This window comes from Cervus elaphus, chromosome 5 (genome assembly GCF_910594005.1).
Source record: "Cervus elaphus chromosome 5, mCerEla1.1, whole genome shotgun sequence".
Classification (NCBI taxonomy): domain Eukaryota; kingdom Metazoa; phylum Chordata; class Mammalia; order Artiodactyla; family Cervidae; genus Cervus; species Cervus elaphus.
Window position 1 is genome coordinate 46,583,392 of NC_057819.1, and position 72,089 is coordinate 46,655,480.

The 72,089-nt window shown below is 35.0% G+C and overlaps 1 protein-coding gene and 1 pseudogene across 1 annotated transcript; both read right to left on the reverse strand.

The window, feature by feature from the left end:
- Positions 1-6,066: 6,066 nt before the first annotated feature.
- LOC122693153 lies at positions 6,067-28,259 on the reverse strand (annotated as a pseudogene).
- A 2,188-nt stretch (positions 28,260-30,447) lies between these two features.
- Positions 30,448-40,895, reverse strand: PABPC4L (poly(A) binding protein cytoplasmic 4 like). The gene has a single exon (XM_043902425.1). It carries the CDS (start codon positions 40,050-40,052, stop codon positions 38,940-38,942), a length of 1,113 nt encoding a protein of 370 aa, XP_043758360.1. The 5' UTR covers positions 40,053-40,895; the 3' UTR covers positions 30,448-38,939.
- Between the last annotated feature and the right edge of the window lie 31,194 nt (positions 40,896-72,089).

The window sequence follows — 72,089 nt, forward strand, 5'->3', positions numbered from 1 at the left end:
GCCCATTATAAACTGTGGATTTACAGTTATAATTATTTTTCTCATTGACTTTTCTATTGTACTAACGACCCTGCTGTGATTCAGGATCTGCTTTTAGATGCACTTTCATCAGACAGTTTTCAAAGTATATTTGCATATCTTAATTCAATTACATTAAAATTATTTTAAATCTAAACTGCATCTTTTAGTTCTTTTTTTCCCTTCTAATCTGAATCATTCTGCCTTTGCTTGTGTAAAAATTCATGCTGACTTTTTCATTTTTTCCTTGTTTATGATTTGAGAACCAACTTTGATCCACCTAATTAAAACTTCTGTGAAGGACAAAACAGAAAATGACTGCCAGGAGGCAGTCTGAAGCTATTCAAAATGATTTGAACATCAGTGCTCTAACTTTCCACAGCACCCTCAACTGTTTGCAGACCCAGGTAAACAAACTGCATGATCTTTCCCAAGTATAATCAGTATTCAATTACAACATACTCTGGGGACTTGATGAACCTGTCTGACCTACTGCCATGCTAAAATGTTAGCAAAAATAATTCGCATGAATTAGGCTGTTTATAGGTAGATAGGATGGGCAAATATTTTTATGATGTAAAAAAATACTTTAAAACAAAGAAACAAGATAAAAGGCCTTCCTTGGTGGCTCAGCAGTAAAGCATCCGCCTGCAATGCAGAAGACACAGAAGTGGGTTTCATCTCTGGGTCAGGAAGACCCCCTGGAGGAGGGCATGGCAACCCACTCCAGTGTTCTTGCCTGGAGAATCCCAGGGACAGAGGAGTGTGGCAGGCTACAGTCCATGGAGTCGCAGTGAGTCAGACAGGACTGAAGCGACTGAGCGTAGCGCAGCACAAGCATGATAAAAGAGATTGCAGGCTTTACCACTATTAGAAAAGAAAAAGGAATAAAGATAAGAGGGGAATTGTAGGCTAACATAAACAATGAATAAAGGAATAGAGTTAAGTTCCAGACAGATGTTGACAGGAATGAAAATTAGGACATTAAAAAAAATGTAAATTGTAAGCTATTGATTAATTTTCCTGTCCATGTATAGCTTGTTTCCTTCTTTGAAACAAGTTCTGCAGTACTTCTGAGTGAGTAAGCGAAATGTAAATGAGGCTACTGCAGCACACACAGAGTCCTACGAGGTGAGAAAATGTTATGCTAATAATCAAATAGGTCTCTGAAGGTCATGGGGAAAAAGTATGTATGGGCCAAGACAGAGTTATCCACTTGTCTCTTGGACTTGTCAGAGATTATACTAATATTTAAGAAACCTAGATTCCTAATACTTTTTAGTATGTCTGTTTATATAAAATGAATAACATGTTTTTTTTCTAGGATAGCATTTCATGGATAGTATAATTATTTAGACCTGTAATAAATATTCATTATATCCATTATATTAAACAGGCATATCCCCACTATTAGACATTTACAAATGTTTAATTTGGGGAACTTTTAGTGTAAAAGTGAGTAAAAAACTAGTTCACTGTGTTAAATATATATCCATTAATGGCCTTGTAGTTGTTTAGTTGCTCAGTCATGTCCAACTCTTTTGTGACCCCATGGACTTTAGACAGCCAGGTTCCTCTGACCATGGGATTTCCCAGGCAAGAACACTGGAGTGGGTTGTCATTTCCTTCTCCAGGGGATCTTCTTGACCCAGGGACCAAACCCAAGTCTCCTGCATTAGCAGGTGGATTCTTCACCACTGAGCCACCAGGGCTAGTCAATACCTAAGCCTTCCCAAGACATAATAGAGTTGTGAATTTATTTTTTATTGGGAAATGCCTTCTTATTTGAATAGTAAAAGTAATGGAATATACGTGCAGAGATACATATTTTATTCAGTTTGTCAATCAAAATTATGATATTAATATTTTTAATTTTGGCTTTGTATCATTTAACGTAGCAACAATTATAAAAATTGTTCCACATTCATAAAATACAAACACTAGAAAAAATAGTCAATGCATTCTTTTGAACTTTCTTAATTGTTAAAGTGGATCACATAACCAATTGTGCTGTTTATTTTATTCACATTTGAACAACAAATTCTAGCTTGCCTCATCTAGAAATAATTCTATATTTTTAAATTTCTTTTAACTTAATCCAAAGAAATACTTTTGATGCTATACAATTGACGAAAGACTTAACTACTTTGTGAATAGTTATTTTCAAGGAATGAAATTTGAGAAATTTCTCAGCAACTAAAGTAAAGGAAGTAATCAAGATAACCTTATGCTATTAAAATTTTTGTTTATTATATAGGAAATAATATCTGTACAATTTAAACTCATTCATTATATATATATATGTTATATATATATACACACACATATATTCATGAATTAAAATAGATAAGAAAATTCAATTTGATCTAGAAATATCACTCTATCAGGATTTTTAAAAAATTATACCAATGACTACCATTGTATTTAACATGGGTATTTAGAAATTAACCCCTTCTTTCAATGGTCAGAAATCATATTGTGTATATATGATTTTGTTCCTCTCCTAGAAGCAGATAGTCAGATTTAAAAAACTTGACTGCAAATAATTATTTTGGAGTACAAATGTCACTGGTGGAAATGTGAGAAAACCATAGGGAAGAAAAGGCAGCCATCAAGTGTGCATTTCTATCAGCTATCATGCTGGGCTAATGGAACTTAATCCCCTAGGGAAATTCTAAACAGTGGTATAAGATCACAACTTCAAATTCTCTCACTTGAGAGGAAGGGAGTTATATATTTAGCCATCAACTCCCAGAGTGATCTGAATCCCCTGATCATTCCCAGCACTGGAAGAGCACAGAGAACAGCCTTCTGTGCTTCTAGAAAATGTCCTATCGACCCAGGAGGCAGAGATTCACACTTGGAGACTCTGGAGACTAGCCATGATATAGGGAGCTACTTGCAGTACCGGGAAGGGCATGGCAATAAATGTCTTCACTTTATATTGTTCAGGTCTACCTCAGACCCTACATTAAATACACAGTTGTATTAATGTCACTGCTTCTTAAAGGTTGGTCACAACTTAAAAACAACAAATTACAAGACAATGGTGAATAAGGAGCCCTCCCTCTGTAACTGGTGCTGAGGCTAACCACAGCTCATCCCTTTATATTCTTTTATTTCTCATACTAGATTTCCCTCAACTTGAGTCAGTACTTCAGCTTGCCAAGAGTGCTTTTCCCATGAAATAAATCATACCTTCATGCCTGAGAGTTTTGATCCTTTGATTACCACGTCTTTGTCAGATTGCACTTCCTGCAATTGGCATGTAAGGTTTTAACTCAATAAAAGCATTAAGAGGTACCGTAGGAAATCTCCTTAGCTCCAGACATACATTTCCCTGGCCCAACACACAGCAGCCATCTGATCTCCTCGTGAAAACTGTGATCAGTTATCCCTGCCAGCAGAGTAGCTCCATTTCTGTTCCTTGTTTTGCTGGCCTGAGGGACTCAATGAAAAACTTCTTATTGCTGTCACTTAATCACTAAGTTGTGTCTAACTCTTTTGCGACCCCATGGACTATACCCCTCAGACTCCCCTGTCCATGGGATTTCTCAGGCAAGGATGCTGGAATGGGTTGCCAATCCTTTTCCAGAGGATCTTCTCAACCCAGGGATCAAACCCAGGTCTCCTGCATTGGCAGCCAGATTCTTTACCACTGAGCCACCAGGAAAGCCCCAATGTAACTTGAATCAATAAATTTAAGTTTAGTGAATTCCTTCATATGTTCTAGTGTAAACATACCCCTCCCCTCAGCATCAGGACCTCTAATGAAGAGGCCAGAAGTTGCTCAATGAGGCAAAAATAAATCAATTGCATCACTAGGACCAATAGTGAGAGGGTACTCAGACAAAGCTATTCCATCTATAGGGAATATTGAGAGTATTAGGGTCAAAGGCTTTCATGGACATTTTGCTAATTATTGCACCATCTTCTCCATAGTTTTGATTGCCTTTCTAAGGTACTATTCATAATCCCATTGTAATAAATCAATTTGTTAGCCCAGGAGTAGATTTTCTGGCCAAGAGAGTGCAGACAGACAAGGAAAAGCCACACCCTTGTCAAAGCAAAACTTGTACCAGACAGTTAAACAGGCCCCCAAAGACCTTTTTCAAGACTGCTTCAATAAAGAGAAAGACTGACTTCATCTCCTCTGATATAAAAGATGGGAAATATCATAAGCATTGGGATGAGCTCGTGGAAGAGTATTGGAGGATTTTGTGGGTAGGGTTGATCTAAGGTGTGTGTCCAGAACACTGATTTTTTCCTGAGTTTGCAAATCTTTTTCTCTGTAATTTGGCTATTTGTGTTTGTTAAGTGTTGCCTCATGAAGATAGCTCCCCCCTCCCTCAGAGACTAGGAAATCGGGGTGTTATCGCCTTTGATGTTTACATTTCAAAGAGATGGTTCCCAGGTCCTTGAGAAAGACATTTCCTGAGCTATAAAACTGACAAGAAGTTAGAAGCAGATTTACATACATTTCAAAGGAACAGAACAAGAATTTACAGTCCAGAAAGTTTTCTGAAGTAAATGCTCTAAGAAAAGGCAGGTCAGGGGTCTGTCGTTAGAAGAAACTTGTCTAAATCTGTTAAGCTGAGGGGAAATTTAAAGTCTCCTTGGTCACCCAGAATATGTATCAATCAAGCATGAGGATAAATTATTTACTCTTTGAGGATAGAAAGGATCCAGTGTAATCAATCTATCCCTGGGTGGCTAACTGAGCCGCTCAAAGGATGGTGCCTTACCAAAGGCTTCACTTAAGGCTCTACTGCTAATCTGTTGAGCATTCAGCGGTCACAGTGTCTATTACAGACTCAATAAGAGGGAGTTCTTGTTGGGCCCAGGCATATTTACCAAGCCTGCTACTATGGTTATTCCTTTCAAGGAAGACTAAGGACAGAACATTTTTGTTGTTTTCTGAGTTGTTTGGTCAGCTATGCTTGTGCTAATAATTTTGTGATTGATTTTAATCAATTCAGTTTATTAAGCCAATTTTAGGGATGGAGGTGTTTCAAAGCTGGATGGTAATCCCTTTAAGGGCTATGCTTTTACTCTGTTCATTTTGATTCCTGGGGAATATATTTTCCAAGTTCCAACTCAGTGTACAGAACCTCCCTACTCTTGACATTCTTGGAATCCTAAGCTTTGTATCTGAGTTAGCAATAGAGCTTAATTAATTAATTAAATCCTAACACAAGAGAAATACATGCACATCCACCATTGCTTTACAGTCAAGATTTTTTTTTTAACATTTTACAAATTTCTTCATAATAGCCTAAACTCAAAATAACCTAAAAGTCCATAAGCAAGGGATATGTAAATTTGGGAATATTAATAAATGAGACATTATATACCCATGAAAATATATGAACTAAAGTAAATAAAACCACTCAAAAGTCGGGATGGGTCACACAAACATGTCAAGCAACTGAAGTCAGATCCAAATGAGTACATGCTATATAACTCTAGGAAGATGAAGTACAAAGCAGCCAAAACTATTGCACTGTGTTAGAGTTCAGGATAATGTTTATTTTAGGGAAAGAAATAGGGAGTTGGGATTGGAAGAGGCATGCAAGGGACTTCTAGAAGGCTGGAAAAGTCCTGTTCTTGATCTGTCTGTGATTACGGATGCATTTGTGAGAAAATCTTTAAGTTGTACTTCCTACTGTTTGATATACATTACAGTATGTATGTTATGACTCACAATAAAAAAATAAAAAGAACAAAAACTAAGATTTCACAGTTGTGCATGCAAATCATTATATCTCAAAACATAATTAAACTTTTCTCAGTACTTTGTAAAAATTGCTTAATTTGAATGTTTCTTTGTTCACCAAAAAGAATATATTATAATGTTATAAGAGTAAAATAAAGGGATATAAATTTTTCCTCATATGTTAACTTTTATTAATTAATTGTTCTTTCCGATACATTAATTTCTTTTTACTGGTCACTGAGGCCTTTTCATTTTACACATAAGACCACTAAGTATGGTATTGCCTGTGGACACCTTAGAGATTATACTATAGATACTCATGACTCCAAATAGTTGGTGGGAAGAGAGATGAGAAAAACAATGATTTGGGTCAATGACATGATTATAGAACTAAAGTTTCCAACAGGGTTTCAGATGGTCAACCTGGCTTCTGAAGCAGCTCTAAGGATGCAGTGAGAGAACAACACAGGAATAATAGAAGGAGTTAACTATCAGAAGCCCCTGCAAGTATCAAGGGAGACCTTGAACTATCTGCGCAAATATCAAGAATAACATTCTAACCAGCCAACTAGTGACTGAAAGATTTAGGTGCTCCCCTGTTCCCAGCTTATTTGGCTCATCTGAAGCTCTTGTTAGCAAATTTAGCTTTGCTGCCCAGTTCTTCAGCAGTCATGAGGATCTGGTTGTACTTGGTCAAGCACTGGGATAGGCAAGGCACATCAGTCTTCATCTGCCCAGTGCAGGTCTCTGCCATAAGGTTGGCAATGAAGATGCCTTCAGTTTCCCCAGAGTTATGAGATACCATGACGCCCCACCTATTGGACTGGGCCAGCTTGCACACCCAAAGAGACTTGGTTATGAGCTGATCTGGTACACTTTGAGCAGGAGGTAGTTGCATGATTTTTCAACCACAGCCTTGGAAATCTGCTTCAGGCTGGTCACTGAGAGATCATTCCCCACCACCTGGATTCCTGTCCTAGCAGTGAACTTCTGCCAAGTTTCCCAGTCATTTTGGTTAAAAAGGTCTTTGATAGACACTGCTGGGGAGTTATTGATGAAGGATTTATAAGGGTCTGACAACTGGTCAGGTGGGGGTACCTGCTGAGACCACTGGGCAACTTGACATCCAGGTCATACTTTCCTGACCTGAAGAACTGAGAGGCGGTCAAGTCCATGCCAATGACAACCTCAGGGGTACACCAGCTGTCCTGATCTCATTCTTCAGCAATTCTAGGGCTTCTTTATTTCCCAGGAGCAAATTGGCCTTCACCACCCCCCACATTGGTGGCATCTTTTCCATATTTCTTTTTGATGATGTTCTTCAGGTTGTAATAAACCTCTGCTCCAATGTGCATGGCTTCCCTGAAGTTTGTTCCACCAAAGGAGAGGATCAGAAACTCCTGTGTGGCCAACTTGTTTCCAGTATGAGAAGCACCACCTATCACACTGACTTTCAAATTGTCAGCCATGTCAGCAATATGGAGGTAAAAGACACCCCTTCTCAAAATCCTAGCCTTACAGACAGCCAGGGTTCCTCCCCAAATTAAGTTAGCACAGATAATTTCCTCAATAGTATAGGCCAAGAGTATTATCTAAAGGAATTTTTATAAAGTTAACAGAACAAATTAATATTTAGTCCAATAAGTAAAACACAAGTCACAATTTTGAGTACAACAACTGTTTGAAGATTTTATGTTCAAACTTAATTGCTTACATGATAATATTTATTAAAGGTGAATAAAAATCACCTTAATTAAAGATTATATGTATTTATATATATTTTCCAGAGTCAACATTCTAGTTTATCTAAATACAAACTTCTTTATTCTTAATGAGTCTTTCCAATGTTTAGCATATTTTAAAGCTATCATAGGTGAAATTAGTAGTAGCTAAACTAAACAGGAATTTAAAAATTTCAGCCTACTCCAAAGAGGAAAAAGAAAGACAGTGAATTGTTTTGTCTCAGAAAAACAAACCACCCCTCTAAGGGAACTAATTTTGAATCAAGGAAAAAGGAAATTCAAACAACAAAGAGAATTCATTTTAATTATCTATGTGAAAGTAAAAATTATTTGTATAGGAACAGGAAACTCATAAGTTTGAATAACATACTATGACATAACCTTTAGGGTGAACTCTATTTCAGTATCACCCATATCCATATTTATTTTCTTCTAAAATTTACCTTGCCTTCATTTATATTCAACATAATGTCCCTATTATTCTTGCTTGGCTTTTCATTTTACTATAAAATAAAAAGTGTGCTAGACAAAATAAGGTAATAGAAAGAAATGGAACTCCAGATTGCTAACTCTATTCAAGAAATCCCACTCATTTTAACCCAAAGTTCTGAATTAAATCATTGTTTATATTCTCCCATTTTACATGTGAACTACAGTGCTAATCAAACAGCATAAATATCACAGTTTTTTTTAAAATACCAGATGTCTTATAAGATAAACTTCATAGGAAGGTGTATACTATTTTTGAAAGCTTTGTTTATTTTGTCAAAAACATACTCCTTGTTTATATGTTTGGCATCAACTGGATAATATTGAGATCATTTCTGTAACTATTGAACATGAGGAAAAAAACAGTTTTTGCACACTATCAACTTGATGCAAATATTACAATTTACAAAGTTTTCTCATATAATCTTTGTTACAAGATAGATGAGATAATCAGTACCAACCAAAGACTTTGAAAGGTTAGGGATTAAGAAGACATAGCAACATAAAGAACACTTAAAATCTATAATTTTTGACAAACTAAATCACAGGAGAAAATACATGCAAATAATGTGACAGACAAGGGGTTAATATCCATAATATACAAACAGCTAATTCAATCAAATATTAAAAAAAACAACCACCCAAACCAATCAAAAAATGGACAGAAGACATAAATAGACATTTTTCCAAAAAGGACATGTAGATGGCTAATAAGCATGAGATGCTCAATATCATTAATTATTACAGAAATGCATATCTAAACCATAATGAGGTATCATTCCATACCATTCAGATTTGCTATGATCAAAAAGTCTACAAATAATAAATACTGGGGAGAGTGTTGAAAAAAGAGAACTGTCCTACACTGTTGGCAGGAATATATGGAAAACAGTTTGGAGGTTCCTTAAAAAGCTAAAAATGGAGCCACCATATGATCCAGCAATCTCATTCCTGGGTATATATCAAGAAAAAAAATAAAAGCCTAATTCAAAAGGATACTTGCACCCCAAGTTTAGTGCAGCACTATTTACAATAGCCAAGAAATGGGAATAATCAAGTAGCCATCAATAAATAATGGTTTAAAAATGTGAAATGGAATATTACTCAGCCATAAAAAAGAATGAATAGTATTATCTGCAGCAGAATGGATGGACTTAAAATATAATGCTTAGTGAAATAAGTCAGATAGAGAAAGACAAATACTCCATGATATTACTTATATGTGGAATCTAAGAAATAACACCAATGAATCTATAGACAAAACAGAAAGAGACTCATAGACATAGAAAACAAACTTATGGTTACCAAAGAGAAGAGAGAAGGGAGGAACAAATTAAGAGTATGGTGTTAATAAACTACTATATATAGATAAGCAACAAGAATTTACAATATAGCACAGGAAACTATATTCAATATCTTGAAAAATAACCTATACTGCTGCTGCTAAGTCGCTTCAGTCGTGTCTGACTCTGTGCGACCCCATAGACAGCAGCCCACCAGGCTCTGCCGTCCCTGGGATTCTCCAGGCAAGAGTACTGGAGTGGGGTGCCATTGTCTTCTCCAAAAATAACCTATAATGGAATATAATTTGAAGAAAATAACTGAATCACTTTGATGTACACTTGAAACTAACTGCAATGTCAAAAATGAGCTATACTTCAATTTAAAAAAATCTTTCTGTGGTAGAACATACAGTAAATTAATTATATTGTAGACTTGTATATAATTGAGTTATTGAAGTGTACTTTGAATGTTTTATAATTTCTGATAGGGAAATATCAGCCTAAATATTGGTTTGTGTTGCTTAAATGCCACACATTCACCTAAATGAAACACATCTCTAATTAAGAAGCAACTTAATAAGAAACAATTTTGATAAAAGAAATCAGGTTCCCCCACTAATTACCTTTAAATCTTACAGAACAGTGATCAAGAAAATGACTCTTACAACAGATAACCATAATGCTGAAGTATAGGCTTTGCATATAAAGTGATCTGTGTATGAGGGTCAAGGACAATCAGACTAGATTATTTTATCCATTATCTATCTGTAAATTCTAAATGTTAATAGCTATTCAAAGCTTAAAATAGAACCTGCTATTGGGCTTCCCCTGTGCCTCAAAGGGTGAAGAATCTGCCTGCAACACAGGAGACACAAGTGACGCGGGTTCGATCTCTGGGTCAGGAAGGTCCCCGGGAGAAGGGAATGATAACCCACTACAACATTCTTGCCTAAAAATCCCATTTTACAGAGGAGCCTGGTGGGCTACAGTCTATGGAGTCTCAATGAGGTGGACATGGCTGAATACACACAAAGCAAAACATAAATCAGACAAGATGTCTAACATTATAACATCAATGTTACAGAATGCTTGTAAGGATCCCATTGGAGCAATATTTCCCAGTATCTTCTGAACCCTCAGTATATCACTCACATTAGAATCACTTTTTAAAAAAATCTGTAATATTTTATATCAGTCCATGTGTTTTCAAAACGTTTACATAGAATCTCCCTCACTTAAAGGAATATCAGTCCTCAACCCCTTACAACTCATTTCAGTACCAAGTACAGAGAAGGAATATTAATTTAGTAGAATAAGTGAAAAGGTAAATGAATGAATAAATAAATATCAAGAGGTTGTTGTTAGTATAAAATTGCCAATATGTAATTAATATTTCAACAATTGTGAGCTTCATTTACTTTATTTTGAATTTATTGGAGATTTTTAGGAAAGACATTTCTAGATAAAGTTAGTGGCGTATGAAATAAAATGCTTAGGAAGTAAATATAAATGTGCTATCACATTACATGTTGTTATTCAGTCGCTAAGTTTTGCCCGACTCCTGACCCCATGGACTGCAGCACGCCAGGCTTCCCTGTCACATTACATATTCCCCATCACATTACATTACATATGTGTGTGTGTGTGTATGTGTTTTGTTCTTGTGCTATCTCCTAGTTAGCTTGGCTTTGAAAAATAATTATACCTATCTATTTAAAGTATAATTAATCCAGGGCATGTTTATGGTAAAGGATGTTGTGAAGAAAGAACAGTTGTTGAGGTTGGATTGGATATGTTGGATAACAGAGGTAGAACTTGCCCATGGGCTGTCTATCTACCCCATCATCCAACCCACTACCTGTAAGTATAACCAACAGTCACCAGAAACAAAATTCTAAAAAACCCTGTGGTCAGCATGCTTCTAGGGAAACATGCCTGGATAATGGCAAACAAAATTCACCTCAGTTATCTATAAACAAGGACTGCCATCCAGAAATTAATAGATTTCAAAGGAAAATCAATATTATCTAAAGTGAAATTTCAAGAAAAAATAATTTAGAAAATTGTTAAAAAGAAGTAGATAATTTAGTGAGAGAATATATTTTAAGAAGAGAATTTTAAAAACTAAATCAATAGCCTTGACATATTAAGGAGTTAACTTTTGAAAAAATTAACTTTTAGTCAAAAACAGGTTAATATTTTTAAAATGAGCCAATAAAATGGAATGCTTAGATGTATTAAAACATTTTTTAGAGAGAAAAAGAACTGGAAGAAAAAGTTTCTAACAGTTACTAACCACTAATAACACTCCTCAAATATACACATATATGTAAATAGAAAAAAAGTTGAGACAGGGCTAATGAATATAGGGGTTCCAATTTTCATGTGAAAGGAGTTTGAGATTATCAGAGCAATAATGGAAGAGGGAAAATAAATGCCTCAGAGAAGGGTTATCAAAGGCAGGAATAATCAATGGTTTCAAATTGCAAGACACAAGTGAGTAGAAAAATGAAAGGGGTTACAATATGTTGATATGTATAAATAGGCTTTGAGAAAGCCAAAGATCAAAAAAAAGTTCACTAAAATAATAAGCAAGAAAGACTGATTATTTAAAATGAATAAGAATTGACTTTGTATAGAATCTCCACAGGAACTCTGATTAAATGATATAAAATTATTAAGGAATGCATCTGTATACACATTTTTAAAGTAACTAAATATTAACAAGATGAGTCAGAGAAATGATTTGAGATATGAAATTTTGAGAGTATTTATTTCCTCTGCATCTTTCCAAGGAAAATAATTATATTTTTTAATCCAAGAAATGGGGATGACATAGACTCTGTGAAAAACAAAACATTACTGAAAACATACAATTTAAATATGAATCAAACTGAGAAAAAGAAATATTTTGAGCAGTGATATGATAAAAGAAAATGAAATCTATTGTTTATTTTTCTTGGAATACTACTAAGTGCTACAAATTTGATTTCATAAAATAACACTTTTTCTTCTTTTCAATATCTTTTTAAAAATTTGTTTTAATTGGGGGATAATTACTTTACAGTGTTATGACTGTTTTTGCCATACATCAACATGGATTGGCCATAGGCATACATGTGTCACCCCTATCTTGAAACCCTTACACACCTCCCTCCCCACCCTATTCCTCTAGGTTGTCACAGAGCACTGGCTTTAGGTGCCCTGCATCACACATCAAACTTACACTGGTCATCTGTTTTGCATATGGTAATGGACATGTTTCAATACCATTCTCTCAAATCATCCCACCCTCTCCTTCTCCCACTGAGTCCAAAAGTTTGTTCTTTTCATCTGAGATACAGACGTTTTCTTCTTTATGCAAGTCCATTTGCAATACTTGTTTCTACAACATCCAATAATCAACAAATCATAAATTAAAAAGCTGAGTATCTTGGATTTTAATCTTTAGAGTCTTTAATCTTTACAGAATACTAGCAGTATTCTTACATTAAGGTTAGAACAGAATATAATGTTTTAAGTCTTGCCAACTGAAAAAAAATGATATGACTGGCAGTGAATGAGATATTTGTGGAGTAAAAGGTTATATTGAAAGAAACTTAATAAGTATATACCACTCCTGAGTAATGAGTTAAGGGGAATGTTCTACACTTAAAAAATATAAGACTAACCAAAAAAGAAAAGTTTGCAAGATGAAGTAAGTTGGGAGATTGTATAAGTGTGCTAAAAAACCCATTTTTCAGAGCAGGGTGTCAACGGTCACTACCTAATTAGATAAATCAAGGAAGGAGGAACAAGTCTGTTTCTGCAAATATTCTTACAGATTCCATTCCAGTTTATTTAAACAGAGGGGGATTTCTTAAAGAATTTTAGACATCTCAGAGCATTTTCAGGAGTGCTTGAGAGTCAATCCTGGATACTTCACAGCTTGGCACAAAGCAGTCAGATGCATGGAATCTAGAAAATAAGTAACCATGGTGTAGGGACTCCTCCAGCTCAGACAATAATTAATGTCTGTTTCATCCATTGCTCTACACACATGACTCTCAGGGCTTGTCGCCCGATGGAAGTGTCACACAGCTGCCCTTGAATAACTGAAAACCTTGTGTGCTTCTTAAAACAAGTGTATACCAGTTGCCAGGTGTTATTCATTTCTGCATCCAAGTTCAATAAGGAGGCATCCAATCAGTAAAAGTGTCAGTCATATGCTTACATTCTAGAGACAAGTGATTCTCTAGAAATGCAGAATGTTAACTATTTGGAAATGTTATTTATTTATTTATTTTGCTTAAAACATAAAAAAAAATTATTCTCATTGCTAGAGGTCAGAGGTCCAAAATCAGGTATCAGAAGGACTATACTTCCCATGAAGTCTCCAAAGGAGGATCCTTCTTTGTTCTGGTGGCCCCAGGCACTCTGGTAAACACATCACACAAATCTCTGCCTCTGTGTCTTTCTTTTTAAAAACCATTTCTAGAAATTATTATAGAGACAAACATTACATAGGACTGTTCCCTAACTTTTCCCCCAACATTATTAGATATATCATTGACACATAACATATGTAAGTTTGAGGTATATGATGTGATCATTTGGTTCATTTACATAGTGCCAAATGATCACCACAATAAACTTTTAACACATTCATTCTCTTACATAATTACCATTGTATTGTATTGTATAGTGTAATTCTAACAGATGACATTATAAATTAATATCCCAAATATTTACCATTTCACTTAGGTATTATATGAAAAAAACAATTTCCTCAGTAGAATTTTATGTTAACTATGTTTTAATATACATATGTGTAAAACAGAATAAAGTGAATCTCACTTAAAATGGAGTCAGAAGGGCAGAAGAGGAAGCCCTCAGGCGCTACCATTCCAAGTCAGTGACAGACCTCAACAGGAAGCATTAATTATAGGCCCTCATAGAAAGAATGCTCCTTGCCCAGCATCCAGCCCAGCCAAAGGGAAACAGCACACCATCCTGAACTCCTAGTAAGTGAACCTTGGTTCAAAATAACCTCTCTGAATTTCCTTTTTTCTGTATGAAGTAGCATTCCTGTTCTTTGCTTATTAGACTTGCCACTGGCTTTTGCTATGGGTTGCTTGTCCTAAATTGCCATTCATTCCTCTGCTATTCTTGAAAATAATCCATTTTGTTGGCAAGACAATAATGTTTTGTTGTTGTTGTTGTTGTTTTAAGGTAATAATAATAACAGGGTTCTGGAGCAGATTTTCTAAGCAAAATAATATATACTCACCAATAAACTAATACTGACATCTCCTAAAGTTAAAAATAATAACTATAACTACAGTTTATGAAATACTTATCTCCCAAGTATTTTTTTCTGTACCTTCTCTTGTGTAATTCCCATAGTAGCTCTCAGATCTAGGCACCATTAGTCTCACATTTAAGGAAAAAATAAAAAGCATTGAAACTAAACAAAACTTTCATACAGTAAACCCAGACAGAAAATGGCGGAACACGGACTGGAGTCTAGATTCCAAAATCCAGGAGAGCACATACGATCCCTCCAAAACTCAAACACAAAGTCATAATGAGATTGCTAATTATCCAGTATGCATAAGAGACCTTTTTGAATTAAGAAACCATATTGCTATCATGAAAAAGGTCTAAATTAGGAGGAAATTCTTAGCATGAACACACAAAAAATTAAGAATGGACATCTTTCAAAAAAAAAAAAGAATGGACATCTTTCATAATAATCATGCTAATCTATTTAGGATATTTAATACTTTATTGACTGTTCAATTAGACTTTTAATTAGGCATGAGCATATATCGATGATATATTGATTATTCATAAGGCCAGTGTTTCAGCTGGATAAACTAAGACGGATTCAGCCATGATCAGATATATTTTGACATGTTTTATGAGCCACTGGAACTGATTACCAAGGGTATGCATATACAAGGAATCTAGAAGTCTCCTTTGAGAGTGCTTATTCAAAGAAAGATGAGAATCAAGGCGAATAAGTATTGCTTAAGAAAAATAGCATTAGGTAAGAAACATGATTTAAAATGTGTATGTTTATTGCCTATTCTTCATTTCCCCAAAATGTCTTATGTAAGAAATCTAGGAAAATGATATGATAAATGAGAAGAAGAAGAAGGAAAATATATATATATATATATATATATATATTTCACTGAATTATCTGGATGATATTGGAAATATATATATAACATTTCACTGAATTATCTGGATGATATTGGCAACCAGTGTCTCAATTACTCTTCTGACACAAACGCATGAGATTAATAAAATGTATCCAACTCTGTTCTCAAGGCAAGAATACTGAAGTGGCCACTTCAGTATTCTTGCCTTGAGAACACCGTGAACAGTATGAAAAGACAAAAAGATAGGAAGCTGAAAGATGAACTCCCCAGTCAGTAGGAGCCCAAAATGGTACTGGAGAACAGTGGAGAAATAACTCCAGAAAGAATGAAGAGACAGAGCCAAAGCAAAAACAACACCCAGTTGTGGACGTGACTGGAGATGGAAGTAAAGTCTGACGTTGTAAAGAATGATATTGCATAGGAACCTGGAATGTAAAGTCCATGAATCAAGGTAAATTGGAAGTGGTCAAACAGAAGATGGCAAGAGTGAATGTTGACATTTTAGGAATCCATGAACTAAAATGGACTGGAATGGGTGAGTTTAACTCAAATGACCATTATATCTACTACTGTGGGCAAGAATCTCTTAGAAGAAAGGAGTAGCCCTCATAGTCAACAACAGAGTCTGAAATGCAGTTATTGGATGCAATCTCAAAAATGACAGAATGATCTCTGTTCATTTCCAAGGCAAACCATTCAATATCACAGTAATCCAAGTCTATGCCCCCAACCAGTAAACTGAAGAAGCTGAAGTTGAACAGTTCTATGAAGACATAAAAGACCTTCTAGAACTAACACCCAAAAATGATGTTTTTTTCATTATAGGGGACTGGAATGCAAAAGTAGGAAGTAAAGAGATACCTGGAGTAACAGGCATATTTGGCCTTGAGTACAGAATGAAGAAGGGCAAAGGCTAACAGAATTTTGCCAAGAGAACACACTGGTGATAGCAAACACCCTCTTCCAACAACAGAAGAGAAGACTCGACACATGGACAACACCAGACCATCAATACTGAAATCAGATTGATTATATTCTTTGAAGCCAAAGGTGGAGAAGCTCTACACAGTCAGCAAAAATAAGACCAGGAGCTGACTGTGTCTCAGATCATGAACTCCTTATTGTCAAATTCAGACTTAAACTGAAGAAAGTAGGGAAAACCACTAGACCATACAGGTATGACCTAAATCAAATCTCTTAACGACTATACAGTGGAAGTGACAAACAGACTCAAGGGATTAGATCTGATCGACAGAGTGCCTGATGAACTATGGATGGAGGTTCATGACATTGTACAGGAGGCAATATCATCCCCAAGAAAAAGAAATTCAAAAAGGCAAAATGGATGTCTGAGGAGGTCTTACAAATAGCTGAGAAAAGAAGAGAAGTGAAAGGCAAAGAAGAAAAGAAAAGATATACACATTTGAATGCAGAGTTCCAAAGAACAGCAAGGAGAGATAAGAAAGCCTTCCTCAGCTATGGATGCAAAAAAATAGAGAAAAAAATAGAATAGGAAAGACTAGAGATCTCTTCAAGAAAATTAGAGATTCCAAGGGAACATTTCATGCAAAGATGGGCACAATAAAGGACATAAACGGTATGGACCTAACAGAAGCAGAAGATATTAAGTGGTGGCAAGAATACACAGAAGAACTATACAAAAAAGATCTTCATGACCCAGATTATCACAATGGTGTGATCACTCACCTAGAGCCAGACATCCTGGAATGCAAAATCAAGTGGGTCTTAGGAAGCATCACTATGAACAAAGTTAGTGGAGGTGATGGAACTCCAATTGAGCTATTTCAAATCCTAAAAGATGATGCTGTGAAAGTGCTGCAATCAATAAGGCAGAAAATTTGGAAAACTCAGCAGTGGCCAGAGGACTGGAAAAGGTCAGTTTTCATCCCAATCCCAAAGAAAGGCAACACCAAAAGCCGTTCTAACCACCACACAATTGCACTCATCTCACATGCTAGCAAATAATGCTCAAAATTCTCCAAGCCAGGTTTCAACAGTAGGTGAACCGTGAACTTCCAGATGTTCAAGCTGGATTTAGAAAAGGCACAGGAACCAGAGATCAAACTGCCAACATCTGTTGGATCATGGGAAAAGCCAGAGAGTTCCAGGAAAACATCTACTTCTGCTTTATTGACTATGCCAAAACCTTTGACTATGTGGATCAGAACAAATTGTGGAAAATTCTGAAATAGAGGGGAATACCAGATCACCTGACTTGCCTTCTGAGAAATCTGTATGTAGGTCAAGAAGCAACAGTTAGAACTGGACATGGAACAACAGACTGGTTCCAAATCAGGAAAGGAGTACCTCAAGGCTGTATATTGTCACCCTTTTATTTAACTTTACGCAGAGTACATCATGCAAAATGCTGGGCTGGATGATGCCCAAGCTGGAATCAAGATTGCTGGGAAAAACATAACCTCAGATATGCAGATGACACCACCCTTATGGCAGAAAGTGAAGAAGAACTAAAGAGCCTCTTGATGAAAATGAAAGAAGAGAGTGTAAAAGTTGACTTAAAACTCAACATTCAGAAAACTAAGATCATGGCATCCGGCCCCATCACTTCATGGCAAATAGATGGGGAAACAATGGAAACAGTGACAGGCTTTATTTTTGGGAGACCCCAAATCACTAGAGATGCTGACTGCAGCCATGAAATTAAAAGACACTTGCTCTTTGGAAGAAATGCTATGACCAACCTAGATAGCATATTAAAAAGCAGAGACATTACTTTGCCAACCAAGGTCTGTCTAGTCAAAACTACGGTTTTTTTAGTAGTCATGTATGGATGTGAGAGTTGGACTATAAAGAAAGTTGATTGCTGAAGCATTGATGCTTTTGAACAGCAGTGTTGGAGGAGACTCTTAAGAGTCCTTTGGCCAGCAAGGAGATCCAACCAGTCATTCCTAGAGGAAATCAGTCCTGAATAGGTATTATAATGACTGATGCTGAATCTCCAATATTTTAGCCACCTGACGTGAAGAACTGAGTCATTGGAACAGGCTGTGATGCTGGGAAAGATTGAAGGCGGGAGGAGAAGGGAATGACAGAGAATGAGATGGTTGGATGGAATCACTGACTTGATGGACATCAGTTTGAGTAAGTTTGGGAGTTGGTGATGGACAGGGAAGCTTGGTGTGCTGCCATCCATGGGATTGCAAATTAACTGGACATGACTGAGCGACTGAACAGAATTGAACTGATTGATTTCTGTAGGGCAGTCACTTGAGAAACCCAAAATCAGGGGATGATTATCTGTAAAGATAAGACTTGGTAATATAAGGATGGATAGTCAAGTTGTGTCATCTTGTTTCAAGAATATAGAATCCAGGCTCACCACTTGTTAAGCAGAATAGGAGGCAATATTTTGCAGTCAGAGCAAAAAATAAGGCAACAGTTGCCTCAGTTGTGGTAAGACAGTTGTGATAAAACTTGATATGTGAACACTCAGGTTCCATGTGACAGTCTTAAAAGATCATATTTATAAACTGAGAATTTCCTGCATCAGGGCATTGAATTTGTTGGGGGCAAGAGTTAATGCAATTGTGTGGATTAAGTTGAAGTGCACCAAATTCTTTTGTTAATGCCGATTGTAACTATATACTTTTAACAGCCGAACTTGGATATTCTAGAAAAACATAAGCTGTGCATTCAACTTTTACTTTACATTGGTTTGGCAAACACACTGGACTATTTATTTAAATATGAGATTTCTTTTTCTTCCTTTTAATCCTTTCAAATAAAGACCTTTGTAAAAGACAGGATAAGTGAAAAATGACTAGAAAACTTTCTATGTAACTTACTTTAACCAGTTCACTTACTAATTGAAAGAGCAGATAACTAAAAAGTCAACAGAGAAATGATGATGGTTCATAAAAATACAGATGTCTTCATTTGAATGCAATTGTTAGAAACATGGAAGTTTAATAACCCCACAGATGGTCCTCAAATTAAGCACATTTGTGGTATTAAAACCAACCAACACTGGTAAATAAAAAGAGTGGAATTACTCCATATGAAGAAAATAAAAAGTTTATCATCAAGTGTTTATCTTGTTAACCTCTTATTAACTCTGTGTGACCTTTGGTTTGCATCATTTATTTTTTCACACCACTCATTTTTCACACATTTATTCATTTCTTATATATGCATAAGTACTGTCCTAGGTGATACATTAGAAAAAATACAAGACACAAACCTACTTGAAAATTGCTTATTATCTTATTTGGGTGCTTCAGTGTCAGCTAAGTGTTCCCCAATAAGTATATTGTCTTGCAATTTTTTTTTTTTTTTTTTTTTACTTTTTGAAGAAGTCCTTTAAGAATTTTTAGTTGAAGGATAATTGCTTTACAATGTTGTGTTGATTTCTGCCATACAACAACGTGTCAGTCATAACTATATGTATTTATCCCCCTCCTCGTGAGCCCCCTCCCACCCCCACATCCCCCGACCCCAGGTCATCACAAAGAGCCAGGCGGAGTTCCCTGTGTTACATAAAAGCTTTCCACTCGCTATCCATTTTACACATTGCGGTGTATATATGTCAATGCTACTTTCTCAGTTCATCCTACTCTCTGCTTCCCTCCCTGTATACACAAGTCCATTCTCTATGTCTGGATCTCCATTCCTTCCCTGAAGATAGCTTTATAAGTGCCATTTTTCTAAATTCCATATATAGGTACTAATATATGATATTTGCTTTTTCTCTTTCTGACCAACTTCACTCTGTATAACAGGCTCTAGGTTCATCCACTTTACTACAACTAACTCAACTTCATTCCTCTTTATGGCTGAGTAATGTTCCATGGTATATAGGTACCACAACTGCTTTATACATTCATCTGCCAATGGATATCTAGGCTGCTTCTATGCTTCTTGGCCATTGTAAATAGTCAGCAATAGTGATATTCCTTTTTTTTAATTAATAAAAAGAATTTTAATTTAGAACATGTGTGCCCATGTTAAGAAACATACTGATGCTTTAAAAAGAGATAAGCAAATTGACCTTCTGGCCTCTTTCTTTCCCCTCCTTCTTTCTAGTTAGTAAGGAGATGGGATGATAAAAGCTGGAATAACAATGCATTGGAAGCCATGTTGTAAAGGGCAAGTGAACGATATAAAAGGAGTTCAGATGCCACACCAGTAAAGTGGTTATATTGGCCCCAAATTCTACATGAAAGGAAATAAAATTTTATTAAATTTCATCCCTTGCTATATTTGAGACTTGTGAAAAATTGATTTTTATTTTAACATATGTAGAGATAAGTCAATAATTCTTAACTTTATTAACTTTGAACATATTTATAATAAAATTTCATAATTTACACTTATTCTGAAACTAAGTTCATTGATAATTTTACAAACACTTAATTTAAAAGTATATCTTATCAATCAGATTATAATGTAAGGATAATAGTAAGAAAGGTGATTTGTTTATTAAAAATGTATTTCAAGATATAAAATTTGAGCAAGGCTACATTAGAAAAAAAATGCAGTAGTTCGATGCTTGGGGATACATAAAATAATTTAAGACTAGTAGAGCTGCTCCATATAAGAAGCAGAGAAAGGAAAGTAGGAAAGAAGAAAGGATGGAGGGGAGGAAGGAAGGAAAGAAGGGAGGGAGGAACAGAGGGAGGGAGAGGTGAACAAAAAAATTCAATTAAAAACAATAAAGACTGTATGAAAGTTGTGAGGCATACATTGGTGTCAGTATCAGATTATATTTGAAAAGCAATGAAAATAAAAATAATAGTTTTAGTATATAACTTACATACTATAGATTTATCATTTTTGGATAAAAACAAAAAATATGTAGACAAAAGTGGTATTAAATATATTAAAACATTCTATTAATGAATTTCAATATAATCTCAACTTTTCTTGAGTCACTGCTAAATTAATATTATTTAAATTTACTTACAAAATAATTTTGTTGATAACTCTCTCAAATACCCTGTTAAAACATTTGCAGTTTCTTTTTTTACAGTAAAAACACTATCAATGTATAATTATTTTCAAATAAACATGTAGCTGCAAATGTACATGTAATTTATAGGTATATGTAATTCTTTCCAAAGAAATGAGCATGAAAGTCTTAACTGGACCCAAAAAATTTTATAACTCAACTCCTTTTGTCATTCTCATGTCATAAAGTCATTTTCTACATAAGTTAATTCTTCCTCCAAATGTTTGGCTAACACATTCCTCATTCACTTCAAATAAATTCAATATTTAAGGTTCATGCTAACTTAGAATCATAATTTTTGACAGCAACCAAAAAATAATAGCAAGATGCTTCCAAATCAGTTTAAGTACGTCCCTATCAAATTTCAACCAGTATTGGAAACTAAAAGTTCTCATGACTAAGACTATTCTATTACATACAGGTTTTAATAATTCCCTGATTATTCCCCACACTTTAGTGAGATACACCTCATTTCCATGTAGCCCAAGACAGATTTATTTTAACTCTGCAAATATATCTAAAAAATTTATCATGCCATTTGCTATATTTTAGTTTCAATTTTTAATATTTCACTGAAAAAAACCAACAATGGTGAAAATATTTTTTAAAGTTTCTTTGAAATATCACTGTAGCTCAAAATGGTAATAAAAGGTTACTAAATAATCTATCATTCCAGAAATTACTATACATTTTACATTGATTATTATGATACATCATGCATTAATAGCTCAGTAACTTCATTGATTTTTGAAGTCTTTTTCAAAGTTCTTGGCAACTAAGTGCTATTGATGAATAATGCAATAAATTTCTAAAACACCTGGCGTTTCTTTTTTAAGTTGGCTGTAAAGCTGTGTCACCCACTAACCCGAGTTAGTGTTCCATCTGTTGTACAAGCAGTATCATTGGAAGAGGGAATTTTTTTTTTTTTCTGTGAACTGATTTTAAAGGTTTCAAATATTGACAAACTCTGTGTACCACAGTCTGTTATTTTAAATGACATCTCCTCTATTATTTTTTCATTCTTTTTGAAGTGTGTGTATGGTAACCTCAGCTTGTTATATACTTCATTTACTTTTGCTTTCTCATTGATTTATATAAAAATGGTAATTTTGTTCAATGAAAAGAAATAAATTATTACATTTGAACTATCACCACAATACAAATTACTTTATATACAGTTGGCAAGATAAATTTTTCTCTAATTTTGTATTGTGTGCATGCTCAGTCATTTCAGTCACGTCTGACCATTTGAATTCCTATGGACTGTAGACCCCCAGGCTCCCTTCCATGGGATTCTCCAGACAAGAATATTAGAGTGGGTTGCCATGCACTCCTTTTGGAGGATGTTCCTGGCCCAGAGATTGAACCCATATCTCCTGAGTCTCCTTCATTGCAGGCAGATTCTTTACCCGCTGAGCCACCTGAGAAGCCTTAATATTGCATAGGTCATCCTATTTTATATTATTTGTACTTCATATAAGAAAGAAAAGAAGTCTTGATCATTCTGGATTTAAGACTTTTTGAACATCCCAGTGAAAGTACAATACTTTTCAAAACTGTCTTTAAATATCAAAATTGTGTGGTCAGTGTCTCTTTTTTAAAATTTGCATTCACTCTTGATATTTTTGTTGCTTAACCAGAAAAAAAAATGTCAATATATTATCATTTTAGAATGAAGTTAGATAAAAGCCAACAACAAAATTTAACCAAATAATGTTGACATCTTTCTTTATATTTAGCATTCTTTACCAGCTGAGCCACCAGGGAAGCCCAATATTTTAAAATAAGATCTAAGATCACCATTATCGTACCTATGCAATCATAGACTGATATGTGTCAGTGCAGAAGCTGTATTGATGACTCATATATCACAAATTATATTACCAAAGATGAGATGATTTTTCAAAATGTTAAACAATTCCTGGTTAACCTCCAAACAAAGTTCAATCTCTGCAAAATTTACTCAGTACTTAACTTTGATGCACACGAGAGCTGTATAAAATCTATTTTGTATATATGTGTAAAAGGGAATGCAGTTCTAGGCCCTATTTAACACTGACTGATACTTTATTTCAGTAAGTTTCTATTAAAGAACCCTGTCTATTTTCACTTCATAAATTCTGATTATATATTATTTATTTTGTTCCTCTAGTCATCCATTATCTATTTTTCTCCCTCATCCACACACATACATACAGTTCCACACACATAACATGCACCCATATATACATACATAATCTGAATTTGCCCTTTCTTAAAGAGGGGAAAACTTGTCTGCCATCTTCACTGCTCCATCCCCAAGACTTAGCCTGGCACATTGTAGGCACTCAATAAATATCTCCTAAGTAAACATACTTTATATTTTGATCCTTCTATTTGAGCTAAATGCATTGCTCTTCTAAGTGAATTCCAGGACACAGCTGAAGAAACAAAGTAACAGTTTGGTTAGTGTGAACAAGGTTAGAACAACTCAAGGGGAATACTGTCTGATGTGAGGAGTAGCAGCCATGTCTAACATGGTTATTTTAATGTTAACTACCAAAGAAGCTTTTGCATCAGAAGATAAATAGTTTTTAAATTTTAATTCCCAAAATAAAACTGAAATGAGCTGATTCTAAAACTTGTACAAAGTGTTATTCACTTACAAACTTTCAAAAAAAGAAAAAAAAGGACATTTCTAGCCTCTTATGTAAGAAACAACAAACAGAAACACTGTATTCAGAAGGAGCCAAGGCACCCTTTTGTAGGAATGTTGAATGATAGTTTGCCTGAGGAATACAGGGATTGGTCACATTTGCATATTTAGATTAATAGTACCCTTCTTCAAGGTTTGTGCTGTAATTGGAACTTAAGAAACATTTGTTAAGTATTATCTGTCAGAGTCTGAAGAGACCCAAAGAGAATGTATATCATTATGCAAAATTACTAATTAAGTACAAGTAATTTAGCAGATAATTTACATGTTCATTTTATAACAGAAATTATTTAGTTTAGGGTTCTCTTTGTATTTCTAAAGTAATCTGTGACCCAAGGGATCACAGACTGTTAAGAAGAAGTATAAATTATGGAATGAGACATATGTTTAACTGACTCATAGAGCTTTTGTTGTAGCTAATGATTCCTCTAACAGTAATTGCATAAGGGAAAACATTTTCTTTTTAAGTAAATAATGTTCATTACCTCTTAAATCTACTGTCACTTGACAACATTAACGTGGAAAAATTTCCACCTTCTTGATTAGCTCTCCAAGGATATCCAGCAGCTTTAAATTAACATTGATCAAACAGAAACCATCATATCCATCAAACTGTTCTTACAAACATTGAATGTACAGGAAAATAATATTTTAATAGATTCTAGAAAGAAAAACACTTACTCTCCTGAAATAAACAGTAAATACACTGCAAATTATTTATATGAGGAAACTGTTGAAACTAGGGATTCAATTTGTGGCTATTGATAAGCACTATCTCTATTATAAATCTCAAATAATAAAATATTAAAGGTTTGCATGTATAGTTAAATTATGTCCATATTGTGTTAATAATTGTTATCTGAACACTGCAACTTGGGAAGAAAAAAGAAAACTATCTACCTTCTTAAACTGACCGTTTTATTCAAGCTGCCTAAAAACTTCATGAGGCTAGGAATTCTTTTTCTTCACAGATTTAGTACCAATAATCTAATGCATACTTTAAGTGACAATTCCCTCAAGTTCTTTCTGTTTTCTTTTGGTTTAATTCACTACTGCATTTCATGCAGATTCTTTACCATCTGAGCCACCAGGGAAGTCTATTAATTTACTACTGGCTTTTAAATAATTTAAAAATAAACAGTATTTGTCTTATTTTTCTAGTGGTTATTGATGTGATTTAATTCTATTAAATTTCCTCTGATAATTACTTCAATTTTATCTCAGATTATGTAATGGCCTGCTAAACTTTTGAGACGTATTGCAGTTTGATATCTATTTCCAGTTTCATCAGAGTTAACGCTGTACATTAATTTCTGGGTAGAAGAAATTTATGTTTTTCAATTTTGTTATGTATTCCTAGTTTTATTTAAAGTGTTTGATAATCTTCTATATTTTATTTCTATTTTGGGGAATGTAATAAGATTTCCTCTGTGGCACAAAAATGGTCAATTTGCATGAACATTTTCTTTGCAGTTAAAGAAGTGCAGTATCTCTTGGTTAAGATTTCAATATATAAAGTCTAAGTTATTGATGATAAGTGTTCAGTACTTCAATGTCTTTATAAAATTTGCTAATTTGATCTGCTTTGGATAAGAAGAGGTATTCAATTTTACTTTTTAAACATTTCTTCTTGTCATGGCTATAACTGCTGATTAAAACTGTTTCATTTTTTGCATAAAATTAGTGACATAATTTCACTAACAAATATTGTTTTTAACTTTTAAAAAATTGTAGTTTCATTATTTTATACTGTTTTATTGGTCTAAGTTTTACTTTATCAGATATCAAGATTTTAACCTCTATTTACTTTTCAGTTGGGCTTATTTTTATCACTTTTGAAGGGTTTTTTTCTTTAGGTCTGTCTCTTATATAGTGCATAATTTTTAACAAAAATATTTTCTTTCTTTTGATGATTTAAGCTGATTTATTTATTGTTATAATTATATATATATATATAACATCTAATCTCATATTTTAAATTCTTATTCACATATATATATATCAATATGTGGTCATTTATTCTTGCATTGTATATTTTAATATTTAGATTCTAGATTAATGGTTACTTTATACTAATAATTTTTAGAATATTCTTAGTCTTCTCATTTAAGAAATATTGTCTATTGTTTCCCTTTACAAACAATATTAACTAGCAACTTTTTCTTCCTTCTTCTCCCTCATTCCCTCCAAATTCAATTTGAAGTCATCTCTTTTACTCCCAGTTAATACTTAAAGGAAATTAGTGAATTGACTCTGCTTTCATGTCTCTCTCAATTTTATAAACCACTTCTGTTTTAACTAAAATGGCAGAGCATTTAAGTTACACATACTTCATCATCTCCCTTGAGTTTATCACTTAGCCTTTTTCTTATAGAAATAAATTTTTTCAAGGTTTTTCACCAGTTTCAAGTTGATATCCTCAGTTATTCTCATTTTCTAAAGATAATTTTCTAGACTTCTTAAGGAAGAACTTTTGGAAACAATATTCCTGTGTTCTTTCATATTCTTAAAATCTTTTCATGGCTTTTACATGGATAGATATAATTATCTTTTAATCATACTTTCTTTCCTTAGACTCTTACAGTTTTCTGGTACAAAACATTACTGTTCAAAAGTCTAATGTCAGTATAAGTTTATTTTTTCATATATGAGCATTTTGTCTGAAAGCTCAAGGATGTTTTTCATTTTGCTCTTAAGTATAACAATTTTGCTAGAAAATTTCAAAGTGTTAGGTTTTATTCACTCTAGGTTGATTTTGCCAGGCATATATATAGTGTTGCATTTTCCTCTTGATATTATCTAAATACTTATTACTGTTTCCCTTTCACTTTAAATTTTATTTTCATATTTCTAACATGATCAGATGTCTTTTTACATCATCATGTCCAATATCATGTCTCGATTTTTTTAACATTGATTGATGATGTTTTTCATAATTCCTAATAGTTTCTTTGAAACTTTAACAAATTTTGCAAGAGTAAGGTAAACTTTTTATCTTTTTTTGTGCATGTCTCTTGGGCATGCTTTCATTGCAGGAATGTTATCCTGTTTATTAGTATTAAAGGCTCAATCCCCACCCCCACATTCCCATTTACATGTTCAAGTCCTAACCTCCAGTACTTTAGAATGTGACTAAACTTGGAGATAGGATCTTTAAATGAGGACACCAGGGTGGGGTCGCAGAGTGGGATAGGACTGAGCCATTAAGCACAGCACCACACAGCACAGGGGCGGCCCTAATCCAATCCGACTCCTATTCTTATAAAAAGAGTAGGATATCGATACAGAGGAAAGACTATAAAACAGAGGTCTGCAACCCCGGGACTATGGCTCCATACTTGTCCACAGTGTGTTAAAAACCAGGCCACACAATATTCCCATCTCTTTAAGAATTGTCCAGTCTGTTGTGATCCACAGAGTCAGAGGCTTTAGCAGAAGTAGATGTTTTCTTGGCACTGCCTTTCCCCATGATCCATCAAAGGTTGGCAATTTGAAGTCCGGTACTTCTGCCTCTTTGAAACCTAGCTTGTATACCTGGGAGTTCATGGTTTAGGTATTGCGGAAGCATAGCCTGAAGAACTTTTCAGCATAACCTTGATAGCATATGAAGTAAACACAATTGTATGGTAGTTTGAACATTCTTTGGCATTGCCCTTCTTGGAGATTGGAATGAAAACTGAACTTTTCCAGTCCTGTGACCACTGCTGGGTTTTCTAGATTTGCTGGCATATTGAATGGAGCATCATTTTTTAGGATTTGAAAAAGCTACATTTCAAATTCCATCACCTACATCTACACAGCTTTGTTTATAGTAATGCTTCCTAAAGCCCACTTGACTTCACACTCCAGGATGTCGGGCTCTAGGTGAATGGCCACACCATCACAGTTATTCAGGTCATTTAGACCTTTTTCTGCATAGCTTTTCTGTGTATTCTTACTACCTCTTCTTAATCTCTTCTGCTTCTGTTAGGTCTTTACTGCTTCTGTCCTTAATCTTGCCTATCGTTGCATGAAATATTCCCTTTGATATCTCCAGTTTTCTTGAAGAGATCTCGTCTTACCCATTCTATTGTTTTCCTCTATTTCTTTGCATTGTTCATTTAAGAAGGTCTATCTCTCCTTACCATTCTCTGGAACTCTGCTTTCGGTTGGCTGTATCTTTTCCCTTCTCCCGGCATGTTACTTCTCTTCTTTCCTCAGCTATTTGTAAGGCCTCCTCAGACAATCATTTTCCTTTCTTGCATTTCTTTTTGTTGGGGATGGTTTTGATCACCACCTCCTGAACAATGTTACAGACTTCTATCCATAGTTCTTCAGGTACTCTATCCTACCAGATCTAGTTCCTTGAGTCCATTCCTCACCTCCTCTGTATAATATAAGGGATTTGATTTAGGTCATACCTGAATGGCCTAGTGCTTGTTCCTACTTTCTTCAATTTAAACCTGAATTTTGCCATATGGAGCTCATGATCTGAGCCATAGTCAGCTTCAGGTCTTATTTTTTGTTGACTGTGTAGAGCTTCTCCATCTTTGGCTGCTAAAAAAAAAAAAAAAAAAAATCATTCTGATTTTAATACTGACCATCTGGTGATGTCCATGTATAGTGTCACATCTTGGTTTGTTGGAAAACAGTGTTTACTATGACCAGTGTGTTCTCGTAATAAAATTCTGTTAGCCTTTGCCCTGCATCATTTGGTACTTCAAGGTCAAATTTTCCTGTTATTCTGGGTATCTCTTGACTTCCTACTTTTACATTCCAATCCCCTATGATGAAAAGGACATCTTTTTTTGGTGTTAGTTCTAGAAGGTCTTATAGGTCTTCATAGAACTGGTCAAACTCAGCTTCTTTGGCATCAGTGGTTGCAGACTTGGATTACTGTGATGTTGAATGGTTTGCCTTGGAAACGAACCAAGATCATCCTGCCATTTTTGAGACAGCACCCCTAGTAGGTACGATAAGACTAAAGGCTAATTGATTATGGAACATACATTAGAACCAGTGAATCCCAAGATCAGATTATTACTCCATTGTATTTCAGTGATGTGAACTTCTTTTTCAGTGAAAATACCAATATGCTTACTTTTGGTTTAATTCGTTTTTAAATTCTTCACCTCTGAATTTTTTTTGCCTCTCAGGATTTATATGTCATTACCACCTGTACCTTCTGTATGCATAACTTGATGCACCAAGATTTGATTGGTTCAACCAGTTACCAACTGAATTAAAGTTATAGTTGGATAGATCTCTTTTGTTTGCCTGTTGCTGATTTTCACCAGAGCTGTTTTTGAACTGTTTCCCATCATTGTTTTAGTCAGCTGTGGACAATACAATATGGCCATATGTTGAATGCTTGACCACCTACAGGAACCTGCCCATTGTTTTGTTCAGAAGAGTTAAGAGAGCATAAAATACTTATTTTCAACAATGTTGATGTTCTCTGATCCTCAGAACATACTAAAAGTTAGAGTCATAGTTTATATAGCTTCGTGCATTTCCATGTCCTTTCTAGGATAAGATATAAGTACTTGTGAGTTTGTGGACCTACTAAAAAATAAGGTTCAATAAATAAAAAGTTAATTAAGTTTGTTTAATGCCAGTCTTGGCACTTAAGCCATTATTGCTTTGATTGTTTGGTTGTGATGTCACCCAAATGATCTACACAGTTTTCTGAGAAAGAATTAATAAAATGGGATTCCTTTGAGCAATTTGGAAGAAGATGATGGTAATTCTAGGCTGCAGAGCAAAATACAAAGAAAATACCTTACGAACATATATCAAATAAAAGAAAAAGAATCAAGTAGAAAACTACAAATGTAAAATAGTCTTAACAGCAATCCCTTTCCAAATTAATTCAGATACCTAAAGAATACAAAGCTGTTTGCAAAGCTGCTTAAGCAAAGGGGAAATTTCTGTTACTCGTGTAGTTTGGAAAGAAACACGTGATGAACAGTGACCTAGAATCCTCAGTTAATCTCATGGCCACAGCTTGATGAGGGAAATCAGAAAAAGAATATAGCTTGTTTAAACTACGTTTCACTACTAACTTTAAAATTTATATACTCAAATATATTACATGTTAAATGTTGGCACATTAGAAACTGCAAATGCATTACCTTGTATTTTTTTTCAATTGACAAAACTGAGTAGAGGGAACACTCAATATCCCATAGATAATTGATTACAATCAATTAACATATTGTGGTTCATATAAAAAAGTAAATAATCATTAATGTATGGCAAGGAGATTGGGGAGCTAGGCATTATGTTATAAGCAAATATATTTCTATTTTTTTAGAATAATAAAAATGTTTTACTATAACAGTAAAAATAAGAAATAACATCAAAACATTTTATAATAACAAAAATATCATACAGCTAGGAATAAGACTAAATATATGCAAGACTTCTAAACAAGAACTACATAGTATTGTTGAAAAAATTAAGGAGTACAATTAAAGTGATATCCATTTTCATGAGTTAGAAGACTAGTCAGTAGGCTTTCAACTCAGAATCAATATGATCACAATGAATTCCCAAAAGGAATACATGTTTATATGCATGTGCATACATATGCACAAATAGATGTATGAAACTTCACAAGTTGTGTTTTTTCATTTCTATGAATAATCAGATAACTAAGAATAACCAAGTAAATCTTTAGTAAGAATAACAAGATGAAAGGATTTGTTCTGATATAAAGATTACAATGTAATAACGACTACATGACACTGGCAAAGGATAAACAACTATAGACTAATGGAATAGAAATCCAGAAACTGACTTGGTAAAACAAATAAAGGCATCTGATAGCACTTCAGAGTTAGGCAGGGAAAAGGTTATACTTTTCAGTAAATAGCAGTACTGAATCTGCTGGATGTCTAAATGGAAATAAAAAAAGATCACTTCTGAACTCACATTATAACAAAAAATAAATTTCAGGTAGATTGTAGATCTAAATGTAAAATATTAAGCTTTTAGATATCACCAAAAAAAGGCATAATCTGGGCTCTCACCCATCGAACCCATGATCTGTTTATATTTCAACCTAACTATACAATAAAAGATGAATGGATAAAAAGAATGTGGTGGTGGTAGTTATTTAGTCACTAAGCTATTTCCAGCTCTTGTGATCCCATGGACTATAGCCCACTCCTCTGTCCATGGGATTTCCCAGACAAGAATACTGAAACAGGTTTCCATGTCTTTCTTCAGGGGATTGAACCCATGTCTCCTGCATTGCACGTGGAGTCTTTACTGCTGAGCTATGAGGCAAGCCCAAAAGAATGAGGTATATCCATACAAATAGATATTATTCATGCATAAAAAGGAATTGAGTACTGATATAAGCTGCAATACGAACATCTTAAAACATTAAGCTAGGCAAAGGAACCTAAACACAAAAGGTAACATATGATAACATTTACGTCAAATGTCCAAAACAGGCAAATTCTAGATATATAAATTTGTGTTTGCTAGGTTCGAGGAGGAGGAGAAAATGGGATTAACTGCTCGTGAATATATGAAGTTTCTTCTGACATGATAAAAAATATTCTGGAATTGGATAAAGGTGATTTCACACAACCTTTTCAATATACTACAAACCAATGAATCATACATTTGAAAATGGTTATTTTTATGACACGTGATTCATAACAGTCTAAGAGGACATGATAATTTGAAAAATTGCATTAGTCATTCATTCAACTTCCCAAGTTGATCCTGAACAATAGACTTCATTTAGATGTAATGATTTGCTACCGAATGTTATTTCTCTACCCAATATTTTCTTTTTAAAAACTGATGATTGCTTTACTTTTTCTCTTACAAAGGCAGGACAGTTTCCATCACATGTTCCTGGTAAAATAATAGATATCCCACTAAGAAATATATCCAATCTATGCCCTAAAATGCTAAAAAAAAAAAGGTAGGGAGGAGAATGAGTTAATTAAAATAATAATAATAAAATATTTAAAAATAACATTCTAAATGCTTGAAGTTGAGCCTCCCTAACCTTTTGTAAATGCTTGCTTTTTTACTCCCTACAACAATATGCCATATGGTCTAATTTCAAAACAGGTACTGCTGCCTCTATAGTGTAACAGTCTATAGAAAGTCTTTCTTAACCCTTGTAAGAAAAGAAAAGAAAAGAATACTTCATTTGCAAACGAAGAGCTCTTATTTATTTTGATCTGGCAATAAATCCTGCTCTCTTTTTTTTTAATTAACCAGTTAGAAGATCTGTTTTATTCCATGTAACAGACAGCATACTATTTGAGAAAAAGTTAAAGCTTTGAGTGAGTCAGAGTTTAGGATGACACTTTAAAAAAACAAATAAGAACAGTTTATTTCTAGCAAACTAACCAAGAGAAATCATAGCATAGGAATAGGATAAAAAGAGACACTGGGACCAAAAATAATGCATGTATTAGGCATGGTAAAGATTTACATGTGACATGGCTATGAGAGGTTGCAATATATTTTGGTTAAAATAAAAATAAATAGTAAATTAAATAAAATAAATTAAATGTATTTATTAAATAAAGTAAATTAAAATAAAAATGAAATAACCATACAATCTCAGTACTATGCATGAAATATAAGTGAATAGAGTAGTGGATAATACTAGATTACTAACAATTCCCTTGGTAATTCAGTAAAATAGTGATGTGTCAAAATAATTCTAACATCTGACTTGCATTCAAATTGAGGCACTTTTTTGCCTAACAAAGATTTGCTGGAATTACTATTATAAAGGCTTATTTTAACTTCAAGGAACTAGATTTAGCAATATGTCAAAATTGTGGTGTATTCGTATGCCACTGGCACATGTACAAAATGAAATGGAATATAAATCAAAATTGTGATTCAAAACACACTGTCAGATATGGTTTTCTGAGATAAGAATATTCCATTGGAAACACCGATTAAAAAAATTCACACACATACAACACAGTGAATCATAACCAATATTCACTGTATGCAAAAAAAAAATTAATAACAACATCCTCCATGTTAGTGACATTACATATGAAACTCAAAATGTGCTGTTAACATTTGGCAGAACTTAACCAGGGATAATTTTATCTAAGGTGATGTAAATATGAGTGGGTTAACAACTTCTGATGTGACATCATTGTCTAAACTGCCAATATCTCTCAGAAGTTAAGCCTGTTCTATGACAAAGAATGCTACTAAGAGGATCATTTTTCTTTTCTTAATTGATGGGTTCAATTGTGTCATTTGGGGAACTTCAATATAGTTAAAAACATTTTATAAACTCTTAGACCTGACCATTAGACAAAAATAAAAAGGAGCTATAAATACTTCCTCTGAATAAACTTACAAAATAATCTGATCTTAACAGATTCAAATACAAGTAAATGTGTAATTCGGAATTTAGTACCTCTGTTTTTGTTTTCTTACAGCGCATAGCTAAAATGTGAGGTTGTACCAAATTTGTGTAATACAGGAAAAATTAAACTGAAAAGCTTGGATAAGTCCAGTTTTGTTCATTCTGACAATTTTAATGTATTAAAGGATCTAATATAAATTCTTTAGTAAAGAAAATGAGTGCCCATCCATTTAGGTTTGTGTTACTTAGATTCATTTTATATACTGGGGCCATTTTGAAGGCACCTAACTTTGTAGATCCTTTTTCAAGATTTTTCTATTACATTGTCTGTGGGAATTTTTTTTAAAAAAATTCTTTATACAGAATATCACATTAGTTGGTGATACATAGTAAATTCTTTCCCTCTGGTGGTATGATTCTAAAATATTAACTAAGATACATGAAGATATACTTGACAGACTAAATTAGAGCTCAAGAAACCAATACCTTATTAAATGTAGAGTTATATTTGAAATATTCTTGATCATTTGTAATCTGTTGATAATTATTTTTGGTGGAAACCCATTGTATATAGCATGCCCAGTCAAATCTGACTTTTTGCAACCCCATGGACTATAGCCCACCAGGCTCCTCTGTCCATAAATCTTCCAGGCAACAATACTAGAGTGAGTTGCCATGTCTTACTCCAGGGGATCTTACTGACCCAGGGATTGAACCCGTGTCTCTCACGGTCTCCTGCATCAGCAGGTGGACTCTTTACCACTGAACCACCTAGGAATGTTGAAAACCCACTGGGGTGACTAAATTGAATTTGAACTTTTCAGTAAAATTTTCAATAGATGCCTAATTTAGATCTAATAAAGCATGACATGTAAAAACACAATTCCCATTACTAAACAAAAATGAATTCAATTTTATACAGGATATATTGCACAGTTTAGTCCCTATGATGATACAACCTGAGGGAGAAGAAACTGGTGAGTTTGACTCGTGTTGAAAATTATTTGCAGGGAGAAATTTTAAGAACTAATTGTAAGTTAATGTTAGCAGGAGAAAATATCCATAAGTACTGAAATTAAAAATTAGATATAAATGATAAAACAAATCCAGTGTTTAGTGGATGCATACACCTATAAATATCTCCATTCTTATGAAATTTCTTTCATTCATAAGCCCATTCTACACAGAAAGTTGACTTATTTCTTAATTCTAATGGCAGATCTTATAGAATATACATATCAATAATGGACAATGAGAACTGAGAGAGAAAGTTGTTAAAAGGTTTCTAGGAAAGGTATTATACTCTGAATGTTACTGTGTCTCAGTGTGATGACAGGAATTCTTGTAAACATCCTGACCCTCTCCCTGATGATGACGCTGAGACAGAGGGGGTGAAGAGTTAGAATCAATATAGACGTTTTCATATACCTTACATGAAGATACCTTAAGTCTGAAAATTTTAATAAAATTTCCTTTTCTAATGTGAGTTGGATTTTCTATTACTTGAAGCCAAGGATATTCTGAGGTTATTTAATTTGTTTGACCCTTTATATATTCAAAAATTATCTTTTTGAAGTATTATTATTTACTTTAAAAAATTACATTATGATGTACATTTTCTAAATAGAATACAAGTAAGCTAATTCAAAATCCTCAAAATATTAACTGAATTTTGCTTTAACAATTAAATTCAAAAGTATCTTTAAAATAGTCCCTGATGAAAACTTAGAGGTTCTTTTCAATCATGGTCCCATAATTATGAATAACTTAAAAACAAATACTAGTTCATATGAGAATTGGTCTTTTAAAACATAAAATATGAATGAATATCTTCATTTAAAAATGAAAGTTGTTTTCAATTTACTCTTATGAGAAACTGATTGCTAGAAAATCAGAAATACTTAAAAATAAATAAATGAAAATGATTTTTGGACATGAGAATTTTGGACACCACTGAAAGATTCAGTCTTTATTTGATCTCTTTTCAATGGATTTATACAAATGTTAAGAACATGAAAATATAAATTCTAAACCACTTTAAAAAGCTTATTTTTACCAACTATAAATCCACTTAAAATTTTAAAAAATAAAATTTCAAAAGGCACATATTTATTCAATTGGCTGTATAAGCAGACATCTGTATAACAAACTTGGCAATGTGTATGAGGACAGAGAAGGGGGTGCAGAAGCTGTGGCTTAAGGCATCTCTATGGAAATTAGCTTTTACAGGAATACTTATTAGAAAGTGAAGATTCTTTTCATTTATCAAGGCACTTGGACTTAAAAAGAGTAAAGTTTCTTTAGTGCATGAATCTCTGCTGCCACAAGAACCTGATAGCATCACACACACACAAAATTTAGAGTAAGTAAAATTTAAATAATAAAAACCTACAGGATTTTTTGTAAACTTTTTTGTAAACTGACAGTCATTTCTTAAGGTAAATATTAAAAATAAGAAATTTTTACTAAAATGGCATATTACTGTGTCATGAAACTATAGCCACAATTCACCTAAACAACTGACATTATGCCCTATTAAATCCTCATACATGTGAGAAGAGAATTCAGTTCCCTGATATTATCTTGATAATCCATTTACAAGTACTGTGAACTATTGTTCAAATACATGAACATTTATATAAAATGGATTTTCCAGAAAAAGATGTCAAGGCTTGATATGTGTACTATAGTTTCCAGTCCTGTTGCCTGGCACCCTTTCTTAAAAGCTCTCTGCTTTGTAGGTAAGTACGTCTCAACACAGTAATCCAAAGAGCTAAAGAATTATAATTGGCATATGGATTTCACATACACTTTTATAAGTATTTACCAACATATGTTAGTAGAATTGGAAAAGCAACATACTTTAAAAAATATTTAATATAAGCTATGAATAAGATACTGTATATACAAAAGCTTTGCTTAGAAAGTATTGAGAATATGAAACTCTGAAAGTCATAGAAGACAATACAGATGAATTGTATGTGTGTATGGGGGTTTGTATATTTGAGGTGTTTAAAGTGTTTTGAAATATAACATTAAAGCCACCAAACTAAGAGTTTGAAAAATCTGAGGTTAAAAATTTAATTTTGGAATGACCCTCAAAACTATAAACAAGGTGAGAGTATCAGGGAAAAGAAAGTCTAAAAACTCCATATAAATAAGAAACACCCCCACAGGAAAACACATTAAGATCATGAAAATAAACTGACATCATTTACAAAAATATGAAAATACAAATGTCCAGTAATTACAAGAAATGCTGTTTAAATTTTGAGGTAATAAAGTAGTAAAATAAATAATCATGAAATATTTTGTTTTTACATATCATGTTGAATCAGACAACAATGTAAGCAAAATCCCTCTTAGTATATGGAAATGAGCAGTCCTACTGACAATGGAAATGTCTTTTTTTTTTTTCCACAGTGGAATTGTTAAGTGGCACAAGTTTCTGAATAGCATTTGGGTAATATTTATCAAAATTAGTTTTTAAATTGTTGTCCTTTTAAACATTAATTCCAATGAATCACACATTTTTTTAATAAATTAATTATATATATCAGCATATATGAGTTTGCAAGGGTGTTTATCTCCAAGTTGTTGATGATAGAACAAAAAAAGGAGAATGGAAGAGATAATCTAGTACCCTATATGTTTATCAAGAGAAAATTGTTACATTATGGTACAAACATTAAAAGGAAGTTAAAAAAGTCATTAAAATTATAGTGCAAATACTTACTTCCAACTGCCCATGGAAGCTGACTGTGTCATACTGTCAAATTAGGAAAGCAGTTTTAAGAAGTTTTGTAAGTATGATTCTATTTTTGTTAAATTATGTGTATAAGTATAAGAAAAATTGGGGAAGAGATGCAACACATTTTAACAGAAGATCTGTCTGCACAGTAGGATTATATGTTGTTATAATTTTTTCATTGTCTAAAAGATACTTTTAATTTAGAAAATGTGCAATGAATGTTCATATAGTTGATAGAAAAATAAACAGAAACAGATTTTCTCATTCTTTCACAGCTAAAGTATTGCCAAAGTGAAATATTTTAATATTTCTGTAATATTGTACTGGTAATATATGAAACAGAGGACTTGGATATATGGTTACAGGGAGCAACTAAGCAGAGGGAAAAAAAATAAAACAACAAATATAAGAAAACTATTTTCTAGACACCTTTGGTATGAGAGAATCAGAATTTTAAAAGTAATTAGTTAAATGTAAATAACTCTTGTATCTATCTCCAAACTGGATTTCAAATAGCACACAGTAAAAGTAAGTATAATAAAACCCTTTTTAAAAAGTAAAGAGGAACCACATCATATAAAGAAAAGACAGGAGAGAAAAGTCTGGAAATGGGAATGAAATCAAAATTATTCTGGACAACAGGCTAAGTGATGTAATTTCAATTTATCAGAAAATCAGTTAGTGAGCTTCTGCTTAATCAAATCTAAAAGTGAGCTTTAATGGGTTACAAAGCTCTTAAGGTCTAATAAAAAGGACATGGAGATCATAAAAATAGGAAAGTTTTACTTCTCTGAACCCTGAGATAGTATCACTACATGGAACAACATATAACAGAGGTTAGAAAACACAGTTGTTAAACAAAATTTCTATGTTCCCTATATATGACTTACATAATATTGGTTCCTGATTCAAAACTTGATGCATAATTATATGCTGTATGCGAAGGGCAATTTTTGACCTGAATTGATACAGGGTTATAACTTAAGGAATGTAGAAGTTAAGGTTTTACTACTCAAGTCACAAATCTGATAACCAGCAAGCACCTGAATTATGTTAACCAATGGGAAGAACAGTAAAATATCCTATAAGGCAGATTAGTAGGCAACACTAAAGTAATTCCATCATTAATTTTAGCCATCAGAAAAGCAATCATTTCAGGATAAAAACCGAAAGAAAATTAAATGATTTTCTACTATTTTAAATATTAATTCAAAATGAAACTAGATACTGAGTATGTAGTAGCAATTTTAAAACTTTGGTTTCTTTTAAAAACATTAGATGAGAAATTAGAAAGTTTTTTTTTTTTTTATAAAAATAAATTACTTTGCAATGCTTAGGTATAAGAACTACTTTGGGCATATTTTCATGGAAGAAATTAAAGCTAGCAATACTATTAAAATAAGAAAAAGTATGCAAAAAAACGCAAGTAATTACCACACTTCAGTTGGTTCAAAATGTAGTAAAAATATATCCAATTATACTTATTACTATGAACACTATATCAAAATTGGGAAAATATACCATATTATAATCACATGGTGTGCCTCTGTAAAAAGAACCAAGGTTCTAAGATTCACTTATTTTTGCTCCAAAGGAAAATAAATAGTTTTGTATACAAAACTTTCCATCACAACGTTTACTAAACTAACCAGCCATCAGCTGGAATTTAAAATTAACTGAGGAGAATTCAGTCAGAGATCACTAACATTCCTCAGTCTGCAGCACACACTGGCTGATGTAGAAAGTTTTCCTCTCCTAGGGTTTCTGGGCCAGGGCGATGTTGAGTGGCTTGGAGCCTAAGATGCGGCCATTCATCTCAGTCATTGCTTTAGTGGCCTCCTCCGCAGAGGAGAAGCAGATCAAGCCAAACCCTTTGCTTCGCCCTTCTTCCTGCATTACCTTAACCCTGCTAATTGATCCAAATGAAGAAAATTCCCTCCGCAGTTTTTCATCATCAATGGTCTCATCCAGGTTCTTAATATAGAGCTTCGCACCCTGGCACCGCCGAAATCTTTCATGTTTCAGCTGCTCAAACATTTGCTTTAACTCAGCCTGTCGCTCTGCTTTCTTTTGTGCCCGGCCTACAAAAAGCAGCTGTCCGTTTATGTCCTTTCCATTCATTTCTTCAACAGCCCTTTTGGCAGCCTCATGGCGATCAAAACTCACAAAGCCAAAGCCTTTGGATTTTCCACTGGAATCTGTCATAACCTTAACACTCAGGGTTTTGCCATATTTACTGAAAACTTCCTTCAGTCTCTCATCATCCATCTCATCTCCAAAGTTTTTGATGTAAACATTGGTGAACTCATGGGCTTTGTTTTGAAATTCGGCTTCTCGATCTTTGCGGCTCTTGAATCTGCCAACGAACAGCCTGCAGTCCTTAAGCAGTGCCCCGTTCATCTCCTCGATGGCCCTGTCGGCAGCAACCTGGTTTTGAAAGTGCACGAATGCGTAGCCCCGGGAGCCCTGATCATCACTCATCACCTTGGAGGACAGGATCTTTCCAAAAGCTGAAAAGTGTTCATAAAGGGTTTTGTTATCAATGGATTTGTCCAGATTCTTGATGAACACGTTCCCAATTCCAGATTTCCTTAAGTAGGCGTCACGTTGAGACCACATGAGACGGATGGATTTGCCCTTTATCAGGTCAAAGTTCATGGTGTCCAGGGCCTTCTGGGCGTCCGCCAGCTGCAGAAAGTTGACGTAGGCGTAGCCCAGGGAGCGGCGCGTGAGCAGGTCCCGGCAGATGCGGATGGACAACACGGGCCCCACGGCGCTGAACTTCTTGAACAGCAGGTCCTCGGTTACGTCCGCGTGGAGGTCACCCACGTACAAGGACGCCTGGCGGTACTTGGCTGCTATATTCATCTTGCTCCTCACCCCCAGAAGCCGGTCCCTAAAGAGCTCCTGGGGTGATTTCTGCAGGAGTGTGACCCGGGCTTATGCGTGGTGGCCTCTGAGTCACGGCTTGGAGGCTCAATGTTGGGGTGCATGTACGGCTGGCAAGGCTCAGGCATCATCCTCATTCCAAAACCCCCCAGAAACCAGTCCGGCCCATCCTGGAACAGGGGGAGACAGAGCTTTGAGATCTCAAAGAAAGGCCCCAGGACAAGCCTGTCCTTCGCGGCCAGTTCGTGAGGAATCTTCAGGTGGCGGGCTGGCCCTCCATCTGAGTGTTCTCCACTCTGGTTCAGCACTCTGGCCGCTGGTTTCCAAATAAAAATAGGCCTTGCTCAGGCCGGTTTAAAGTTACAGCCTCCGGGGAAGAATTCCACAAGTGGCCGCTGAGGCGACGACCCGGGAAGCGGCGCGCGGCGGCGAAAGCGGGGCCCCGGAGCCCCGAACCGCCCGGGACCGGGTCGTGCTGGCGCCGCCGCCCGGGCGCGGCCGGGGACTCCGCGGGCTCCGCGCGCCCTGACCGACCCCGGCCCTTTTCCTCCCTGCAGACCCCGCGCGGAGCCCTGGGAAGGACGTGGGGGATGGGGAGGCGGACAGATCGACTGGATGGATGGACGGACGGACGGACGGACGGCGGCCGCGGCCCGGTGGGCGGCGGCGGCCGAGCGGGGGCTGGGGGCTCACCCGGGCTGCGGCCGGCGGGGGGCGGACGGGAAGCCCGGAACTCGCGCGCTCAACTTCCCGCGCACTCGCTGCCAAGGGGGATGTTTTCTTTTTAATATTTTTGGAGAATGTTCTTCCCACCCGCCCCTCTCGCTCACTTCCCAGCCCCCTCCGAAGGCTTGGCTGAGGAGCAGGAGGCGGTGACCAGGGTGGAGAAAGACGGCCTAGGGGAGTGGCCCTAATGAACCCACCCGCCCGCTGGCCCTGGCGTAAGTCTGACTGCGGGAGCTTTGCCAAGTGTGGATCTGGGCTTGTCACTTCCTAACTTCAAACCGTCCAGCGGCTTCCTTTGACTCTTGGATAAGATCCAACATCCGTACCTTGTTCTACAAAGTGCTGCGGGATTCCTTCCATGTTCAGCCTCAATTGCCCCCTGGATCCCCTTCCTAAACTATATGCCTTCTTTTGTTCAGGGGCAACTTCACAAAGCTGGGTAGATACTCTTTCCAAACAGAAGCTTCCCCTGTACAACTTTTGAAAAACTTTAGTTTTCCCTCTTAGTAAGTTACACTACCTTGTATTTTCCTGGAGTTTGTCTAATTTAAATATACTGTACATTCCATGGCAGTAGGGACCATAAACTCATTTTATTTCCTGGCTCAACTTGGAGAAAGGAGGTGCTCAGCCTTTACTGAAAGAATCCATTGCTTGGAATGGATGAGATATGTAATCTGAGGTTGGTTTTCACGCCTGGAAACATGGACATAGTGTTCCTTACCTCAAGAGTATTGTAAAGATTAAGTGAATTAGTAGATTTGGAAATGTCTGACACAATCTCTGGCAGAGAATAGGCTTTGAGTGACATCGGTTTTATTTCCTCTAGTTAAATAAATTCCTTAACATCATTTCCGTAAAACATTAAATTTGAATCATCATGCATTTTAAAGAATGTTACCTGCAAAATTGAATTGTGTGGATTGGTTTATATAAGGTTAATCTAGTGTTTTCAAACTTTAATGGACATAGAAATGCAGAAAGAATCTTTTTTGAAAGCAGATTCTGATTCAGTAATTTGGAGTGAACTGGAAACTCTACACTTCCAAAAAGCCCCTGAGTGATGCAGATTCTGTTGGTCTCTGAGCTACACTCTTAATAACAAGACTTTAAGGCTAAATGAATGAGTCCCCATAGTGGTGTCTTCTCTAAGGGCTAGAATAAAATATATTTTTCTTTCAGGAGATAATGATACTGACAAAATTTTCAGTGATACATTAAACACATACAACCAAGTTGGAGGGTGATTTTCACTATAAAATCCAAATTGCTTTTAACTTATCTAATGTTGAATAATGATTGTATGACAACTCCCAAATAAATCCCGATTACAGCTTTTTGTTTGTGAAATTTATTCTGATATGTGTTGCTCTTGTAGTCATTTGTTCAAATAAAGTAATTTTTCTTCAACCATATATCTTCTAGGTGCAATTAAAAAGGAAAAAAAGACCACTGACATAGGTGGTAGATACCAACAGTGTATACCAGCACATACTTAAAAAATTCAGACACTATTTGGCATTGTTCAGAGTAAATGAAAGTTGTCACCATATTCAGTATTATCAGATATGTAAAAAAAAAATAAAATTCCTAAGTGTACATTTCCTGAGAATTTTGCTAAGACTTTTTATGTCTAGGAAAAGTGCCTAAGATCATATTAGTTCTTCGTTAAATAATTTAGCAATAGCAAGATTATCAGAATATTTCAAAAACTCATTTATTTTCCATTTTACTTTAGTGTAATCTTCATAAACATTTTGTGAAAAGTGAAGAAGAGTCTGGCTGCAGAATTTAGTCTTATATTTTTGTCTCTAATCAACTTACAAGCAAAAGGTACAAACTTCAATTTGTTAAATGACCACCAGTCATGCTTCTTCTTATTTATACTACTGATTACACTGCTGTCATTTTTTATGTTTTAACAAAGTAAGCATTTTTAAGCATCTATGATTCTTTCCTCTCTTTAATTCTCTAAATCTCATCATTTTGTCAATTGTGTTGATGCAATAATTTCTTAATTTGGGATGTCTTTACCCTTTGCCCTTTGCTTCTATTCCCATTACCACTGCTCTTGCCTCATTTCCTTGTGTATTACTGCACGGGTTTTATTCATTCATCTTCTTTTGTTTATATGCCAGTCTAGTTACATGGCAGTCCACTGTGCATTGTGCTGCTAGCATAATTTAACAATTCTTTCATAAGATTTCAGTAAAAAATAACAAATGACTACCAAAACTGTGCAGGATCAATTCTATCCTAGCTACATATATCTTCTGTCAGGCTAATTCATCATTTGTTTTATATGTGCATACAGTTAATTCTTCTAAATATATACTTTCCCTATGATTATCTAAATTCTATTATCCTTGAGCCCTGTTTTCATCAATACTTTTTTTCTCTCAGTAGTCCAGCTGACACTGATTACTTTTCCTTTACAGAAACAATTTATTTAACATATGCAACGTGTATTTGTACTTAATTTTGGCATGAATTCATTGGTTTTGATAGACTTTGACTTAAAATTGATACTGTCAATGTTAATTGTCTTCCACTTTCCTTCCAATTGTTGCAGGTTTGCATATTGCTGACTTGCATGTCTTCTTAATTCCTCAAATATTCTGAAAATATCTCAATTAAGTGCCAACAATTTGCCTCATTTTTTTTTTTTTTTCTGACTGCACAGTGTGGCAGGCAGTATCTTAGTTACCAGGAACTGAACCTGTGCTCCCTGCAGTGGAAGCATGGAGTCTTAATCACTGGACCACTACAGAAATCTCTATTTTGCCTCATTTTGAAATACGTGGTAAGTTTGCCCATCTTCTGCTATTTAGCTCAATCACCATTCAGAGTACCAGTATATTGTCTGTGTGGGTGACTTACAGCATTCAGAATTAAGAGGATATAAGATGCTATTTTGCTTAAATGGCAGGAAAAATGTTTGTCAGTGTTTCTATTCACTGATATTGATGTTAATGGAGATTAGTGCTTAACTCAGTATATATTATGAAGAAATGAGTAAACAGCTATTTTGAGTTGAAAAAGGATTTTAAAATAGAAATCTCTTGTACTAATTAGACCAGTTTCTGACATCTACTTGAATCATTGCTCTGATGTAGTCAAACTATTGATAAAATTTTCCTTATTCTTTTTCAAAATATTCATTATCTTAATAGAAAGCAAGAACATAAATGAAGCTTGTTTTTCTTCTATTTAGATAGTGTTTTGTTCACTTTGTTACTCCAAAGTGTAATGTTGCATCTTTTAGATTGTTTCCATTTTATTTGACCATTATGGTCTCTCTTCAGCTGTAACTATTTTCTCATTTTTTTCTTTACCAAAATAGTGTTAATTTCCTTAGAATGAAGTATATCATTCATTACGTATCAAAGTGATACTTTTTCATTCAGAGCATATAGAAATAGTCACAAAAATAATATTTGATTATTAGTAGTTCTTGATCAGGAGAAGGCAATGGCAAACCACTCCAGTACTCTTGCCTGGAAAATCCCATGGACGGAGGAGCCTGGTGGGCTGCAGTCCATGGGGTCGCTAAGAGTCGGACATGATTGAGCGACTTCTCTTTCACTTTTCACTTTCATGCATTGGAGAAGGCAAGGCCACCCACTCCAGTGTTCTTGCCTGGAGAATCCCAGGGACGGGGGAGCCTGGTGGGCTGCTGTCTATGGGGTCGCACAGAGTCGGACACAACTGAAGTGACTTAGCAGCAGCAGCAGTTCTTGATCAAAAGTTCAAATCAATCCAAAATATCATTTGCCAGTAAAAATATAGGCATTATAAAAATTAAAGTGAATAAGACACAATATGTTTCCCTGAAAGTTTCAAGGCTCTTATCAGAAAAAAAAAAGACTAAAGCAACAATTTTAAAACAATGCAAATTCAGTAGCTAAGACTGTATAAGATAGAAATTTAGCAAAGGAGATATATGAATAAGTCTATGTATAAGAGCCAAAAAAAGATTTTGCAGAGAAGGTGGTACTAAAGACCAAGCTCTCATTTTGTGAACTATGGGGAAGTTTAGGTATAAATAATGTTGGTGTCAGGCTTCCCTGGTGGCTCAGCAGTAAAGAATCTGCCCGCCAATGTAGGAGGCATGCGTTTGATTCCTAGGTTGGGAAGATCTGGAGAAGGAAATGACAACCCACTCCAGTATTCTTGCCTGGAAAATCCCAAGGACAGAGGAGCCTGAAAGGATACAGTCCACAGAGTCATAAAGAGTTGGAAATGACTTAGTGACTAAACAAGAACCACCACAACTAAAATGTTGGCATCAACCATTATCCACTTAATATTGCCGGAATACAAAGTGTGAAGAAGGAAGTGGCAGGAATTGAGATGAGAACAAAGTAAGAGCAATAGACCAAATTGCCTCACATGCTAGGTGTATTACAGAATTTGTTCTAAAGGAAAGCTATTGGAATAATTGATCTAAGAAATGACTTGTTTATATTACATTTCAGAATTGTAATGTGAGGATAATGTGAAAGACATGGAGTCCTGGAAACATGAAGCAGGGATAATGTAAAGATGCATAATCACAAACCATTCTGAGTATGAAGATTGACTTTAAAATAAAAATCTCTTGGGAATTCCCTGGTGGTCCAGTGATTAGGACTTGGCACTTTCACTGCTGTGGCCCAAGTTCAGTCCTTCATGAGGGATCGTGCAAGCTGTATGGCCAAAAAAATAAAAATAAAAATAGAACAGAATGGAATAAAATAAAATCTCTTATATTAATGAGACCAAAGTGTTTCTGAAGTCTGCTGAGATCGTTGCTCTGATGTAGTCAAGTGAAGTGAAGTGAAAGTTGCTCAGTCGTGTAGTCAACTACTGGTAACATAGTTCTAGGCATTGATACAACTGATGGGGAAAAGCATTTGTTTTACAGTTCCAGTCTGACCGCCCTTGGATGGCTGCCCAAAGGTTCCGCATTTTGTCGCTTTGTCCTACCTACTTTACTTGTAACCTTTCTCCTTGCTCCAGAGCTCCAACTTCATCTCCCTGTCTAATCCCTGTTGCCAAAGCTAAGAAAGCTGCTCACCTTTTATTCTGTTTCCTCTGTTAGCAATCAGACACCTCTATCACCACGTGTTATCACCTCTCACAACACAAATCCATTGTACTATTATGCCCAAATCTCTTCAACCCTACCACGGGTAGGCAAGGCAGAACTAAGGGAGTGAAGGAGTCTGAGAAGCCCTTCTTGGCCAGCTATCCTTTTCTTGGTGAACCTATGCACTACTGTAAAAGAGAATCTTATTGGCTCTAACCTTGATGAAGAGAGAAGGATTAGGGGCTACTGCCTTATTCTTGTCACCAGGGAAGATCTAATATCTTTCATGGAGATGTTCATCTCGTTACTGGTCATTCATACAGAGATGATTTCCTGACACCCAGCTGAGGATCTGTTGTCTACTTTGGACAGAAATATGTTCTGCTCATCTCATCATTTTAGTCTCTACTTGTCTACACTGCTGCCGTTAGCATTAGTCAGCCAAATTCCTATCTAGAAAATGGTGTCCCAGGTTCCACAGGCTTAACCCTCCAAAGTTTCTGCATTACGATCCACAGGAGTCAGTAGAGAAGAGAAAGTGGTTCAAGACTGGGTCACTGGGAATTGATCCTTTAGGTGTTAATGATTTCTCCTCATTCATGCATTTCTCTGAAGGTGAGCCTTATGAAAGAATGTGAACAGGTTGATGCCAGTCCAGGGTGTGTAATTACCTCTGCTGTTCTCTTGCCAGGACCATTTCTGTAATTAGGTAGAAGTTTTATGAAGCAACAACTTTTCTGCATGGTCCCATGTTCTGGCTACAAATGACAAATTCCAAATACCTGAAAAGGTATTCTAGATATAAAGTCCTTTTCCTATAGTTTGCTAATTATGTATTTAAAGAAACATCTTTTCTTCTGGTAGCAGTTCCTGAGATCTTATCTTGGTGTATAACTGCATCTTCTGATGTTTGCTGTTATGTCCAACTGCAGGAGGCACTAGTCAATTACAGGCTTCGGAACTGTTCTGTTTAACTACTTGCTATGTGAAAACCTCCTTATCAATCCCATTGCCTCATATATAAACACAGACTTATTTGTTATTTTTTATTATTGGTCACTATCCTCAACACTCACACACAAGCTATGCCACCACTACTACCATCATCTTTAAAGTGAAAATTCCACAAAAGCAAACATTGTGTCTAAATGAGTCACCACCATATTCTCAATGCCTTAAATAAGGGTTCCCATGCAATGGGGTTCTCAACACTTCTATTTTGAATGTTGACAGACAATTCTTTATAAATCATTTACATTTCTACACATCTTATAAATAGAGGTATGCCCGCATGCTCAGTCACTGAATTGTGTCCAACTCTTTGTGACGCCATGGACCATAGCTTGCCAGGCTCCTCTGTTCATGGAATTTACCAGGCAAGAATACTAGAGTCTAATTTTAAAGGTAAGGAGCAGTTTTCCTTGTGTACGTTGCCTAATCCTTTGCTCCATGTTTACTTCCACCTCAGGCATTTCAATGAGAAAGATAATTATTGATTGGCCAAAGTTTCCTGGTCCCCAAAGGGAAACCAGTGTCAAGCATGCTGGGCTATTTCAGGGAAGGGAAAGAATAAAAATTCAATGGCTTTATTGGACACTGATGAAGTCACAATCCTACCTAGACTCTTGGAAGGAAGAGGGTGCTCAAATCCAACCAATGGAGTTGGGCACAATTCACAGTGGGCAAGAGAAGCTAAATGGACCTTGTGGGTGGGTGAGTCCTTTGGGACAATACAAAGCACTGGTTCATTGATTTCACAACTGAGTTTATACTATGAATTTATGTGTTAGGTGTTCATACATTCTTACAAACTGGTAAATTAAAAACGATCCTCTTTGGGGTACTGTATTATGGACATGGTGGCTCAGTGGCAAAGAAGCCACCTGTCAATGCAGGAGATGTGGTTTGATTCTTGGGTCAAGAAGCTCTTCTTGAGAAGGAAATGACAACCCACTCCAGTATTCTTGCCTGGGAAATCCCATGGACTAAGGAATCTGGCATGCTGAAAACATGGAGTCACAAAAAGTTGGAAACCACTTAGCGACTATACAACAATTATGGATATAAATAGCTGCTCCTTATCAAAACATCTGGGTCCCTAATATAAATGCCCATGTTAAGAGTCATTTACTCATGAGTTTGACAGCAATCAAGCTGATAAATGAATGTTCGACACTTAACTGTCACTGTGTCCCATGTGTCATGACTGTGTTTCTGCAGTGGAGAGAGGTCACATTACATTGAGTCCTGCCCATTTCCAGCTTCCACTGGTGTTACCCTATCTTGGATCAATCAGTACAGGCTCACCACCACTGACACATATTCAGGTTACAGTTCTGTTGTTCAAGTTCAGTCTGTACCACTGTGATCTTTGAAGCTAAACTATTGTATTTTTGGCTTCTGGAACCAGGAATACTTAAATTGTCTGATAATGGAAAACCTTTATTGCAAAATCCACTCAACAATAAACTGATAATCAAGTTACTCAATTGATGTTCCGTTCTCTGCACTATCCACAGACATTATGGAGGATTAGAACATCCTCAAAAATCAACTGAAAATGATCGTGACTGTACCTTCCACTGCCACTGTTGGTCCACATCTTGTAGTCAGAGAGTTTAATCACTGAATGAATGTGGCTGTCCCCAGCAAGTGATCATCTCATTTGGTCACTTCCTAGGTAATGATCAGGATCAAGCTAAGTTATATAGACTTATTATGAGTAGTTGCATTCTACCCTGTCCATGCTTGACCATATGGTCTTTTCTTTCCTCTAATGTCATCACCAGGCTGGATTGGTTAGTGTATTCTCTAAGAAGTAGCATGGCCAAAACGGACTCAAGGGACTCAAACTCTCTTTGACTGGAAACAACTCTTCACACATCTTTTGTGTTTTTGCATAAATTGCAAGAAGAGGCACTACTGCCATTTCTCCAGACTGTCCTTTCTAGGATGTTTATATAGTGAACTAACTGCCTTGGAAGATAGAATTGGTGTCTCTCCAAAGCAAACACCAGGCATTCTTGGTATAGCTTATAAAATATCTCTGTTCCCTAAGTCCAAGTTCCTTTAATGCAGCCTACTTAATACTAAGGGGTCACCTTACTCTCTTCATAGGACTCTTTGGGAATTGTTCTTAGAGAACTGATGGAAGAAATGATTATACGCTGGCTGCTGCTGTTGCTCTGAGAGATTAAGTTCTTTGTGCCTGATTCATATCTTTTGTCAGCATCCATGAAAACAGGATACTAATCTGGCAGTAAAAAGCAGGGGAGATATCAAAGTCTTCACAGATCTTGACATTAAGCAAGTAATTAAATGAGGTATGGATAGTTTCTGTCATGTATGAAGCACAATTCTCATGAGTTTGGAGGAAGATCCCTGGTATATTTCTGCATCCTCATACTGCACTCAGTATCACCTCTCCATTTCCACTGGCCAAGTGGTGATGCACCTAAGTGCAATCAGGAAGACTGGAAGCTATCTGGTATACAACCATTAGTCCCTCTTTCTTTTGTCCATTCTCTGTCTTGCAAGTTTCAGTGGGTTACCTTAGCCCCCTTTGATTCCAATGTCCTTATCAAATTAGCTTTAGACACAAAAATATTGAAAACAACTTGGGTTTAGAATATATTCTGGGCATTTTGATTTCATCAAAAATATATTTTAAGATATATATATATACACATATACTCTAGAGTACTTTAACTTGTATATGACAATCTGACATAAAGTCTCTAAAGTCTCCATATCCTTCTTGTTATTCAGTCTCTGGAACATTTCATTTTGGTCTCTGAAGTCAGGCACCTGCTACATGTGCCCTGGACTTCTACGATCTGAGAACATTGAGGAGAGTCTGGGTTACTTATTTTATTTCTTTACTAAGACTGAATGGTTCCCTGCTAAGCAGCACACAATCCACAATTGGCTAGGATCCTTTTATTAAGTCTACCTTGGTCTACATGCCGTTTCTTTCTACAGGAATGAGATGCTGAAATATCTTTAGTGGAGTCTTGGCATTTTTCACCACTGGCTTCCTTTCCTAATATTTTATGCAGAAAATTCTCTACATGCATCATCCTAATAAACTTTTATAAAAAGTCATAGTCTTGGCTGGCTTTTTAGATAGAAAATCTCTTTCTAAAACCTACACTTTGACAGCTGTCCTAGTGCTAAGATCACTGTCTAACTCATCCTACAGCTGTCTCAGTGCTAAGATATCTGTCTCCTTCGAATCCTCTCTCCTAAAGAGGGTCATAGAATTATGTCTTCTCAGGTTATGTCTACAACTAATCCTATGCCCCATTTTTTCTAACAGTTTCTAACAACTGTAATTTGATTCAGGGTAGTCAGTTACCACACCAGGGTTCACCAGGCCCAAGGGAGAGACACCACATTTGCAAATTGGCCATTGTATCTTATATAGTCTTCCACTCTGTACAAGTCCGGGACATTAACTAGGAAGGACTCAGCCTGTTTACAGCTCATCATAATCACCTTCAGACACAGAGAGTCAGTCTCAGATGGCAAATCAGAAGTCCTTTTTCATTTATATTTCCTTCTTATTCCATATCTCATCCTTTCTATTTCCTCAGATTCCCTGGTTTATACTGCATCATTTCTTGTGGTCTAGGGCAAGAAAACCTATCAACCCCAGATCCTGATATTCTTTCAAGAAGAGGGCCTATACAACAAACCACATTTTATTTTTTCATGCTGATGTTGAGTCTTTATGTCATAATATTTTTAAAGTAACATAAAATATTTTCATTCTTAAAGGCCCAGCTCCACCAGAAGTAAAGAATGAGAAGAACAAGAGCCTAAAGGGACAGAGACCTGAGCCAGTCACATAGTCAACTGAATGATTACTGATGAGGGCCTGAATTAAGGTACTAAGTAGTTTAGGGTTGTTACATATGCAAGAGGTGGAACTGGTATGTAATCTGAATTACAATTTTCCCTAAAATTACTAATAAAAATGTTTAGTATTTAACTAATAAGAGAAACTGTCTCTTGTACATGATCTATATTCTAGACACTACATATTTTTACATAAAATGAGTACAGAATCAGTGCTCAACCAATTCCTATTTTTAAAAAATATTATTATATTATTATCAGTTTTACATTTCTGACAAAAGTCCTAAAAGGGAGCTACATTTACCATTGTTTTAGATCTGGACATCAGATACAGAAACTATAAGTAAGTTATCCAAGTAATTGAAATATAAGAAAGTGAAGATTTTAATCTATGTCTCTCTAATTTCCAAACTCACTTCTTTCCATTGTATAAATTACATTAAATTTAAATGTCGTTTTTGATGTTTCTGTAAACATACTTGTATAAACAAGTATACTTCTGTATTTTATTGTTTTTTAACTGAGATCAAAACCTTATACAAGCCCCTGTGTCTGTCCTTTGAAGTCAAAAGCTTTTATTTTATAAATAGTCTCCCAGGTCTCCCCTGAGTCTTAAAAGGCTGACTCAACAGTTAATAATTAGAAATGTGAAGATGTAGAAACATAGAATAGCTGTTGGCAGCAATTTAGACTAAACCAGCCACAGAGCAGTCACCAAACTCCCAGTTCCCTGAAAGATATAGATCAAAGTCTGACATACAATCCAAAGTTTTTTTTTTAGGAAGCAGACCCACCTCCAGGTGAAAACTACTGACCTCAAGTATGCAGACACCAGACCAGTTGCAACCATAAGATTTGTGGTTCTAGAAGCTTCACCTTGATGTTAACTAATCTGAGAACTGTGCATGCACACACTGATCATGTACCCTTAAAACCCCCGCCCTCACACTGCCTTTATTTTTTTTTTTTTTTTAATTTTTTTATTAGTTGGAGGCTAATTACTTCACAACATTTCAGTGGGTTTTGTCATACATTGATATGAATCAGCCATAGATTTACACTTATTCCCCATCCCGATCCCCCCTCCCACCTCCCTCTTCACCCGACTCCTCTGGGTCTTCCCAGTGCACCAGGCCCGAGCACTTGTCTCATGCATCCCACCTGGGCTGGTGATCTGTTTCACCATAGATAGTATACATGCTGTTCTTTTGAAACATCCCACCCTCACATTCTCCCACAGAGTTCAAAAGTCTGTTCTGTATTTCTGTGTCTCTTTTTCTGTTTTGCATATAGGGTTATCATTACCATCTTTCTAAATTCCATATATATGTGTTAGTATGCTGTAATGTTCTTTATCTTTCTGGCTTACTTCACTCTGTATAATGGGCTCCAGTTTCATCCATCTCATTAGGACTGATTCAAATGAATTCTTTTTGACAGCTGAGTAATATTCCATGGTGTATATGTACCACAGCTTCCTTATCCATTCATCTGCTGATGGGCATCTAGGTTGCTTCCATGTCCTGGCTATTATAAACAGTGCTGCAATGAACATTGGGGTGCACGTGTCTCTTTCAGATCTGGTTTCCTCAGTGTGTATGCCCAAAAGTGGGATTGCTGGGTCATATGGCAGTTCTATTTCCAGTTTTTTAAGGAATCTCCACACTGTTTTCCATAGTGGCTGTACTAGTTTGCATTCCCACCAACAGTGTAAGAGGGTTCCCTTTTCTCCACACCCTCTCCAGCATTTATTGCTTGTAGTCTTTTGGATAGCAGCCATCCTGACTGGCGTGTAATGGTACCTCATTGTGGTTTTGATTTGCATTTCTCTAATAATGAGTGATGTTGAGCACCTTTTCATGTGTTTGTTAGCCATCTGTATGTCTTCTTTGGAGAAATGTCTGTTTAGTTCTTTGGCCCATTTTTTGATTGGGTCATTTATTTTTCTGGAATTGAGCTTCAGGAGTTGCTTGTATATTTTTGAGATTAATCCTTTGTCTGTTTCTTCATTTGCTATTATTTTCTCCCAATCTGACGGCTGTCTTTTCACCTTACTTATAGTTTCCTTTGTAGTGCAAAAGCTTTTAAGTTTCATTAGATCCCATTTGTTTAGTTTTGCTTTTATTTCCAATATTCTGGGAGGTGGGTCATAGAGGATCTTGCTGTGATTTATGTCAGAGAGTGTTTTGCCTATGTTCTCCTCTAGGAGTTTTATAGTTTCTGGTCTTACATTTAGATCTTTAATCCATTTTGAGTTTATTTTTGTGTATGGTGTTAGAAAGTGTTCTAGTTTCATTCTTTTACAAGTGGTTGACCAGTTTTCCCAGCACCACTTGTTAAAGAGGTTGTCTTTTTTCCATTGTATATCCTTGCCTCCTTTGTCAAAGATAAGGTGTCCATAGGTTCGTGGATTTATCTCTGGGCTTTCTATTCTGTTCCATTGATCTATATTTCTGTCTTTGTGCCAGTACCATACTGTCTTGATGACTGTGGCTTTGTAGTAGAGTCTGAAGTCAGGCAGGTTGATTCCTCCAGTTCCATTCTTCTTTCTCAAGATTACTTTGGCTATTCGAGGTTTTTTGTATTTCCATACAAATTGTGAAATTCTTTGGTCTAGTTCTGTGAAAAATACCGTTGGTAGCTTGATAGGGATTGCATTGAATCTATAGATTGCTTTGGGTAGAATAGCCATTTTGACAATATTGAGTCTTCCAATCCATGAACACGGTATGTTTCTCCATCTGTTTGTGTCCTCTTTGATTTCTTTCATCAGTGTTTTATAGTTTTCTATGTATAGGTCTTTTGTTTCTTTAGGTAGATATACTCCTAAGTATTTTATTCTTTTTGTTGCAATGGTGAATGGTATTGTTTCCTTAATTTCTCTTTCTGTTTTTTCATTGTTAGTATATAGGAATGCAAGGGATTTCTGTGTGTTAATTTTATATCCTGCAACTTTACTATATTCATTGATTAGTTCTAGTAATTTTCTGGTAGAGTCTTTAGGGTTTTCTATGTAGAGGATCATGTCATCTGCAAACAGTGAGAGTTTCACTTCTTCTTTTCCTATCTGGATTCCTTTTACTTCTTTTTCTGCTCTGATTGCTGTGGCCAAAACTTCCAACACTATGTTGAACAGTAGTGGTGACAGTGGGCACCCTTGTCTTGTTCCTGATTTCAGGGGGAATGCTTTCAATTTTTCACCATTGAGGGTGATGCTTGCTGTGGGTTTGTCATATATGGCTTTTATAATGTTGAGGTATGTTCCTTCTATTCCTGCTTTTTGGAGAGTTTTAATCATAAATGAGTGTTGAATTTTGTCAAAGGCTTTCTCTGCATCTATTGAGATAATCATATGGTTTTTATCTTTCAATTTGTTAATGTGGTGTATTACGTTGATTGATTTGCGGATATTGAAGAATCCTTGCATTCCTGGGATAAAGCCCACTTTCACACTGCCTTTAAAAGCCAAATTTTATCTGCAACAAGATGTTAAGATGATTCTTAAAGGCACTAGTCTACCATCTTCTCATTTAGCTGGCTTGGCTTTCTTTAATAGAGTCATTTTCCTTGCCTCAACACCTTGTCTCTTGACTTACTGACCTGCCGTGCAGCAAGAGACCAACCCTGGGCTTGGTAACAAGATCTAACTGATACATAACATTGTGTGGATTTACAATATACAACATGTTGATTTGATACATTTGTATATTGCATTATGATCACCACCTTAGTCTAGCTAATACCTCTATCACATCACATGATTACCTTTTCTTTTTGTGGTGAGAGCAAAGATCTATTCTCTTAGAAACTTTGAAATTTACGAAACACTATTGTTAAAAATAATCTCTATGCTGTGCATCTCTAAGTTTTTAAAACAATAATCTAACTTAAAAGGCATTTTGATTTCAAAGCCAATAAAAACAAAGCGTCAAGCAATATTCAGTTTCCCTCATCATGTATTGTATTCCTTCATCACAATAATTTGTATTTTTTGTAGCCATATATAACATCCTGTCAGCATTCTCTGTGCCCTTATTCCTGTTGTTTCTTAATTTACCTTCTTTTATATTTTGCTAACACATCTCTTCTCATCAGCTAACTAATTAAACAATCTTCCAGACTATATTGTGTAAGTTCCTAATAGGGTGTCAAAGAGACACTGGATACAAATGCATCACCAGGCCATGAGTGAGGTATGGAGGGATTCTGGGAAGATGTGCCACTTTGATGGACAGGGACTTTGAGCTAATACAGCGCTCAGGGATTTCCTTGACCCTCTGGAATTTTCATACTGACATAGCTGAAATTCCTTAAGCTGTTCTGTTCCCAGAAGAGTTACAAGTTTATTTTTACCTGAAGTCCAAGCTGGTTTTACTTATTTGTTTGCTTATTTATATTTATTTATTTTTATTGAGATATAATTGACATGTATTAGTTTCAAATGTACAACATAATGATTAGAAATCTGTCTATATTCACTGAGGGGTGAGCACCAGAATAAATCTAGTTACCATCCATCACCACACATGGTTACTATATTTTTTCCTCGCAATGAGACATTTTTGGAGGCAGGCTAATTTTAGATAACCATAAGAAGTCTATTACTGAGAAAAAAATTCAGAGATGATTCAAAAAGAAAAAGGATGACAGGAAAGAATGATTTTGAAGAAGAATGGCTAAATTCCGGAAATACAAAAAACATATCTGGAATATTATTAGGTCAATCTGAGAAAACAGGTTTGTTTCTCTGGTCATGTAAGGCTAATGCTAATCATCTTTATAAATTTTCTGGGACTGACTTTTTTCATTCGTGAAAGGGAAATCATCAGACTATGAAAGCAAAGTTATCTGATATAATAATGGAAATCAAGAATTATTCAATGTGTGCATGTATGTTTAGTTGCTCAATCCTGTCTGACTCTCTGTGATCCCTTGGACTGTAGCCCCAAAAGCCCCTCTGTTCATGGGATTTTCTAGGCAAAATGCTGGAGTGGGTAGCCATTCCCTTCTCCAGGGGATCTTTCCAACCCTGGGATCAAATCCAGGTCTCCTGCATTGCAGGCAGATCTTTACCATCTGATATACCAGGGAAGCCCCTACTGAGTGCTTAACATGAGTCATGTTTTACCACAGCATGTTATATGAATTATCCCATTTAATTTTTACAAAACAGCATGTGGTAGATACTATTGTTAGCTCCATTTAAAGATAACAATGGTGAGGCACAGAGGGTTTAAATTATAAGTGCCTAGGGTCATGGGGTTATAAATCTTGACAGCCCACCTCTAGTCAGTTTTATTCTTGGCTTCATTGGTGAGTCAACCTTTTACTTCAGATGCTGCGAAAATGTCCTTCTGAAGGCTATTTCTGCACAGGTTGTGGGGTGATAGTGTCCACTCTGTTCCTGGTTCTTTCTGGCAGCTCTCCTTCAGATTTTAGCCAGCATTAGTCAATGGGCTTTGACACAGACACCCACTTAATTTACCCACTTATTCGCCTACTCTTCTCTCAGTAGCCTTTATCCTCTGCCCTCTGTCTACTTGACTCAAGTCTTCCTCCACGCTGCTGAGCCAGTGAAGGCTGACCCATGCCCTGAAGACACCAGTAGTCTCTACAGCTCCACCCTCTCTACCCCATTCTCTTCTAGCCCACTGTGCCTTGCTCACTATTTTCTTAGTTTCAGTCTTACCAACATTATCCACATCCCCACTCCAGATATAAAATGAAAATCAGGCCAGGGCAAATATTCAGCCCTTCGTACAGCACAAGGGGACTGGGTAGTTGAAAGACTTAGATACACAATTTCTGTTGACAGTCATTCTAAGCTGTGACAACCTTTTACTGAACTAGAGTTTTTTATTGGATTTTTCATGCCATGTGCATTTTTAAATCTTGTAAGCGACTCTCCATCTATTCTTTCAATGATATAATTTGTCTATGAAATCATTACAATCTCTTAGTTTTTTCCTAGTAAACCAAAATTTATTTTCTCTTCCTTTATGGGTTATTTGTAGTTTTTTTTTTTGTTTTTTTTTTGATACTTTAATTCTTTTAAAGCCATTAGGAGTGTTTATTTTGAATGGTGTTTATTTCTACTTCAAACACACAAAAAAATGCATTTCTTGATGATAGACTTGTCTCATCCTGTATGTTACAGCCCCATTTGTAGTGAAGATGTAAAACTCTTTCAGTAATTTAACTCCCAAAGAGAAATATTCTCTAGTGGTTCCTAACATATTTCTCTTTGCTAATAATCTTAACATTACCTTCCTCCTCTGTCTGTGAACCATATTTTATTAATATGTCTTATCTAAATGATATTAAATTTTTTCTGTAATAATATTTTATTATTACAAAACTCACAAGTACTACAAAACTTACAAGTACTACAAAAAAGCACCATCTTGGAAATAACAGTCTAATTACTATAGTTGATATCTGTCCTTTCTTTAGCAGTAAATAGTGTTGGAACTGCTTTTAGTTTTCTTCTTAGAAATATTAAATAATTTTTATCACATTTATTACTGACACTAGAACAACTAAAAATAGTAGGGCTCATCATAAGATATATAAGATCTCACATCATAACATATATTTGGAAGAACAAAAAAATCTGTTTGGAAAATAGGAGATTCATGGAGAATCTTGTTTTGACAAAGTGAGTTTCAACTTAATCTCTGTGTGAATGGGAAGGACTGGTGACAATTATATGAGGAATATTTTAGCTTAATTTGAAAAATAACATAAATTAGAAGAATTTAAAAATAAAAGGTTTTGTTTGTGGTAACAACTTTATTAAAGCAGAAGCTGTATAAACAGCAGGAGTATGATAAGGAGGATTCCTTTTTGGCAGACTGGAATAAACAATTTTATATTTGCTCCAACTATATTATTTATAGTGTATTTTATAATTTTATGGGGCATAAAATGGAAAGTTAGCATCAATGTTCAAAATAAGTAAACCTTTAACTAAACTCTATACAAGCATGTTTCATTTCTACTGGATGCTTTGAATAGTTATAGTAGAAACTATTTTTCAAAGATGTTAGATAATCAGTGTACATTGCTTGTTAATTCCATGATATTTTTCTATGTTTATAGTCTTTTCAGTAAAGATGAACTATATAGATACATATTTATGGGAATATTTTATTTCAAAGATTGATAAGAGCAATAGCATTAGTAACTATCACTAAGCTTAAATGTGGCAGCAAAAATTTACTTCCACTCCACTTTCAGGCATATCCGAGAGGAATACCAATATTTATAATTCTCAGGATCTCTATTTAAATATCTTTAGATTACTTGAGTAAATATTCTTCTTGATTTTTGCAAGGGCAATTAGTACAATTCTTCTCTCAAGTATAGATTCTGGGTTTAGAATAGTAAATCACTTTACAAATGTATATGCATATATTTTTATGCACACATATTTGTGTGTTATATTTAGCTATATATTTGTGTTTACATTTTTTATACTGAAGAGAGTAAAAAAAGGAAGTGCATAAGTGTATCTGAATGTCAGATACTCCTTTATTTGAGGATGTGCTATTTCAGGTGATTTTTAATACATATGTAAAGTGGTAGTAATCAATTAAGACATACTCTCAACAAACATTTGTTTGGTGTTTGCCAAGTATTGTATTAAATTCTTGGGTAGAAATAATGCTAGATAGAGGTGCATAGAGTTTAGTGGAATGAGGGAAACAGACATATAAATATCTAAATAAATGAGTCACAATATAACATTAACATGTATTTCTTCAATATTAGTACTAATCATCCATTCCCAAAGGGTAGTAAATACTTTCATTTGTTTTCATCTATTGTAATCACACCCAACACTTAGCTGAATGACCTCAACAGAGTAAATGTCTAAAAAATATTACTGATTAAATGAACACCTAAGTTATAAATGTAGTATCTTTGTATTCATCAAGTCTGAGAAACAGTAATAGTCAATAAAAATAAATACGGATATAGTTTTAATTTGTTAGTGTATCACAAATCTGTGGGTAAGAACATGTTCATAAAGAACATTTAGCCATGTAAGAATAGCAGAGAAACTAGGGGTTCTTTATTGAATTAACACTGAGCTAACTTCATCAACATAAAACTGTTCATCCTAATTGGTGAGTGAGGACTTGGATTTCATTGGGAAAGGAGAGGGAGAAAAGTGAAGAAGCAATGATACTTTGAAGTTGAAAAGAACTTGAGGGACCAGGGTGATCAATGGAGCCTAAGAGAAGCTACAACTATTGGGACATAGTCAAGAGACCAAGGAGATGGGAAAACTGAGTGAGAAAGATTGAGATGGTTAGGAAGGAATAAAGTACCATTATTCATCCTTTTAGTCCTAAATTTTCAGTTCATATACCTATCTCACAGGAAGAAGTCTTTCTTCTTTCCCAATGAAAAAGCTTAAGAAAATACAGACATTGGGTTGTGTCTATGTTCATCTAACATTGATTATTCTAATAATCCCTGAAAAAGGCTCCTCTGTGGCCAGAGGATTCTTGGAAAACTTAAGCTTCAGAGCATAATATTGTATATTAGAATAATATAGCCAGTAAAAAGAGAACCATTCTTACTTTGAGTAGAGAAATTAATATTATGGGTAAACCCACCAAATACAAGCACAAAGAAAGACAAATACATTAATATACCTGTCACTCAAACCAGGATATTAAGATAGAAAAATAGGCCTCTTTCTGGTATCTTTGGGGGAAAGAAAGAAGGTCAATTTGTAACATGAATTCCATTCATTCTCTTGCTTCCAGGGAAGACTATTATCAGAGTTTAGGCATTCACCCTCAGGGTGGATTTGCCTGGGAAAAGTTGCTATGGCAGCATTCATGCCCAGAGTAATTTGGTTATGCTTGATCACCTCTAACTCTCCAGGACCTAATCTAACATTAGAAAAAAAAAAATGGGGTGAAATTTTATCTTTGAAAACAAAATGCATTACGCCATCCACGGTGGTCACACTGTGTCACTAAGAGTTCAGTTAACTGAATTGTCCCTTCTCCTGACGTGACAATAGGGGTTAGAGTCACATCAGTTTCTTTTTCTATGATTTTTAACAGAAACAGGAATTTTAATTAATATTAACTCAGTTCAGTTCAGTCGCTCAGTCATGTCCGACTCTTTGTGACCCCATGGACTGCAGCACGCTAAGCCTCCCTGTCCGTCACCAACTCCTGAAGCCTACCCAAACTCATGTCTGTTGAGTCAGTGATGCCATCCAACCATCTCATCCTCTGTCATCCTCTTCTCCTCCTGCCTTTAATCTTTCCCAGTATCAGGGTCTCTTCAAATGAGTCAGGTCTTCGCGGCAGGTGGCCAAAGTACTGGAGTTTCAGCTTCAACATCAGTCCTTCCAATGAACACTCAGGACTGATCTTTAGGATGGACTGGTTGGATCTCCTTGCAGTCCAAGGGACTCTCAAAAATCTTCCTCAACACCACAGTTCAGAAGCATCAATTATTTGGCACTCAGCTTTCTTTATAGTCCAACTCTCACATCCACACAGGACTACTGGAAAAACCATAGCCTTGACTAGATGGACCTTTGTGGGCAAAGTAATGTCTCTGCTTTTTAATATTCTGTCTAGGTTGGTCATAACTTTGCTTCCAAAGAGTAAGCGTCTTTTAATTTCATGGCTGCAGTCACCATATGCCACGATTTTGGAGCCCAGAGAAATAAAGTCAGCCACTGTTTTCACTGTTTCCCCATCTATTTGCCATGAAATGATGGGGCTGGATGCCATGATCTTTCTTTTGTGAATGTTGAGTTTTAAGCCAACTTTTTCAGTCTCCTCTTTTACTTTCATCAAGAGGTTCTTTAGTTCTTCTTCATTTTCTGCCATGCGTGTGGTGTCATCTGCATATCTGAAGTTATTGATATTTCTCCCAGCAATCTTGATTCCAACTTGTGCTTCATCCAGCCCAGTGTTTTTCATGATGTACTTACTATGCATATAAGTTAAATAAGCAGGGTGACAATATACAGCCTTGGCATATTCTTTTTCCTATTTGGAACCAGTCTGTTGGTTTCTCAAGAAACCAGGTTTCTCAAGAGGCAGGTCAGGTGGTCTGGTATGTGCATCTATTTAGGAATTTTCCACAGTTTGTTGTGATCCACACAGTCAAAGGCTTTGGCATAGTCAATAAAGCAGAAATAGATATTTTTCTGGAACTCTCTTGCTTTTTCAATGATCCAGTGTATGTTGGCAATTTGACCTCTGGTTCCTCTGCCTTTTTTAAAACAAGCTTGAACATCTGGAAGTTCATAGTTCATATACCGTTAAAGTCTGGCTTGGAGAATTTTAAGCATTACTTTACTAGCATGTGAGATGAATGCAATTGTGCAGTAGTTTGAACATTCTTTGGTGTTTCCTTTCTTTGGGATTGGAATGAAAACTGTCTTTTCCAGTCTTGTGGTCACTGCTGAGTTTTCCAAATTTGTTGGCATATTGAGTACAACACTTTCACAGCATCATCATTTAGGATTTGAAATAGCTCAACTGGAATTCCGTCACCTCCACTAGCTTTGTTCGTAGTGATGCTTCCTAAGGCCGACTTGATTTCGCATTCCAGGACGTCTGGCTCTAGGTGAGTGATCACACCATCGTGGTTATCTGGTCACAATGATCTTTTTTGTATAGTTCATCTGTGTATTCTTGCCGCTTCTTCTTAATATCTTCTGTTTCTGTTAGGTCCATACCATTTCTGTCCTTTACTGAGCCCATCTTTGTATGAAATGTTCCCTTGGTATCTCTAATTTTCTTAAAGAGATCTCTAGTCTTTCCCATTCTGTTGTTTTCCTCTATTTCTTTGCACTGATCATTGAGGAAGGCTTTCTTATCTCTCCTTGCTATTCTTTGGAACTCTGCATTCAAATGTTAACTCAAAAGAATTCTATTTTATAAAATTAAAAAATCATTAATTAATTCAAAATTCCTTATGTGTCAGTTCAGTTCAGTCACTCAGTGGTATCCAACTCTTTGCGACCCCATGGACTGCAGCATGCCAGGCTTCCTTGTCCATCACCATATAAATTTCTTATAGTTCTTTTATATTATACAATGTTTTTAGTTTTGTTTTTCTACCATGGTAACTTTGCTTCATAAATAAATTTGACACATTCTGTCTGCTATTCATCAAGGCAAAAAAAAAATATCCAAATCAAAATTCAAAGAAAAATTTTATATATCTGGTAATTGGATTCATTAATAGTGTCAGAAGCACTATTTTACTTTACAAACTAAAAATCTTCTCCATCAACAAGGCTCCCTCTAGCTATCTTTTATCTTCTCAATTTCACAGGAAAAAAATGCTCAAAAACAGTCATCTGTACCACCTGTCTTCATTTCTACTCTGCCAGTTCTCTCTTTAAACCTTTTCAGTACAATAAAAATGTTTTTCTCAAGGTCTTCATACTTCCATTCTATAAATCCCATGATCACTTTTCAATTTTACTTTTCCTCTGTCTCTCAGTAGCATTTCATATACTATTTACAATTCCTCCCATCCCAGAATCTTTGCTGGCCTTTTCTTTGTCTGACTTCTAATAATGAGCTCACTTGTTCATAATTTAAGAAACATGACCAGACAACCTGAAAATATGTATTAAATGAAATTGAAAGTGAAACTAAAAAGTATTAAAATCCATGAGTATATATTTGTATCAGATAGAAAAGGTTATTCTCCTGTAATTAATAATCCAAAATATCCATTACAAATCATTTCTCACATTGTCTTTATTCTCAGGCCAAGATGATAAGCATTGCCAATTACTTCAACAAAGGGCAGATACGGCTCATACAAAGGTAATATGCTCATACTTCATTGATCAAAGAAAGTAATGCAGCTCCATATGAGTTCCAGGGTATAAATATATAATCCTCCAGCAGGGAGATATAGTAACTTTGGTGAACAGTAATAAAAATCTCTGATGATAAGTAAGTGAACAAACAAAACCAATTTAATTCACTTGTAACCAGTACAGATTATTATAGTAATTTTTTCCTGAAACTTGGTAATTAAAGAAAAAAAAAATCTCAAGAATATGTTTGCCTTTTAGGATAAACTACAAATTAACTTCTTTGTCAAGAGAAATCTCCATTGTAGAAAAATGTCTGGTAATAAATATAGAAGATACATGCCTTTAAATAACAGATTCAGGGAAGAGTTAGCAATAAACATGAAAGTAACTAGGTGAAGTTCTGGGGAAACAATATTTGCTCAGTACAAAAGTAATACCTCACATATCACTTATTAAATTTCACGTGAAACACTGATTCTTCATGTTGGAGAAGTCTAGATGTTCGTGTGATTAATCATAACACTGATAGGGGGACAACCAACATGACTCTCCTGTTATGCTACAAAATGAACAGAGATCATCGACCATGAAATATTCACGTACAACATGTTTAGCCTGATCCAGTCAAGCTTTGAGATTTAATTTTTAGTTTATAGTAATCAAGATTTAGAGGACACACAAAGAAATACTTAGATAAATCCAGTGTTGGGTATTTTTGTAAGAAAACTGGTCGGTATTTTCAAAGAGTCAATGTTACTTTAAAAAATAAAAAAACAGAGGATTTATCTACATTAACTGAAACAAAGGAGACATATATCTGATTACATTATGTGCATCTGGATTTGATTCTCATTAGTATTAAACAGCTATAAAACACCATTTTAGATATAATTGAGATTTTGAATATAGATTTGATATTAATGATACTATGGTATTATTGTTCATTTCTCTTATAATTTATTGTGATCAGATAAGTAAATGTCTTGATTATTATGAGACACATAATAAAGTATTTATAAGTGAAGTTACACGTTTGTAAGTAGCTTTTAAGTGTTCAGAATTAAAGATTAAGGCAAAATAAATCTAAAATGGTAGGTATATGGATTTTATTGCATTACTTTATTACTTTTTATATATTTAAACTTATTTCCCAATAAAAATTAGAGAACAAAGTACAGTGGGATTTCATTTCTCCTCATAATATTTGCAGAGCTTTGGAAATCTCATCTTGCCCAGTGGTGGTAAGAGAATGACAATCGGAGTTATTTCTATTAATGGTTAGATTACAAGTTCTACTGAAGAGTAATTTGTCAAATCTAAAAAAAACTATATTATAAAAATGTTAATTTCTGCTTAATTTATAATATACCAAGTAATTGGAAATAACTAAAATGATGTTTGAATGAATCATGTTATATCCATACAATAGATAAGGAAACAAAACACATTATTATTACATGAAAAAAAAAAAAGTGCAATGCAGATCCATATCTCCATTGTGATACCAGGTAGGGGGTTCAGTTCAGTTCAGTCACTCAGTCATGTCCAACTCTTTGTGACCCCATGGACTACAGCACGCCAGGCCTCCCTGTCCATCACCAACTCCCTGAGGTAGGGGGTAGAGTTAGTATAAATCTATGTATATATCTGACAATGGAGGTGTAGAAGGAAAACATTTTTTTTTTTATTTACTTTAAACCTTTTTTTATATTCTTAGAAAAAAATTATATGTGGACAAATAGCTATTTTTAAGCACGATTTTTCAATAATAAAAATGATCAAGACACACATGTTTACCTAAATGTTGAAACTAGAAATGACCTTATTCTATTCAATATTTTTTTTTAAATTTAAAACAAAAGAAAACAATAACTGTGATAAAACTTAAACTCACATTTATATGCCTAATATCACATAGTTGAGGCAATTTTTTCGCAGAACCAGGACAAGAACCTGGGTCCTGTGATGCCATGCTTTTCTTGTGGCATATCAAGTCCCGGCTGTGTGTTATCTAACTTCATGTGTGTGTGCGTACGTTCAGTCCTTTCCAACTCTTTAAACCCCACGGACTGTATTCTTTGGCATTGACAGGCTGATTCTTTACCACTGAGCCACCAGGGAAGCTCTAGCTAATTTCATGGTTAACTACAAAATAAAGTTTAAGACAAAAGGCTTTGTCACATCATTTAGAAAAAAAATTAACATTCTAATTTAGAACAGATCAACTAAAAGAAATAATTTTTGTTGCAATATATTTTAGAGCCTCTACTTAGTAACCAAGTAAACTTTTATTTTTTTGAAGTTGAATGGCTTTTTAAAGGTTTTTAGGTTTTATTTTTAAATAAAGGTTAAATGTGTTTTAAAAGTATTTTTCCCAATTAGCTAAAATATCACATGTTTATAACATTGAAGGAATTTTAAAATATAATTGTTTCCATTCCAATAAGCATAATATATTAGTTGATAAAAACATCATGCTGTTGTGTATGAGGGTAGGGTGGGGGAATCATATTGCCTCATCTTTCATTATTTTAGAGAGCAGATGGCTTAAACTACATTCCTCAGGAGGGTCTATATCAGTCAGGATATTCTCTATTCCTCTTCCCCACACTCCCTCATTCCTTTGTAATGGAAGGAAGCGTGATTGATCTGATTGTGAAATTGGTGAAAACTGACTCATGTAGTGTGTATACTTGTGGGGAGTAATTTTTTTTAATTGAACCATATTTGATTTATAATATTATATTAGTTCCAGGTATACAACATAGTGATTCAATATTTTCATAGATTCCATTTACATTTATTACAAAATAATGTCTATATCTCCCCTTTTTTCCTCTTCTATACTTTCTGCTCTGTTACAGAAAGAATTGTTAGCTGTCACAATCCCCCATGCAGCTATTCAGGTAAATGTGTGCAACTCAGATTTAGTTTTTGTAAAAGAGAAATCTATAATCTAGACTCCATTGGATTTGGTGGATGCAAGTCAGAGGGTAAAAGAGAAGAAAGTTTCATTTTTCTGTGGAATCCAAATTGCATTCCCCAATTTCCATATAATAGGCAACTCTCGTACTTTGAGGTGCACTATAATTTTATATGGTGTGTTAGTAACATTGATACTGTGTTCTGTTCATCAGCCCATCCTAATATTCACTTTTAGTTTGTGAGAAACCTAAGTTGACAAGGGGAACCAATTCTGTACCCAAATTGAATAGTCATATAATACTGACTGTCCATTTCTGAATTTTCAGTCTTCATTTATTTTCCTTTAACCTGAATACTACGAAAACAAGTTTTAGAACATAAAAAGCAGGTACTATTCATCATTTTCTGGGTAAGAGTCAAGCATGACTTTCTCAAAACTACTTTTTCTTTGCTTTTTTTGTATCCGAGAGAGAGAGAGAGAGAGAGAAAAAGGCAAGCCAGAAAACTGGATATGCTTACAATTTTAACTTTAAATATTTATATAATCTATTAATAACATCACTCTATGCTAGCTTAAAATGTAGAAATGCTTTAAAAATACCAAATAGCTACTGATTTTATTCTTTTTATGCTAAGCTAACTGTCAGAATGTAAGAGCTGAAGTTGGCAATCAAGTTGTGTACAGCTGTTTCAGGTAACACGTTTTCCAGCTTGCTGTTGTTGTTTAGTCCCTAAGTTGTGTCCAGCTCTTTTGTGACTCTGTAGACTGAAGCCTGCCAGGCTCCTCTGTCCATGGGATTTCCCAGGCAAGATCATTGGAGTTGGTTGCCATTTTCTTCTGCAGGGTTGTCTTCCTGATCCAGGGATCAAACTTGCGTCTCCTGCTTTGTAGGCAGATTCTTTACCACTGAGGCACCGGGAAGCCCGGTTTCTAGGTTAACTGAAGGTAATATCCTCAGACTATACTAAAAAGAGGGAAAAGCTCAAGGAATCATAATGTTTAATCAAATGACTGTCCTATTTCCAGAAAACCATATTAGGATCAAACATCATAAGTTCCTATGTGCTCTCTTTATCCTTAGGGTTATTGGCTTTCTCTGTATTTTCCTTCTTTTAAACACATATTTTAATGTTACTTTTTGAAAATATTTTATGCAGTTTTGTAAACCACATCACATTTTTTTGTGGAATGATGAAATACCTTTCCAATTTTAAAGAGTTTATCTTATTTTTGGATGAGTTTTTTATTCTTTATATAACCAAACTAGCACTTCAAAATTCAGTCAACTTTACCTTGCAAAACTGCTTAAGCATTTATTGTTGAAACATTTTTCTCTAGAATTGATAATTTTATAGATTTTCTACACTTTATATATTCAACAGTATAGATGGAATTTTGGAGAAATATAGAAAATCTTTATAAGCAAACAGTGCCCATTACTCAAGTAATAGTATATGTATTTTCAACTTTTAAAGTGGTTTTAGTGCCTTTTTTCACTTAAGATTTTCATTAGCAGTTTTTTTCCCAGAAAGAACAGAGTAAAATTAGATTAACTTGAATAGTTTCTTTGCAAAATAATTTATTTGCATTAGATAAAACTCCTGGTTGTAACATAGTTGATAGAAAATTATAGTAGATAAAAGAAGCCAGGTAATTTTGTTTTATAAGAAGTTTGTTATAAATTTCCTTTGTTACTGGAAGATATTAAATCAGAGTTTCAGAAACATAGCTCTCTGAACTTATTTTTTTTCATTTATCTTCCATATAAATACTTCAGTAGCATGTGAATTTTCAAGATGCCTCAAAATGAAGATGATCAACTTTTAAACCACTCTTTCTATAAATTTAATACCAAATGAATTTGATATTTGACCTTCATTTTCATGACTGGAGTGTGTCTCCATGCAACCTTCCACCTTTGAGTAACTGGTTTAAAGTCTTACAACTAAGTTAAATACCTTATCTGAAGTCAAACTCCTCTAAAAAATATTTAGAGTTTCCAAGGAAATATTGTTACTGTGTCACTAATGTCTGGGAAAAAAATCTCTATATTATGAACATTTTGAAAAAAGAAGTAATTACTAAATATACCCTTTGAATACTTTTATGGAGATGGAGTGACAATTCTTTGGAGAACAGACTCTATGGAGTTGAGGCTCAGACCTCTGAAATATGGTGCTATATAAGTGTTGGTTAAGTGGTATTTCTTATAAATGACAATAAGATAATTCAGTTTTTCCCTTTATCAGTGCACTATTTACTGCCTCTTCTTTAGACTTTTTAATTTTGGCACACTTTGTTATTCCTGTTTCTTTTTATGGATATCTTTATCAGTTTAAATGTAATTCTTTGATGCCCATTCAAAACTAAGAGGACATGATGGGGCTGATTCTGGGAGTAAAAAAATAAGATCAGGGCTGCATCTGCAGGGGCCACATTATGAGGCAGCGGGGAGAAGAAAGCCCCTTCCTCTTTCTTCATGCTTCTACTTTCTGACAGGCTTATATTGGTGAAATCTAACAGAAAGTCAGGGGCTCCCCTGTGGCTCAGTGGTAAAAAATCTGCCTGTCAATGCAAGGGACACAAGTTCGATTCCTGGGTTGGGGCGATCCTCTGGAGAAGGAAATGGCAACCCACTCCAGTATTCTTGCCTGGAAAATCCTATGGACAGAGGAGCCTTGTGGGCTATAGTCCATGGGGTGACAAAGAGTGGGACATGACTTAAGGACTAACTTAGCACCTAAACAGCAACAAGAATGGAAAGTCAGTGCTCCACCATAACCCAGCAAATAAAGACAATGTTAAACAAATGCCCTAGGCCACCCTCTGCTATTCAGTGTTCACACCTACTCTTGTGAGTATATTCTTAACCCCATCCAATAACAACTTCATGCTTCTAACAAGACACGATGACTCACTAACAAATGAAGACCCTGTCACCTTCAAAAGACATTAAGGTCTCCATCTCTGCACATTATTTATTCAGTCATAAGCCCAACAGATCTCTACAAGACTCTTAGAAGAGTGCCACTGGATCTCATATTAAACCCATGTTAAAGTTAACATCAAAGTGAAGCTATGGTGAACCACTAGACACAGACCCATTTTCTAATAATTATCTACTTATCTATCTATTCACTCTGGTTTACCTTATTCTTGCCCTCCACTGTTTTCTCACTCTTTACTTTCTCACTCTCTGGCTCTCTTTTCTACTGGAAATCTTCAGTTCTTTAGGAATTGATGAAAATAAGTGGGAAGAGACAGAGTCCATGTCTGGATCAGATAACAACAAAAAAATGTTATGAAATCTACAGACTTTGTTAGAAACATTAAACTCAATGGCAGGAATTCAACAACAAATTCCTTGACATTTTAGCTATTTTGTAGATAACTTACATACATACATATACATATATATACATATATATTTGTAAGAAACATATTGAATGCATAAATTTCTAATTATTTATTGATTATCAGGTAGGATATAATTGAAGAATGTACTGGAATTATAAAGCAAAAACAGGAAACATTAGATAAATAATACCACAGTCTATGTTTCTACTTCTTTACAGTGGCATCATTTAATTTTTGAGAATACTGAATAACATACGTATAAAATGAGAAATTCTCCTTCAAGCCAGCAGATTCATTACACAGAACTACTACATCCTTAAAGAGTTACACTGAAGTCATAGAAAATATATAAAGAAGAAATAAGTAAATAAATAAAATTATGAAGCATAGAAAAATAAGAAAATACAAAAAGGTTTGGAGAAATTCTTAGGAGAAAGCAAATGGCAGTTGATCCAATTACATTAATTAGTTTTTATAATGAAGAATGTTTATATAACTATAATATTGTAATGCTGTTTATCAATGTTTAATTTTTAGAAGTAACATATAGAAAACCCTGGTAAATTTAATTTTAGCTAGACAGTAGAATATAAATATTGTGGCCTAAATTTAAAAGATGAAAAGAAAACAATACAACTGACCCACACAGAGAAAGGACTATTAATTATCCAAATGTTCTCTTTTATATTTGAAGATCTATATATTATAACATTTATGTAGATCAAGACGTGGAAGTAAAAGAACTGTACTTAAACTAATTAAAGAAACTTATTTAAAAAATAAGAAAAGCAAAATATGCCTAAATAAAAAAAAAAATAGGAGGAGGGAGGCAGACAACAATACACTGATAAGTAAATAAATAAAGGGAACAGTTGGAGTGTTACACTTGCACTTACAAGAATTACCACTTAATTGAAAGGAAGTGTTTAATTTGGAACAATTTGTCACCTATTTTTCATCTTCTAAACTTTGACATGTTTCAGAGATACAACAAGTTATTTAGCGGAATGTCTCTCAATTTGGATTTGTTTGATATATTCTCTTATTTGGATTCAGGTTGCATTTTTGGCAGGATTTCCAAGACTTGGTGTTATGTCATCACTTTAAAAAGCATAAACTGTCAGATTTGTGCACAAATAGTTACAGTATTAATGATGTTAATTTTAATCATTTAGTGTGATGCATGTCAGGTGTCTCCACTGTCAAATTACTCTTTCCCCACTGTAATTAACGAGTAATGTGTCTGGGTGAGTGGATACTTTGAGAACATGCACTGAAGATCAGATAATAACAGTGTAACAACTTTAAGTTTGGGGGCTTTGATAATTGTATTGTATCTAATATATGAGAATGTGTTTGTTCTTAGAAAATACATGTGAAATAGTGAGAAGTAAAGGAATACAATATCCCCAACTTAATCCCAAGTAGTTTAGAAATAATCATATGTGTATGTACAAACAGATTCATAGAAGACAAAAACAAAATTAATGTTGCAGAGTGTGAGAATTAGTGAATCTGGATGAAGGGCCTCTGGGAGTTTTCGATACTATTCTTGCATTTTCTTTGTAATGTTGAAAATCAAAAAATTATTAAAATACAAAATGATTACTCTAAGGTTTTGACTATGCATTGAGGGTTAGAACAGGAAAATTAGCTCTTCATTTTCTCTTAATTTATGCATTAATTTCTTTTCCATAAGAAAAATGATTTAATAATTACAAATTAAGCATTTAGCACAGTACTTAGCCCGTAGTGAGGACATAATAGTATGGTAGTGATTAAAGGGAGAAGAGGAAACACTTGCTCTATAAATTGGCTAAATGAAGACCTGAGGTTGTGATTACACAGTAATGTTTGCCCTGCATAGAGCTGTTACTCTGCTTGTCTTACCTACTGCAAACCTTCTAGCTGATATGCCACGGGTTACACGGCAGCAGTGTAAAGACACCATTGCTGATTATTACAGTGATGTATGGAGGATCTGAAAGAGTGTCAGGAAAGGTACAAATCGTTGACAAAGAGCTGATATTCCAAAATCAATTCCTCTAGTTTTCTTCCAGGTAATTGAGGATGATATGCCAAAGTTCTTTCTCATTTCTTTCTTTTTTGAAGTGTGTGCTTAATGGATAAAATTTGGAAAACAGAGTACTTTTTTAAATGTAAAGATGTTCATTTTCTTATTTCAAACAAAGGTTATTGAAAATTCATATTTAATAAAGGTAAATGTAGAGGGACTTAGATTAAGAGGAGACATGTCATTCTTAGAGCCTGTATCTAATTTACACTAGATTGTAGCACTGGTGGGACAGAGGTAAGACACAAGTGATGTTTAGCATTAGTTTGAGATTAACTATCTTTGTTTTATGACATTCAAAAAGGAAGGCAACAAAAGGAGAGGAGAGTTTGTCTAACAGAAGCTTTGTAAGTTTAAATAAATTCTCATTAGCTTTTATAAAAATCCATGTTTTCAGATTGAATTAGATTTTTGTGAAGTCTTCATACACAGACATAAGTAAATAAAATTTTATTACTTTCTTCAGAAACATTTAAGAATTGGCACACTTCCTAAATATTTTATACCTTAATACGTGATCTGAGAAGCTTTTCTTTGTCCATGTTAATACCGCCGGTGTTCACAGCACTTCGGGAACCACTTTAGGAATGCTTTACCGGCTTCAGCATTTGACTATCTGTTACAGTTGAGTGTTTGAATTTTGTAAATAGTACCAATACACTAAATGATAATTTATTGTCTACAGTATGAGTGATAATGACAGAAAACCAGATAATATAATTTGAGATAATGAAACATTGTGAAAATATACAAGTATCAAGACTTTATTGCTTGTTTAGTTCATCATTTGAGACTAAAAACAAAAGAAGAGGTCCTTATCTATTTTTTATTATAACTTCATTGGAATTAATGTGTTTTTCATAAGTCTTTGCATGAATTAAAGTTCTCAATATATACCAAAAACCTAGTAAATGTGTGAACAAATCACTTTTGACATTAGGTGGTCATCCCATTAATTCATTTATACAGTCAACAATCATATATTAATACCTACACACCTACCCTATACCAGTGGTGATTAACTTTTATCTCTTGCTTTTTTCTTTATGTCAAACACCATTTTGGGTAGTAGTGAAGATTACTCAGAGTCAGGTCTGAGTTCAGCCCTCCATCTACCACTTACTTGATGCCAAAACATTGGAGGTACTAGTAAATATTGGACTATTCTAGAGGTT

Bases quoted from the DNA above. Each gene is read 5' to 3' on its own strand.
- PABPC4L (XM_043902425.1), bottom strand. From the start codon at position 40,052: ATGAATATAGCAGCCAAGTACCGCCAGGCGTCCTTGTACGTGGGTGAC.